This window comes from Syzygium oleosum, unplaced genomic scaffold, assembly GCF_021117445.2.
Source record: "Syzygium oleosum isolate NSW1041296 unplaced genomic scaffold, Sole_v2.1 Sole_v2.07, whole genome shotgun sequence".
NCBI lineage: Eukaryota > Viridiplantae > Streptophyta > Magnoliopsida > Myrtales > Myrtaceae > Syzygium > Syzygium oleosum.
The window spans coordinates 3,431,315-3,500,682 of NW_026607491.1; the positions used below are offsets into that span (position 1 = coordinate 3,431,315).

At 38.6% G+C, this 69,368-nt stretch overlaps 6 protein-coding genes across 20 annotated transcripts in view; 3 read left to right on the forward strand and 3 right to left on the reverse strand.

The window, feature by feature from the left end:
• The window catches only part of LOC115690701 (serine/threonine-protein kinase PCRK1-like), a 5,628-nt gene extending 2,784 nt beyond the window's left edge, over positions 1–2,844 (forward strand). For all 3 annotated transcript variants that reach the window (XM_030617148.2, XM_030617150.2, XM_030617147.2), the window contains exons 3-5: positions 1–222; positions 1,604–1,726; positions 2,115–2,844. The exon at positions 1–222 is cut by the window's left edge and continues 39 nt beyond it. In XM_030617148.2, coding sequence (XP_030473008.2) covers positions 1–222; positions 1,604–1,726; positions 2,115–2,633 — 864 coding nt within the window. In that variant the 3' untranslated portion in view covers positions 2,634–2,844. The remainder of the gene's footprint in view (positions 223–1,603; positions 1,727–2,114) is intronic.
• Positions 2,845–7,952: 5,108 nt separating this feature from the next.
• On the forward strand, positions 7,953–15,709 carry LOC115690700 (OVARIAN TUMOR DOMAIN-containing deubiquitinating enzyme 9). 3 transcript variants are annotated; one of them, XR_008816974.1, is made up of 12 exons: positions 7,953–8,228; positions 8,956–9,366; positions 9,443–9,624; positions 10,485–10,558; positions 11,136–11,190; positions 11,443–11,517; positions 11,612–11,685; positions 11,772–11,820; positions 12,637–12,721; positions 13,738–13,794; positions 14,867–15,047; positions 15,296–15,709. XR_008816974.1 is itself a non-coding variant. In XM_030617146.2 (11 exons), the coding sequence occupies exons 2-11, from the start codon at positions 9,009–9,011 to the stop codon at positions 15,346–15,348; spliced, it is 1,062 nt and encodes a 353-aa protein (XP_030473006.1). In that variant the 5' UTR covers positions 7,954–8,228; positions 8,956–9,008; the 3' UTR covers positions 15,349–15,709. The 3 variants fall into 3 exon arrangements, 2 of the variants coding, with proteins under 2 accessions (XP_056169221.1, XP_030473006.1); XM_030617146.2 differs by lacking the exon at positions 14,867–15,047 and having other exon boundaries at positions 7,954–8,228; XM_056313246.1 differs by lacking the exons at positions 11,443–11,517; positions 14,867–15,047.
• Positions 15,710–21,377: 5,668 nt separating this feature from the next.
• On the forward strand, positions 21,378–28,109 carry LOC115690728 (protein WHAT'S THIS FACTOR 9, mitochondrial). Of its 4 annotated transcripts, none has more exons than XM_056313218.1 (3): positions 21,378–22,911; positions 23,509–23,535; positions 25,961–27,490. In XM_056313218.1, the coding sequence occupies exons 1-3, from the start codon at positions 21,646–21,648 to the stop codon at positions 26,252–26,254; spliced, it is 1,587 nt and encodes a 528-aa protein (XP_056169193.1). In that variant the 5' UTR covers positions 21,378–21,645; the 3' UTR covers positions 26,255–27,490. The 4 variants fall into 4 exon arrangements, with proteins under 4 accessions (XP_056169193.1, XP_056169194.1, XP_056169195.1 ...); XM_056313219.1 differs by having other exon boundaries at positions 21,380–22,911; positions 27,452–28,109; XM_056313220.1 differs by having other exon boundaries at positions 21,380–22,911; positions 27,470–28,109.
• Positions 28,110–28,410: 301 nt separating this feature from the next.
• On the reverse strand, positions 28,411–37,049 carry LOC115690686 (pumilio homolog 4-like). Of its 3 annotated transcripts, XR_008816970.1 has the most exons (12): positions 36,474–37,047; positions 35,379–36,054; positions 33,660–34,476; positions 32,975–33,560; positions 32,747–32,888; positions 32,536–32,643; positions 31,077–31,289; positions 30,882–30,992; positions 30,077–30,271; positions 29,292–29,466; positions 28,967–29,164; positions 28,411–28,685 (listed from the first exon to the last, which is right to left on the reverse strand). XR_008816970.1 is itself a non-coding variant. In XM_030617124.2 (11 exons), exons 2-11 carry the CDS (start codon positions 36,042–36,044, stop codon positions 29,127–29,129), a joined length of 3,051 nt encoding a protein of 1,016 aa, XP_030472984.2. In that variant the 5' UTR covers positions 36,045–36,054; positions 36,461–37,049; the 3' UTR covers positions 28,693–29,126. The 3 variants fall into 3 exon arrangements, 2 of the variants coding, with proteins under 2 accessions (XP_030472984.2, XP_030472983.2); XM_030617124.2 differs by lacking the exon at positions 28,411–28,685 and having other exon boundaries at positions 28,693–29,164; positions 36,461–37,049; XM_030617123.2 differs by lacking the exon at positions 28,411–28,685 and having other exon boundaries at positions 28,693–29,164.
• Positions 37,050–37,825: 776 nt separating this feature from the next.
• Positions 37,826–41,740, reverse strand: LOC115690688 (thioredoxin-like 3-2, chloroplastic). Of its 5 annotated transcripts, none has more exons than XM_056313226.1 (6): positions 41,046–41,740; positions 40,546–40,620; positions 39,435–39,501; positions 39,259–39,351; positions 38,255–38,272; positions 38,002–38,183 (listed from the first exon to the last, which is right to left on the reverse strand). In XM_056313226.1, exons 1-4 carry the CDS (start codon positions 41,387–41,389, stop codon positions 39,262–39,264), a joined length of 576 nt encoding a protein of 191 aa, XP_056169201.1. In that variant the 5' UTR covers positions 41,390–41,740; the 3' UTR covers positions 38,002–38,183; positions 38,255–38,272; positions 39,259–39,261. The 5 variants fall into 5 exon arrangements, with proteins under 5 accessions (XP_030472986.1, XP_030472988.1, XP_056169198.1 ...); XM_056313224.1 differs by having other exon boundaries at positions 38,002–38,180; positions 41,046–41,739; XM_030617126.2 differs by lacking the exon at positions 39,259–39,351 and having other exon boundaries at positions 37,826–38,183; positions 41,046–41,735.
• A 1,622-nt stretch (positions 41,741–43,362) lies between these two features.
• On the reverse strand, positions 43,363–50,885 carry LOC115690733 (amino acid transporter AVT1C). Of its 2 annotated transcripts, XM_056313222.1 has the most exons (13): positions 50,590–50,885; positions 49,862–50,232; positions 49,294–49,616; positions 47,015–47,229; positions 46,825–46,848; positions 46,381–46,561; positions 45,589–45,811; positions 45,143–45,278; positions 44,908–44,950; positions 44,455–44,607; positions 44,276–44,319; positions 44,082–44,144; positions 43,363–43,657 (listed from the first exon to the last, which is right to left on the reverse strand). In XM_056313222.1, the coding sequence occupies exons 2-13, from the start codon at positions 50,053–50,055 to the stop codon at positions 43,559–43,561; spliced, it is 1,698 nt and encodes a 565-aa protein (XP_056169197.1). In that variant the 5' UTR covers positions 50,056–50,232; positions 50,590–50,885; the 3' UTR covers positions 43,363–43,558. The 2 variants fall into 2 exon arrangements, with proteins under 2 accessions (XP_056169197.1, XP_056169196.1); XM_056313221.1 differs by lacking the exons at positions 43,363–43,657; positions 44,082–44,144; positions 44,276–44,319; positions 44,455–44,607 and having other exon boundaries at positions 44,930–45,278; positions 49,862–50,068; positions 50,584–50,884.
• Positions 50,886–69,368: the final 18,483 nt, after the last annotated feature.

The window sequence follows — 69,368 nt, forward strand, 5'->3', positions numbered from 1 at the left end:
GTCGTTGAGCATCCAAATCTGGTGAAATTACTAGGCTATTGTGCCGAAGATGACGAGAGAGGCATTCAGCGTCTACTGGTATATGAATACATGCCGAACCGCAGTGTGCAGGATCACTTGTCAAGCAGGTTTCAGACGTCTCTTTCATGGACCATGAGAGTAAAGATCGCCCAGGATTCTGCACGAGGGCTAACCTACCTCCATGAGGGAATGGATCTCCAGGTAAGTCTCTTTAAGTTTCTTTAGACCTTCTCATTTAAATTATGATGTGACGTTTGGATGGAATGCACCGAAGCGTGTTATTGAAAGAAAAGGATTTCATGTAAAAACGGCCTACTGCAATGGAAGAGAGCATCTGTGCCAGGGAATTTGTGCTTTGCCAGTGAAGTTGTCCTCTGAAACTTCTAGGTGCTATAAATATTGGTAGAGTAATGATACCTGCAATTTGGTTATCAGATCTGGGGAGATTGGCCTATCAAGGCCTGGAGGAAACAAGAAATTGCATCATAAAAGCATTGAATCCTGGGCATATGATCAAGACGAAAATGGCCAAACTCTGTAATACATTAAACAATCTAGTGTATAGGGTTGGCTCTCCCACCACCTCAATTTTTTGGCAATATAAATTTTGGCAGACGTGGACTTTTAATATCTATATTTTGTTTTTGACCGTGTCTCCTGATGTTCTTTCTACAACTATCTTTGGAAACACTTACATAACACGTGCTTCGCCCTGAGAGAATCATTACTCGTTTTTTGTCACAGCATATTTTGAGTCCTCATGTGTGAAGTTGGGAATACCTCCAATAGAGTTTAGCTCATACTGCATCATTTTCCATTGAGAAGCACCACTCAATGGGAACCAGAGAAATCAGTGATCCTTCACGCGATAAAAAAACTTGGTGTCTTCCGGTCTGAAACCTGGTTTACAAAGGCTGAGGAAGTATTTTGTGAAGAGCTAGAAGTAGGCTATCCAGTTACTGGCTTGGTGGGCTTTAGATGGATCATATTGAAGGCAAGATTTTGAATGGGTAGTAAGTGAGAGGTGGAGCATCAACGAGGATAATTAAAAGACAAAGGGACCACAACACAACTCGATCAGATGAACAAGTCCATTTTTTGGAGAGTATTTGAGAAGTCTGCATTGGATGCTGATAAATGCTTTATGGAGGAACCAAATGAACGTGAAGTTCAAGGAGGAAGTAGAAGAGAGAGATGGAGTGGGCCTCTCTTAAGGAGAGAGTTGTTTATTCATGATGGTCCAGGTTAGAGCATATTTCGGGAGCAATGCAACAGATATATATGTAATACCAATCAGTCTTGGAGATGCAATAGGATTAAATCTTTGATTTCGGATTTTTATTAATTCCCTGCCACAGGATTCTCACTTAGTTAAGTTGATGGAAGGACCCGTTGCATCTCTCAAGTAGTTTGAGAACCAAACTGACTAATCAAAACCGACTTAAATTCCAGAATGAGTTTTAGAACTTTTCTAGCAATTTTCCCTTTCATGAAATATTTTATTTGTGCCTGGCAGTAATTTTGTTTTCCGTTTATTTGTTCACTAAATTTTGCATCTCTTATAAACCTGTTTGTGTAACAGATCATTTTCAGAGATTTCAAGTCATCAAACATTCTTTTGGACGACCAGTGGAATGCCAAGCTATCAGATTTTGGATTAGCGAGGCTAGGGCCTTCCAGTGGAGAAAGTCATGTCTCAACCTTGGTACGTTGATATTGATTCTATGTCAATGCTTGAATTTTATGAAACGTCCTTGTTTCACTTAGACATGGAAATGAAAAAGTTCAAAAATTAATTTGTTACTGTTAGATGTACTTTTTCTTCGCAATTTGATAGTGTATGCATCTGACAGTCAGATGGTTGAACCCTATCAATCTATGACCAAAAATCCCGACCACAGTAGACTCAATTTTCTGGTCAGTTTATTGAGGATAGCCTTTTTATCCAAATCACGAGAATTGTGTTTTTGTTCATGCCTTAAAGTTATTCCAGCAACCGAACATAATTTCCTGATTTGCCTAGTCCGTTTCTCCTTTCAATTCTGTATTTTCTGAGGGAAGAAGTAAAGAACAATGTTTCTCTATCGCAACAGGTGGTCGGAACGATTGGTTATGCTGCTCCGGAGTACATCCAAACTGGACACCTCACGGCTAAAAGTGATGTCTGGAGCTATGGAATTTTTCTTTACGAGCTCATCACGGGTCGCCGCCCTTTGGAACGGAACCGGCCAAAGAATGAGCAGAAGCTTCTTGAATGGGTCAAGCCAAATCTATCTGATATGAAGAAGTTCCAAACCATCCTTGACCCACGGCTTGAAGGCAAGTACTCTCTTAGGTCCGCCCAAAGGCTAGCCTCTGTGGCTAATCGGTGCCTTGTACGGCATCCCAAGGCACGGCCCAAGATGAGTGAAGTCTTAGCGATGGTGAACCGAATTGTGGAAGCAATGGAAACCGGAAGTCCCAAAGCCCCATTGAAAGTCGTAGCAACGAACGACGAGCTGGAAAAATCGAGAAAAGAGCGATTTAAGAGGAGGTTTGTGGATTCGATAACTGGAGAGATGGGGTGGTGGGTTTGTTGGACATGGAGACCGAGACTCGTGAAGACGTGCTAAAATGAGGAGGCGAAGCAAAGGTATTCGTCTTCTTGTTCGGTCACTTAGGATGAGGTAATTAACTGTTGTAAGGTTTTCTCTGCAACCTTTGGCTATTTTTGAGGTTCTACACAACATGTATATTATCCTGTTTTGTGTGCATTTTACAGAAGTATTGCAAGTGTAGAAATGTTAACACGGCCGAGTGAATGCAACATTTGGGTTTATACAACTGCAATTATTCAATTATTGTTAAGCAACTCAATCTAAACAAGCATGAGGAGTTTTTGAGGTTGAAAGGACTGGTGCCCATTAAGATTCAGATAGACTGATGACCTGAAGGCTATCAACCTATCATGTTTTGCTTGTTCACATTGTTTTTGTCTTCTTAGATTAGCTCATTCTCCATCTCTTTCAGCAGCTGTTCCATTCTATAGAAGCCTAATACTTGTATGAATAGAGAGTTTGCATGGAGAATTCACTTCTTTTCCCTTGGGTTGTCTCATTATTCCACTGGAAGATTATATCCATTGGCTAAAACCATATTTATAAGCCAAAACACCATTTTGTCTCGGATTTAACAAGCGTCGATGTTGTCCCTAAATAAATTTAGTATTATCATCTCGAGAGTAATTGCATACATGCGGAACGTGTTCATGAGAACTAGTTATATCTATTCAGATGCTTCACCTCAAGAAGGTGGGCTAATTCCAAAAAAAAAGCATCAACTTTACCCTGTGTACTTTTTTTTGTTTCAATAAAAAGCACCAACTCGAGTCTCAAATCTAGCTCTCGTGATATGAAATTTTCAAATTGTTTGGGTCAGATTTGGGATTTAAGTAAAAGTTGATTTTTTATGAGACAGAAAAATGGTTCGGCCCAGAATTGTTACTCAAGGTAAAGTTGATACTTTTTTTTGGGAATTAGGCCTCAAGAAGGTGGTATTTCTCTACGAATTTAGTTTGATTGAAAACTATATTTGCTAAAAGGAACACATATTCCTCTTAAGCCAAGAAGCCATAAGATGCCTATTCAGATATGGATAGTGCCAAGTCGTAATTGTATAAGTTCTGAATCAAGAGAAAATAATCTGGAAATATGATAAAGATTACCAAAAGAGAGAGGGTTTCAACACTGACCCGTGACCACAATTATCATTTAGAAATGAGCAGCAAGAACCGTGTTTTGGTGTACCTGTTCTACCTAAGATTGAGGAAAGATAAAGCATTAACAGTGGTAGTTCTAGTCACGTTCGTGTAAAGCGCCTATGACCAGCTCGGACATCGTGTCGACGAGCGCATTCAATAATAATAATATATAGTCAATGGATTAGATCATGCTTGCTAATTTACTCTAAGGAGAAAAGTTCCAGAAAAGTCTTAAAACTATTGCACTGGTGCCAATTCAATCATAAACGTTTTAATTGGACCAATTTAGCCTTAGAACTTTTCACAATTGTACCAATTGAGTCCATCCGGCCAATTTAGGTCAAAAACTGCCGACGTGGATGCCGGTTGTCTTACTGATATTTTTTAATAATTTTTTTGAATTTTTTTCTTTCCTTTTTTTCCATGGCCGACGTGGATGCCGGTTGTCTTACTGATATTTTTTAATAATTTTTTTGAATTTTTTTCTTTCCTTTTTTTCCATGGCCGACGAGGGCTGGCCTCGCCTATTAGGCGAGGCCAGCCCTCGTCGGCCCTCACCCTTGCCCAAGTGAGGCCGACCCTCGCCTGTGGCAGCTGAGGCGACCCTCGCTTGGGCAAGGCTAGCCCTTGTCGGTAGTCAACACAGGTCATGGAAGAAAAAGAAAAAAAAATTCAAAAAAATTATTAAAAAATGTTCACTTTAGCATCAGTGGTGCCACGTAGGACGCCTGGTGTCCATGTAGACAATTTTCAACCTAAATTGATCGGATAGACTGAATTAGTATCAATATGTAAAGGTTTAGGACTAAGTTGGTCGCAAATTGAAATGTTTAGAACTAAATTGGTACCAATGCAATAGGTTTAGGACTTTTTTGATACTTTTTTCTCCTACTTTAAGCATAATAGATAATTAAGATATCAACCTTCACTAGGACAAGATTTAGCTCGTATTTCAGTCCATTTCTTCTCTATTTTTTTTTCTTTGTTTTTTAGGAACTTATGGAATTGCCAAGGCCTGATCAAATCCCAAATTTTTTTAACTCTTCCAAATCATATAAGCTTGTATAATAGACATTATTTTTCTTATATTCTTCATTAGAGGGGCTCGAAATGCACTGAGGTTATTCAAAAACCTTAAAACTTTAGAGAGTGGCTAATGTTTATTTAGCTGTCGAGCAAAGTCACTTATCCGGCTAGACCGATTACTTTGATGGTTAAAATCACAAATCCTACGGCCTTCGCCGTCCGCAGAGAAGAGATGACATATTAGCCCTAAAATCACATTCCATACGGGTAACCTTAAAAATCACATATGACATGACCTTTGCTGTGTGCAACAACAAGATGACGTATTAGCTCTATAATCATCATTATGAATGATCGATTTCAGGGTCGATAAGTTTTAGATTTGGAACTTGTAATCTACTCTGTTAAAATTGATTTTCAGTTTTTAAAACTTGGAACCTACTATGTTTGTCGTAAAACCGATCCTAGAACTTTGTTTTTTCGGTCCGATTCCAGGGTCTATCTAAGAATACCGATTCTAGGGTCTATCTAAGAGTCTGTTTTTCTTTTGTTCCTTTTTGTTTCATTTTTTACAACAAAAATGACATGAGCAACAAACCAGTTCAAAGTAAAAGATGAATGAGGGCGAGCGAGCAAAGGCGAATCAGGAGGGAGCGAGTGAGAGAGAGTCGTGAAGTGTCTAAGTGATGTTAGAGAGAATAGAGAAAATGCGAGAGAGAGAGAATAAGATGCCAATAGGAAAACTAGGTTTTTAAGCTTTATGAGTCCGATTCCAAATTCGGCCCGGTTCCCGAGTGGTTTTTCATTCGGAACCTGGAACTGGACCAGTTCTCACTGGTTCCTAATCACTATGCAGCAATACCCTAGTTTTGACCTTTTCGATGGGAAAAGATTTAAGAACATGGAAGTAGTTGTTTGAGGTTTAAGGAAGCCAAAGATGGAATATGAAAACGATTTCAGGTTGCAGTTGCAGAATAGGTTTGGTGCAAATGTGAATGCTCCTAAGAAAACATTCGAAAATGTCTGCCATTTGAAAATTCCTGTGCTCGATTCTTTATGGCATAGCTAGAATGAGGACACGCCGGCCACTCTCTGACATCTCCATGCCAAAATTAATGGATTATTATTTGCCAAAAATTCATGATCTTCTAGAGGTTCTCCGCGACTATAAAATTTATCTCCGCGTGAGTACAAAGATCTCGCTATCGAGTGCCCCAGAACACGTTCAAAGTATATTTAATAAGGAATAAATTCGATTTTTAATATACTAATTGCATGTAGCACAAGAAGAAAATCTTTTCATTACCATGGAGTCGAATAAATACATATATTGTCATTCAACTTGTACCCTTTTTTTCTAATATGGATCTTGAACTATTAATTTATGCAATCTAAGTCCTTAAAGACGAAGTTTCCCAAACAACCAAAAAAAAAAAAATTCTCAAACAAGTCTCTCCTATGCTCTAATTTCGCTAAAATGAAGCTTATGTGTTTGTTAATACTGATTAAAAAGTGCCACGTGGAAAAATCTCGCGTTTTTCCAGGAACGAGCAATCTGCGCAATTCCAAATTGCATTAACAAAAGGAAAAAATCGAAATACAACTGGGCAAAAGTTTCAAGGCCGATATTAACTCTCATGAAGTTCAGCGGAAATATCGAAACGTGTTTTTTTTTCTATCCGCTCAATTTGTACCTCGAGCCGCACGATTCTCATTCTAATTAACTCTCGTTAAAAAAGAACCTAACATTTAATCGCCCGAGAGTACCATAAGCTATTCACACCTGTCGTGGCTCCAAAGTTGCTTATATCTATACAGGTCTCGTCAAAGGGTGTTTGGAATACTTGTTAAATATACTTAACGATGAAGTATTCAATTTTCAAAACATTAATTATACATATGGTTTATTTTTTTTTGGTCATACATATCTTGACAACGTTGAAAGATGCAATATTGTTTTGGGTTAATACCACGAAAAATCTAAACGGGTACACTTGTGTTAATTTTACTCCAAATTAATTTTTTGATCACCAAAAACCCCAAACTGGTATACCTATGACAAATTTATCCAAAACTAATTTTTTGATAACTAAAAATCTCAAACTGGTATATTTGTGACAAATTTACCCTCCGTTAGTTTTTATCAAATTGGATTAATATCACAAAAAATCACAAATTGGTACATCTTGTTGGAGTTGGCGAATACTTCGGGGACCCTTGTTTTTCACACGGGTACGCCCACGTGAGCTTAGGAAGCTGAAGTGTTATCCGACATGTGACCCGCGTGCGGAATGCGGGGTTTGGGCGACGCCCCATCTGGGTGTCCAGCCTGAGTCATGAGCGGGAGTTCAGGGCGCGCCCCGCGAGGGTTCCGCTCGCGAGGTGAGCGAGTGGGGGCTCGGGGCGGCGCCCACTGAACCTCAACGGGTTTGGGCTTTTATTTAAGTTGGCGTATGGTGCGAGATTAAGATATTTCGTATAGGTTTAGGTTTTAGGCCGTTTGGGGCACATATATATTTTGCTCGTTTTTCGATCATTATAACGAGTTGAATGGCTGTAAACTTAAAAAATATAATGAAATCTCTTTGCAGGACGTAGCCCTATTCGAGGGTGAACTTGGGTAAATTCGTGCATCGTCTATTTTCTCTTATTCTGTACGTGATCATTCTGTTTCGGTTCGATACATCCATTCACATCTCCGTGACAAACGGAAAGTAAAACATAAAACATCGGGCCACCACACGTGTCATTTATATCTAAAGAAATTTGTGATAAAATTTAACGGAAACAAATCGAGAGTGAATTTGTCACGGATGTATCAGTTTGAAATTTTTAATGGTTAAAAAAATTAATTTAGAATAAAATTATCACAGGCGTATCAATTCGGGATTTTTCGTGAAATTAACTTTATTGTCTTTTTAAAGCGTGATAGAATACGATGTCAAAAGCTCCGAACAGGGGGGGTCCACGTCCCAAGAGCCGACCATGCGACGCACCCGATCCCAACCGGGAAAGCGGAAGGCAAAAGGGAAGGCGCACAGCCGCCGAGGCACCGCCTGTCCCGGTTGCCGGTGCTGCCCCCCCGCGCCCCAGCCCACGTCAGACCGCGGCGGTTCCCGGTTTCACACGCGCGGGCCTACAAATTTCAACTCTCTCGGGATAGGAAGATATCCGCCAAGAAGATTTTCAACAAAATCACGGCCTGAACACCCGCGCCACGATCCTTTCTTTCCCCCGACTTTCGGCGATTCGTTACGTGTGCTGCAGTGAAACCCCACCCATAAAACCACGGGAGGCGACAAAAAAGGGAAGAAGGAAAAGGTACGCAAGGTGGAGGACGAGCGGATGCTTGCGCCTGTGCAAGAAAAGGAGAAGATCTTTGGTTTTTTTCAAGCTGGGAAAGTTTTAATTCTGGGTTCCATACTTTGTGTTTGATTCCAAGGTATGATGTTTCTCCGCCCTCTGAGCTTTACCCTTTTCCTGGGAATGCAAAAAGTTGCTATCTTTCTTTTGATTACTTGTCGTTTGCTCCCTGTTTGGCGTGTTGGTTTGTTCTTGTGTTGGCGATTTGGGTTTCATCTCGGCGTTTAAGGAAGTGGGTTTTGGGAAGAACAGCTCTGTTTTTTTTTTGGAGATGGGGGGCTCTGGCCGATAATTTGGTTCCTAATTATCGGATCATCGGATGTTCTGGTTCTTTTTTTAATTGTGTCAGCGTCGTTTCTTGTCTCTTTGTCGAACCTATTCATTTCCACGCTTTCTTTGCCTTTGCTTCATTGATGATCATAAATGGGTTGGTAAGTTGTCGAAGCTACGAATGAGAACGACAGTTTTTGTGTTATTATCGACTTTTCTTTTTTGTCCATGTCCATACTTGAGCGTTGGTAGCCGCCTGCTTCTTCAAATTATTTGCAATTGAGATCGCGTGATGGCTGTGTTATCTGAACATCTAATTTCAATTTCGCATCTGGGCAATTTGAGTGGGTACGGTTCTTTTAATTTTACAAAGTAATTTGTCTTATGAGTTTCTTTATATGAGTAATTACCAGATATGGTCCCGATTTTATTAACTTTTTTGCCAAGAGAAAGAATCTTCTTTGCCTGAATGCATAGGATTGATCGTTGATGGTACGGCTTTTGATATAATAAGATTCCTCGTTTTTGTCATCCAGATCTTTTGTTTTTCTCTATTTCGTCGAGTCGGTTGTACATTGCACTGGATAACATGACCATGCACGACCAAGATCCCAATCTTGTACGCTGGGGCCTCCATCAACTTCTGGATGTTTGCTCTATTTCCAATGCCGGTTCATGTGGCTGTGTAACTCAATATGATCCAGACTTGAGTAGTGTCGAACACGTGAGAGAAGGCTACGTCGAAGCAGATCAACCAGGCTACGTTGAAGCAGAACAACCAAGTGTGGAGAATGATGAGATGATTGCGCATGCTTTGCAAGAAGAACTTTCACGACTCGCTCTTGAAGAAGCATCTGGTGCGTCAACTTCTGGAATCGAACAATTACAAGCTTCGGTTTTGACCCAGGATTGGCTCGCTCCTTCGGAGAGATACTCTGATGCTGAAGGTGAGTTAATTTCTGGGTGTTTCTCCATTGGCTTTGTTGCGACCTTCTTAGTTTCGAGTTTTTTCATAACACACAGGATGGGAAAATGATCAACGATTGGAAGATCGAAAAGAGGATGGAGCACGTGATGAGGTGGGAAATGCTAATTCATGTTCCAGCTCAGGGTCTGATTATGATGTGGATATGCTACACATGGCAGATGAATCTGTGCTTGATGGTGAAGTTAGCAAGAGGTTGAATCAGATGGTCCCTGTTCGTGTGAGTGTTTCCACCGTGCTGAGCTTACTGTCACCTTTTATTGTTTAGAGCACAAAGATTATTTGGTACATTTCTCTTCCTAAACAATGACGATGTTCTAACTCATAGCATGTTGCTAGACTAAATGAAGTTCTATCCAGTTGCCACTAGAAACAGGGTTTTTAAGCGAGAGTTGCCTTAACATGTGTAGAATATTTGTCCATGCATCTCATGGATGTAGGGCACAGTCTGGGGTTTTGCACGATTAAGAGTTTTGATGAATTAAGCATCCGTGGACAAGGTTATCGTCTAAGGAGGTTAGCATCTATTCTTCTTATGGATAAGGGCTGTGTTGAAGGACTTGAAACCCATGAATGAGCTATATTGTCAGATGCTTGCTCAGTCAAAATCCTGTGATTTCAGCAACCTCAAGCTGTTATTTAACTTGGCCAAGAAGACCTATTATCTAATCATTTTTAAGACCGTCAGTATGGTGATTTGGAATGTCACTTCTCTATCATGCACTAGAACCAATCAATACATAGGATGAATGATTGCTCCATTGTCCAAGATTGATCACTCCAGTGAATGGCCAAAATTACGAGTTGCAGTGACCGGTTAAATGCTGATGCCAGGAATATCTTTGACCGCACTCTGAGCCTTTGTGCAGAAAAAGTTCAATTGGCAAGACTTGATGCTTTCTGGTCTTGACAATTTTACGATGTGGTTATGGATGTAAAACCTAGCTTGCGGTTTGTTTTTTAATGGTTAACAGAACATCGACATCACTGTGCCAGCAAATTTGATTAAATATGTTGTACTTTCCCATCTCCTTGTAATTGAAATGTTTCTGTTCATGATTCCTCTGATTCTTTTTGCAGCATGTGCCTAAAATTAATGGTGAAATACCTTCTGTAGAAGAAGAGGTGTCGGATCATCAAAGGCTGCTAGACAGGTTTTGTTCTTTCTTATTTTTTTTATTTCTGGACTAAAGCTAGACAGGTCTTGTTCATATCTAACTTTTGTTGGATGATGTGATATTTAAATGTCAAGTGGATGGTTCTCTCTGAGGATCAAATACTCTTAAGGCAAAACAGAGAAGATCATTTGGTGGTTTTATCAAGCAAACTGGTCTGGTATTTAGGTAGGATGGATCTAGAAAATTTCTACAGTAGGTGAAAATTATTTGAAAAATAAATCTATCAGTTGGTTTCAATGATTAGGATAGTGCTTTGGCACTTACATTAGTAAGTATGCCATGTAGGTCTTATTTATGTGTGTTATCTCCATCTTCACTATATATGTATGATCGATTACGTTTTCTTTCTAAGTTGTGCAAATTGGGAAAAGAAGTTGGACTTCAGTTTATTTTGTTTCTGCTTCTTAAAATTATGATTGGGGCATGACAAATACTTCGAAAGCTTGAGCTGTATTGCTGTCTTCTAGTTATACTGAATTTAGGGGAGCTAACTGCCCCAACCACTTGATACCATGCGGACTTACATGCTGTTTAATCTTTTTATCTGTTGCAGGTTACAGATATACGATCTTGTTGAAAATAAAATCCAGGGAGATGGTAACTGCCAGGTTGGTTAACACACTAAAACTTTCATAGTTCATGGAATCATGTGTTTCATATATCAAGTATCATCATTTTCATTTTGTCACGGTGATTAAATTTTTTATGTGTTGTCTCATGTTTCGACCATGCATCAATCTCTCTCCTTTCTGTTGTCAATTGTTTCTGGCCATCGAGGCTGTTTTCCTTTTTTGCGGTGCTTCCACGTCCTTTTATCAACATATGTGGTTGAGACACTCATTACTCGAACTTTTTATCAGTTTCGTGCCTTATCAGACCAACTATATCGATCACCTGAGCACCACAGATTTGTGAGGCAGCAAATTGTTCAACAGGTAGTGCACAGCTGTGGTGGGGATTTAAACTGATGTTCTTTGCGATAATTCTGATGTTTATTTCTTTTGGCTTTATGATTGTTAATATAATCAGCTGAAGTCGTGTCCAGAGATGTATGATGGCTATGTTCCAATGGCTTTCGGCGACTATTTGCAGAGAATGAGCAAGTAGGCAGTCATTTTTATATGGTTGTTCTCATCCTTTGCTGACATAAATTTTATTTATTTATCTTTTGTTTGTTTTGGTTGACTAGGAGTGGAGAATGGGGTGATCATGTCACACTGCAAGCTGCTGCAGATTCCGTATAATCTATGACCTTTTTCCTACTTCCATTCAACCTTATTCACATGGCCCTCGTGTTGTCTTAATTGATAAATCAGCCATAACAATATGTGTGTCAGTTGACTGTTGTGGTTTAATTATCCTTGATGTATGAGTAAATGTGTGTCAGTTGACTGTTGTGGTTTAATTATCCTTGATGTATGAGTAAGATGTAACTGTCAGAGGTATTTGCTTATTCTCCTACAAGAATACTTCGTTCATAATCTATTTTTTTTAATCTTTGTAATAGTTTTCATGACAAAGTATTTGTAATAAAGGGTTGAATGAAAAATGACATTGAGTTAGGTTAGTTCAGAAATCATATATCACAGATGGATTAAAAAGTTTGCAAGGGTGAATGTAGAATCAAAAACATCATTTGCTTTATGCGGATGGTATTTCATTTCATTTGGTAAACACCTTTGTAATGATAACTTATGGTGTGGCCGGTTGTGTGGGGGTAGAGTTTCTCTCTGATTGACCTCTCATCAATTGGCTTCTCCGGTTTAGCAGCCACCATTATTGGACCAGTAAAAGGGGTGCTGATGAAATAGTGGTGCTAAACATGTGAATATGGAAAGTGATGATATACTTTGTGTCATTGAAAAGGAAAAGGAAAAGGAAAAGAAAAGGTTTGGTAGTGAAATCTTCTTTTCGAACCTCACTTAATGGGATAAACTTGTGATTGTCATTGTCATTGTGGTGGTTTGATTAGTTAAATCAATGGAGCCTGAGTGACTTTTCCCTCTCTGTCAGTAGATAGAGATTATTAATGCATTCTTCTTGCTCAATTGCAGTATGGAGTCAGGATTTTGGTGATCACTTCTTTTAAGGACACGTGCTACATTGAGATCCTTCCACATATTTCCAAGTCTAAACGAGGTAATATTTTCTTTATTTACTTATTGTCATTATGAAAGATGATTGTTATGGTACCTCTTGATCTATACCATGGCTTAAAGGATTCTATGCGTCGCACTGCAATATTTTAAAGGAAAGCTGAATATAAGACCTTAATGTTAATCTGCAAGGTGGATGGTTCATGAAATTTTGCTTACTGATTGGTCAACATCCAAACCTCTGGACATACGTTGCATAATACTCTTGATGTAATCTGCGGAGGCCATTAGCATGTGGGTGTCCTAAATTCATTCCATTCAATAGCAGACTCTCCTTACCTTTTCTCTTTGGCTGTTTACATGGTCTCCCCAGTTCTCCACTTTTCACTCGGATATTTATATATAATTTGCAACAGTTTTGGACATAGGTGAGTAAAGCTTAGTTTAGGTAGACCACATGGTCTCGTTCGCTTAATTTCTGCACGGATGATGTTCTGTTTCAGTTCATTCCACTTGTTTACCTAGTAATTTTGGAAGTCTCCACATAATATGATGCTAGTTGCATTTGGTAATATTCAACTTGTGCACTACTCCCCTGGTTGGTAGAGTAGATCTGATTGTACGGATAAAGTATCCAGCTTGTCCATTTGTTCATACCCCTCTTGCTGTATAGAGTCTAATAGGTACACTGTCATCTCTTCCATCATTTTATTGGCAATCTGTTGCAACGGGAGGACAAAGTTTCGAGGGTATCTAAAGACATCGTGGTTGTTCCAATGATTTGTACATGAATGCACAATTCAGAGTTGCTAGATAGTGCATCTCTGGGTTGACTGTTCTTTGTTTATTAATTCTCGGGTCAAAAGTATTCCTTGTTTATTATTTGAGTGGATATGTGCTTCTGAGTATCGAATATTAGTTAAATGACGCTGTAAGCTTAGTATCCTCAGAATCAATGGAACTCGAAATTGCATTAATTTCTGTATCGGGATCCTGCTTTGTTCTTTAGCTTACGGAACCAGATGATCCATAAACTTACAATTTCTGTTTTACTTCCAGTCATTTTCTTGAGTTTCTGGGCAGAGGTGCACTACAACTCAATTTATCCTGAAGGAGGTTAGTCTTCGTGCTTTTGTAGCCTGGAAAAGGCGTGCTCTGTATATATTTTAAGTGACTAATTTTGCGCGTCTTGGTGTTGCCAAAAGAAGTTGTGATACATTCATATGGTTTTGAGTGACTAATTTTTCATGTCAACAAGCTTTCTTTTTCTGATTTTGTCTTTAATCCCAGATATTCCCTCTTTCACTTTCTACTTATACATATGTTCGTCAAGTGCTGTATAAATTATGTAGTCTGTTCTTTCATTAGCTTGTCTCTAATTTTAAGCCTTCTACAAGAGCCAAACTGAGAGGAGGCATTTTTCAGCTTGTCAAATTCTTCTTTTAATGGACGCGGGCGACCTTTCAGTTGCTCCTAGAACATCTTCTAGCTGATATGATCCAATTTATCAATCTTGATGAACATCTCGCTTCAAATTTGAATCTAGAGCTTTGTGGTTGCTAGTGGAGAAGTGAGATTACAACAAATGCATCGTGTTAGCTTTATGTGCAACGTCATATTATTGAGTTGAGAAGCACTTAATAAATTATCGAACCAAAGCTCCTTGATCTTCTGGAACTTGGAAGAATTGTGCGAGTGAAATCAGATCCTTGGGCCCACTTTGGCCTAGTAGCTTCTAGTGTTGAAATTTCATCATGCCTGGTGGCCAGTATATGCCCTAAATATTGCAATCAACGGTCAAGGCATAGCCACATTATAGCCTAAACCTTTGACATTGCAATTTGTCTGAACAAATACATTTTTTTTCCAGCAAGGGTATGTAGTTTTATTAGGCCAAGCTGGTCTGCTTATAGAATGGTTTTCTTGTTAGCGATAGTTGCTTTCAACCATAGTGCTATTCCATTGAAATTCAGGCCGTGGATTTAAAAAGCTGACTAAGGGTTGTCATGGTAATGTTATCAAGTGTAGCTTTTCAAACTTGCAAAGGCTAGAAAGCAAAAAGCTGTAGGTGTTCTTCATAATTATGTGGAAGGGTCATTGAACCCCCCATGATCTTCGCTTATCTTTCATATGTGCTTGTCCTTTTTGTATGTCACATGATTTTCTTCTTGTTAACGCTCTCTAATAGAAGCCACTGCTGTTTCCACCTACAAACTTTATTTTTCCTAGTTGGCCACTCTATTCTTGATGCAATTAAGCGGTACCAAGTGTGTGGCGACTGTAGTCCAGTTGGCCTGTTGATTTCCTGTGGATATTCCTTAAAACTCTGATATGGTTAATTGGGGAGCTGTAGTGGTGCTAACATAGATGTAAGTGATATCTCATCTGATCTGCTCATTCATGTTCCGATCAAGTATCTCTACTTTTTTCGATCCTTTGCTCTTATATGTGCTGCTGTCGGGGATCTATTTTAACATCAGCTTTACCTCGATAGTTATGGAATTACTTGGTTTGGAAAAGAGAGAGGAAAACAAAATGAAATAGATAGTTTGGTTATTGGTCTTCTTATGTTGTGATATGACTCTATATTTTGCTTCTGCTTTTCGATGGTTTGCAGAGCTGCCTGAACTTTCAGACCATAAAAAGAAGAAGTGGTGGTGGGTGTTCTGAAATTATGCTCGACCGTCCTCATCATTCTTGGATTGTCACTTAATGTTTTGTCAATTGGAGCTCTATAACATTCTCCATGCTTTGTCTTCGGAGGTCCATTGTGATGGCTATGCTGTGTCTTGTGCATCCATGTATAGCCCCGGGGTGATGATGTTGCATATAGGATTTTAGCTAGTGACGACAGCCTTCTCTCAGTTTCTTTCTCTCTGTACATATTTTTCCTCCGAGCCCTCAGACTTTTGTTGATCACCTTGTATTTCATCTTTTGTAAATAGTGGGAGAGGGGTTCAGATTCTCATTGATTGATTGGTTCATTATTTGTACAAATTATAACAGGTTTTGTAGGCATTCTCTTGTGCTAGCTTTTGGTCTTTTCACAGGCTTTGGATCGCCGGACTTTGCATTTGTTTCGCATAAAACGTCTCTTGGTGAATGAGAAAAAAATTTCGGCTAGAGTCATGAGAATCGTTGATGGCAGGTCGAAACTCCTCTGGTACAAGTTTAAAGTTTTGGGGTTTTAGGAATTTGGGCACGTCCCTGTTTCGATGATCGGGGCGTCACCGCGTGTAGTCCGGAGTCTGAAAGGGGAAACCAAGATAACAAGTTTAGAGGGATTCCTTCCCCCTTTAACACCATTCACTTTTCCCTCATTCATCCATCATTCTTTTATGGGATAGTAACACGAGATCTCTGAATTTTGGATAAATGTATAATTTGATTTTTGAATTTTAAATTTGTTTAATGTGATTTCTGAACTTCAGCTTAATGTGTAATGTGGTTTTTATATTTTAATTTGTTCAATGTGGTTCCTGGACTTTTGGTACATGTTCTAACTAGTCACTGGACTATATGAAAATGTTCAATGTTATCCCTGAACTTAAATTAATGGAAAGACAACATTGAACATTTTTACATAGTCCAGGGATTAGTTGGAACATGTACCAAAAGTTCATAAATCACATTGAATAAATTGAAAGTTCAGAAATCACATTGAACAAATTAAAAATTTAAAGGCTACATTACGCATTGGCCAAAGTTCAAAAACCATTTGTGGCATTTTTCATTCTTTCATTTGCTTGGGTATTTTCTTTTGAGTAGTCTCGCCATCAATTATCATCCTATCTCTCCTTCATGACTGCAAACTTGTTAATGCACAACTGGAATTGGAGCTTTCGACCTGGATTACATGTACAAAAATAAACTGACAATGCATTCCATTGTGATTGAAATTGGCTTTCCAATGATTGAGTGAGCAAATTTCGTTAAAGATGTTTTAAGTAAGCAAAGACTCTTTAGGATTGTACAATGTGGTGAGAACTCTGCACAGTTTGACATCTTTGAGTTACCAAGAGTATATTGATCTATGATTGATAAAGAAAAAAAAAAGCATCAATAATCATCAACTACTTTCATGTAGATTTTACGTGGATCCCAGTATATTTATTTTAATGTATGTATTACTTGCCGTACGATTAATTGTTAAAATAATGTTGTAATGTCATAGGTATTATAGTGTAATACTATAGAGTTCTAATGGCTTTTACTCTATTTAGGTTAAATAATGTAGTGCATATTATACTATTTGGTTAAGTAAAATAATACTTATTTTGCATTGTTTGGTTTGCGAATTGCATGTATAATAAGTAAGAAATGACATCAGAAATGCTTAGCATAAGATCAAGAGTTTCTAGAATGGTTTGATCTATTACTTACATATCAATTAATTTATTCAGTAGGTCAGAACGGGTCATTCTCTCGGGGAGGGCCAAGTTTTCTTTGGCTAGCCTTGGATTCTTTGATAGGTACGCTGTACTGTATGGATAAAGCAAAGGCGCTTTGATGCACCATAAGTATTCAATTTCTGAAGTGAATTACACAAAATAAAAATAGACGTCGTTAGCGTTGAACGTTTACTCTTATTTATCTTTTCTGAACAAAAAACTAGTCTGTTTGAACGATTTTATTTTTCACAAACAAAAAAAGAAATAAGGTCCGGTCCTCGCCGCGCTCCTCCTCCATCCTCCGTGTCGTTGACCAATATCCGGTCCATTCCAGGAATAATAAAAAAAATTCATAAAAAAAATTAAAAAAATCGCAAAATTCCCAAAATTCATAAAAATCAGAAAAATTCTCAGAAAATCCATAAAAATCAGGAAAACTCAGAAAACCCATAAAAATTTGCAAAATTCTGAAATTGAAAAAATTTAAAAAATTCATAAAAAAGTTTCTGGAAAATAAAAAGAGACAGATTTTGGGAAAGTAAAAAATTTTAATAAACTTTTCCCCAAAAAAAATATAAAATAAAAAATTCACAAATTGTCTTAGAATAAATTAAAAAATTCTGAAAATTCATAAAAATTAGAAAAATTTCAGAAAAATCCCTAAAAAAATTAGAAAATTAAAAAATTCCAAAAAATCATAAAAATCAGAAAAATTCTCAGAAAATCCATAAAAATAAGAAAAACTCAGAAAACCCATAAAAATTTGCAAAATTCCGAAATTGAAAAAATTTAAAAAAATTTCATAAAAAAGTTTCTGGAAAATAAAAAAGAAGCAAATTTAGGGAAAGTAAAAAATTTTAATAAATTTTACCCCAAAAAAAAAAAAAAAAAAATCACAAAATGGCTTAGAATACCCGTGGCCACCCACTTTGAGTGAAATTTTAATTTTTTAGGTGCCCAAGTGGTATTTTTGAAGATTCCTTAGTTTAGGGATTAAAAGGGTTTTAACCCCTAAAAGGATTAGACAAACCAATAAACCATGCTTATTGGTTTTTTCACTTATAACTTGTACTTATAGTTAAATAAAAGATATAGATTTGAATGCAAAAATTGGGAATAGAAATTTTTTTGGTTGTATCAAACGCATTTCTGTTCTTTTTCTATTCCGGAATAGAAATTTTGTGCGTTACCAAACGCATTCTTTTGCTAAAAACTCATCCAAGAAATAGAAATAGAAAAACTATTTCTGAAAGAAATTGTCCTTCAAAACAAACGTTACCAAACGCGCCTTTAGTAGCTAGTCATGAGTCTAATACATCATTGAATTCTTTTACATGGAACTCATCCACGTAAATATTCGTTATTATGATTATTTTACATTTTATTCATATGAATGGTACCTGTCTTTCTAAAATAGGAAAACAATCTCTTCTCCCTCTTGACTTATATCATATCACAAAAATGAAAATTATGAGAGTATAATATATGTAAATTCATATTTCTGTCAATATATACTTACGCAATATGTCATTAATCATGTCAATATATTATAATAAGAAGATACTACTGTCAAATTATAATAGGGATTAAATAAGTATCTCTAAACCTATGACTTTGTGCACATTGCGTACAACCTCTATCAATTGAAGAAACTGCTGGAAATTGTACAAAAATAATCCCTAGTCCCCGCCTATGTGTCCTCAACGCCAAAGCCATTGACTGTCTCTCTCTTTCCCCAATTTCCGTATAAAACTTCCCAATTGTATATAATTATAAAGGGAAAATTTCAAAAAGGAGCCCGAAGTGGAGTCATTTTCTCAAATAACGACATGAAGTGGATCTTGTCTCAAATAACGACATGAAATGTCCTCATTTTCTCAAATAAAAGCATGAAGTGAATCTTGTCTCAAATAAGGCACGAGGTGGCCATATCGTTTAAATAAAGACCGACCTCACCGGCTAAAGGATATTTTCGTCCTTTTTTTTTTTGAAATTTTTTTTTTTTTTCTTGTTTTTTTTTTTTTTCTTTTCCTTTTCTTTTTTTTTTTCCTCTCTTCCCTCCGTCGGCCATTGCCGGGGCCGGCGGAGGCTGCCCTCGCCTGGCCTAGGGAGGGTTTCCCTCGTGGTGACCCTTGCCCAACGCAGGCGAGGCGTCCCTTGCCCAACGCAAGCGAGGGTGAGCCTTGCCCGACGCGGGCTGGGCGTCCCTCGCCCGATGGCGGCGAGGGTCACCCTCGCCCGCCCAATTCAGGCGAGGCGACCCTTGCCCAGCACAGGTGAGGGCGACCCTCGCCCAACGCGGGTTGGACGTCCCTTGCCCGACGCCGGTAAGGGCAGCCCTCGCCTGAGGCCGTCGCTGACCAGGCGCAGTGACCGCTGGGGAAGAAGAAAAAAGGGAACAAAAAAAAGAAAAGGAAAAGAAAAAGAAAGTAAAAAAAATACTTATACTTTTTTTTTTACTAAAATATCCCTTCTCCGGCGACGGAATAGTCACCGATCGCCCAAAGGTCCTTATTTGAGACGATTTGGCCACTTCAAGCCCTTATGTGAGACGATATCTACTTCAGACTCTTATTTGAGAAAATGATTCCATTTCGGGCTCCTTTTTGGAATTTTCCCTAATTATAATTATTAAGATTCTTTTATATTGCTATGAATAAAGTAATATGCGAGAAAGTAAGGGTATCTTAGAAAATCTAAAAGTAAAACGAGAGGAAAAAAAATATGGTCATTTAAGAAATGAGTGGGTATGAGAAAAAGAAAGGAACAGTGATTTAAGAAATCTAAAATTGAGAAAAAAAGATAGTTTTTTTTATATTTATTTAATTAAGTCAATTCTTGTTAACTATTATATTATACACATCAAGAAAACATATCTATCAAAATATTATGATATTGACAATAGTAACAATAACATACTTATAATAATGATTAATATAAGGATTAATCACCACAAAAATCCCAACAAAACTTTAATTTTTTATTTTTTTTTTCCTTTCTTTTCACTTATGACACGATTTTGCCGCGAGCCGAACTAATTTTTTGATCACCAAAAACCCCAAATTAATACATCTCTGACAAATTTACTCGCCCCCCAAAGGAAAACTATTTTTTTTGATAATAAAAACCCCACTTTCCTTTTATGACTTACCTGAAATTTTCTCTCAAGAAAACATATCTATCAAAATATTATGATATTGACAACAGTAACAATAACATACTTATAATAATGATTAGTATAAGGGTTAATACCACAAAAATCCCAACGTACACTTATGACAATTTTGCCCGAACTATTTTTTGATAACAAAACCCCAACCTGCACCTATGACAATTTTATCCCGAACTAATTTTTAACCACCAAAAATCCCAAATTGATTCACCTGTAATAATTTTGCTCCAAACTAATTTTTTAACTACTAAAAACCCAAACCCGATATATTTGTGATAAATTTATCCTCCGTTAGTGTCCGCTAAATTAGATTATCATCACAAAAAATCACAAATTGGTAAACTTCTGATAAACAAAGGGGTAAAACCCCAAACTAGTTCACTCGTTAACTATCACGTGTCATCAAACTTAGCAATTTAACAGTAAAATTTAATGAAAACTAATGGAGGGTAAATTTGTCACAAGTATACCAGTTTGGGGTTTTTGGTGGTCAAAAAATTAGTTCGGGATAAAATTATCACAGGTGTACTAGTTTTGGGTTTTTGGTGGTCAAAAAATTAGTTCGGGATAAAATTGTCACAGGTGTATCAGTTTGGGGTTTTTGGTGGTCAAAAAATTAGTTCGGGATAAAATTGTCACAGGTGTACCAGTTTGGGGTTTTTTGTGGTAAAAAAAAATAATTTTGGGTAAATTTATCACAGATGTGTCAATTTAGAGTTTTTCATGATATTAACCCTTAGCAGAATACTACAGGTTATGTGACAATTATATTAGGGTTAATATCACAGAAAACCCTAAACTAAGGTGACAAATTTACCAAAACTAATTTTTGGATTATCAAATTGGTACACCGGTGATAAATTTACCATAAACTAATTTTTGGATCATCAAAAACCCAAAACTGGTACACCTATGACTAATTTAACCCAAACCGATATGGATTTCTATGTGGACTTGCCATAAGTGTTATCCAGCTTAGTATTTTCTAGGTAAAATTTGATAGAAGTTAACGGAGGGTAAATATTTTGTGAGTGAAGCAATTTGAATTTAGTTTGAGATAAATTTATCACATGTGTATCACTTTAATTTTTCACTGTATCAACCCATTATTTTTTTTTGGACAAAATACCCATTACATTAGGGCAATAAAGCGCCCTCCCCGTGTCTCCTCGTCTATCGCATCCGCAGCCTTCGCTTTCTGCAGCTTTGATCTCGCAAGTATTTGCTCGACCATCCTCGATGCTCCTCAAGCGTTTGTAAAAATGCCTCCTTTACTTGCAACAACACCGACCTCCCATTCTTCAGCTCTTGTGGAGACATCGTCTCGAAGTGCTCGTGACTTGGGTCTTCACCCCGTTGTGTGATCACGCCTGATTCACACCTCCGGCTTTATCTCTGTCGACAATGTTGTGCAAGAGGTATGGCTCTGGAACTCTGAAGAACCTGTTGCGGTGTTCTGGTTTTCAAAGTCCGATATTCTCCTCGTTGTGCCGAAGCCGAAGCCGAAGCCAAAGCCAAAGCCAAAGCCAAAGCCAAAGCCCTCCTTGTGTGTACACTCAGATATGCTGCTACGTTGATGTGTATATGAAATGGAAAAAGGACTCTTACTATGACTCGATTGAGTATATCCACCAGTCCATCGAACTTAAGCGCATAGTTTCCTTGAAAAACTGCATAACCCAAGGCCCCAATGGCTGCATTCCCATCTCCGATGTTTCAAAGAGAGGATTAGAATTGGGCATACCCATAAAGGTTGCGAGGTTCTTGAGGCTATACCCATCAGTTTTTGAGGAGTTTACTGGTCCCCAGTACAATCTGCCTTGGTTTAGGCTAACCCCAGAAGCTGTTGAGATAGATACGGAAGAAAAGAGGGTGTATGAAGAGTTTAAGGAGGATCTGTGGAATAGGCTGAGGAAGTTCATACTTATGAGTAAGAACAGAGTTCTGCCCTTGAAGATCATTCAAGGGATGCAGTGGTATTTGGGGTTGCCTGATGATTTTCTCCGTGACCCTGAAAAAAATCTCGACGATTCTTTTAGGGTTGTGGATATGGGAGATGGCTTAAGGGGATTAGCCGTTGATTGTCAAGAGAGAGTCTTGTCTGTGTTGCAAAAACATGCCTTGGATAGAGGATTGGGTTCTGGAGATTCGATGGAGGCAATTGAATTCCCATTTTTTCCCTCTCAAGGTGTAAGGATGAGAAAAAAGATTGAGGCTTGGTTAAAGGAGTTTCAAAAGAAGCCTTATGTTTCCCCTTATGAGGATTGCTTAAACTTGGATCCAGATAGCGATGTAGCAGAGAAACGAGTTGTGGGTGTTCTTCATGAATTACTTAGTCTCTTTGTGGAGCATTCTGCTGAAAGGAAGAAGCTTTTATGCCTCAAAAAGTATCTGTGTTTGCCACAGAAAGTGCATAAGGCGTTTGAGAGGCACCCACATGTCTTTTATTTATCTCTAAGGAACAAGACTTGTACAGCGATTTTAAAAGAGGCATGCAACGACAAGTATGCAATAGAGAGACATCCTCTGCTGAGAGTGAGGCAGAAGTACATTAAGTTGATGAAGCAGTCAGCTGTTATTTTGAAGAAGCAACGGACAAACAGCCGAGTTGTCAAAAGTAAAAATGTGAAAGATCTAGATCTGGATTATGTGGAAGATATGGAATTGAAAAAGCCGAGTCTACTATGTGAATGATCCTGGATGGTGGAGAGCATTGACGGAGGAGCTCATTGTGTGTTTCTTAAAGTGATGGAGAACATCTAAAAGTATCACGATTGGAAGGACTAAGTTTTCAGAGTATGAAGACATATAAGAGGTCATTCCAGTGATTTGTGCATTATTACAAAATCCAGAGTAACTAGACAGTATCTTTCTGTGTTGACTATTCTTTGTTTATTATTGCAAGGGATTTGTGCTAATAGAGTTGAACTTGTGATGTTATTAGGGTAAGTTCCAGACCATTCCCTCAACAAGTCCTTTCCTTTCCTTTCTCCTTTACACTCCCCAGACCTTGTTCACTTTGAGGTTTCTGTATCAGCATATCTGTACTGACAGAGGAGAATCTGTTTGTTTTATCTTGAAGGTATAAGTTAAATGATGCTGTAATTTTAGTATAATTGGAGCTCTAAAACTCAATATGGCATTGACTTCTGTCTGGATCGTGTAGAGTTCTGTAGTTTTTTGAATGATGTGATGCATAAACTTATCATCTTTTTTTTTTTTTATATTTATATCCAGTTATTTTCTTGAGTTTCTGGGCAGAGGTGCACTACAACTCAATTTATTCTGAAGGAGGTTAGTATTTGTGCTTTTGCTTTTCGTTTCTATATAGCTAGTAACTACATTGATGTAACTAGGGTTGCCAAAAGAAGTTATTATGATGCTCTTTTGAGGGAAGCATGTCAACAAACTCTCGTTTTCGAATGTTCACTTTGTTTGTGAATAATCCTTTTTCCCTTTCTCTTTCATTTGTTTGTCATGTCCAGTGTGAGTTGTCTTTTTAGTTCTTCCATTAGCTTTTCTTCAATTTCAAGCCTTATACTGAAGCCCCTCTGAGAGGAGGCATTGTCAAATGTGTATTTCGAGGAGTTCATATTATATTTTAATTGCTCTTAGAACACCTTTTACTTGATATGATTGAATTTATCAATCTTGATGCACACTTCTCACCATTCAATGTGAATCCATAGCGCTTTGGTTACTAGGCGAGACGAGAGCAAGTGGACTTATCGGCTTTGTAGGTAGGCTAAGGCATTTTATTTGGTTGAGAAGCACTTAAGAACATTAAACCAATGCTCCTACCTATCTTTTGTAACTTTGAAGAATAATGCAAGTGAAATTGGAAATGGTCCTAGGTACTATTATTGTGGTTGCATTGGTCTAATTGCTTCTAATATCAAAATTACAATGGCAGTCTATGAGCTGAATATTACAATTAGGGGTCATGGCATAATCATGTGATAGACTAAACCTTTTGCACTTAGCCACTCTAGTCTGGATAGTAGTTACGAATGAGCACGGTTGAACACTATAGGGCCTCGTTGAAACTCTAGGAAATGATACCAACTTCCTTTTATGGCCCCAACTAACCCTTGGGATTTGGATATCCAGCATCTACAAAATAATATTTACCTACACAGAAATATAATGTAAAATTGATCAATATACATATATAAATACTATATATGTTGTATGTATTATATATACATTAATATGTATATACATACATATATATCTATATATGTATAAATGTATAAAAATTCATAGAAGATAGGAGTGTCATGAGCTATTCCCTCCTAACCTGCCTAAACATATGTAAAGTCCATGTTAAAAATTACACAGCCAATACATTTTGAGTCGGTGTTCCTTTTTGATCAATAAAATGAATTTGATTGTACATAGATTCTCTACCGCTAGCATATGCAAATCATCCAGTAGCTCTAATGCAATCTTAAAACAAAAAAGGCAAATATTAGTTGCTTTGTATTTATTTATTCCTTTTATTGTGTAATCATACCTTATCTTAAGTATGGTTAAAATCTTCAATTATTCTTGAACTTCTTTGGATTCTTTCTAAATTGTCGATCTGATGATTGTATCATATCCTTTTCCATAGCACATAGCATATGTTTTTTCAAAAACTAAGTCAAAATCCCTGCTTATAGTTTCTCCAGAGTGCTGGAAGCGCATTTGTTCTAACCCGTTACCTATACCATGTCCTAAAATGTGATAAAACATTTTGAGCATTTTTGCAACACCTACATTTGTAGATCCTTGTAAACCATTACGTGTTACTAAGTCATGCATTATATTATTAAATACAATCTTATCCATTCTAATTTTATTATATTGGCACTTTTGTCCATCAACTCTCTTAATCATGCATTTCTTGTATATGATGAGATCATGCAAGGTTATTTATGAGTGCATATTACCTAGTAAGCATATGCATCACGATGCCAAAATTCCTCATCCTCTTTTTCATAGTTTTTATTTTTGGGATATGATTAGTTAAAGTAAGGTGAAGTTTGCATATATTTGATGGTTGATAATTGCTCTCTTAATGGATGATAAGCTTATTTAATACTTCCCTTACTCTAACTTTGTATTTTGTTTGTTACTATAACGAGTCATGGCTGAACATCCCGAAAGGGAAACTACGAAAAAGAGGAAGAGAAATTTTGTCAACTTGTCTTCGTCATTGCTCATGATGTAATTGTTTACTACGTAAGATACATTCATAAAAAACCTTGCATGACTTTATCATATACAAGAAATGTATGGATAAGAGAGTTGATGGGCGAAAGTGCCAATAAGATAGGGAGCTATCAGATGTTTAGAATAGATAGGATTGTATTTAATAATTTATTGCATAACTTAGTAATATGTAATGGTCTTGAATGATCTAGCAGTATCGGTGTTGCTGAAATGCTTGGAATGTTTTTTTACATTTTAGGACATGGTATATAGTTAACAAGTTAGTGCAAGAGCGCTTTTATCACTCTCGGGAAATCATAAGCAGGTACTTTGGTTTATTTCTGGAGAAAGTATTTGATATGGGAAAGGATAGGATCTAACTATTAGATCGACAATTTAGCGTAATTCCAGAGAATATCAAGAATAATCAAAGATTTTATCCATTTTTTAAGGTAAGGTATGATTATACGATACAAAAGAAGAAATAAATATAAACCAACTAATATTTCTCTTTTTGTTTTAGGATCGCGTTGGAGTTATGGATGGTACACATATTTTGGCGGTGGTACTTATGAGGATGAAATTCGTTTATTTTATCGAAAAGAAAAGCCGTCTTAAATTGTATTGGCCGTGTGTAAGTTTAACATGGAATTTATTTATTTTTGGGGCTGGACGGAGGGAACAGCTCGTGATACTCGTATATTTATTATATATAGATATATGGTATATGATATATAGTATATTATGTATAGTATATTGTATATGTTTATTATACGTATACTATATATGTATACACACACATATAATTCAGAAGTAAGGCTGTAGTTCTGTGTATATATATGTATTGTGTAGATACACAAACATATACATATATGTGTGCGTGTGAGGGGATTAAATTTACATTACAGTTGTGTAGGTAAATATAAATTAGTAGATGCTTGATATCTAGGTTCTTTGGGGCCACGTTGGATATCATTTTACCAGAGTTTTAACGAAACCTACAGATTATTAGGAAGTGGCTAGCCATGTTCATTCCTCACTAGTCTATTATCAGAAACTAAGTGAGCTTTGACGTATGAAAAAGAAGTAGCTGATTCTAAAGAATATGCCAAATTATCCGTATAAAAAATAAGTGAAAATTGTAGTAGCGGCAATGACTTTACATAATTATGTAGAATGATACTCATTTCACAAGAACAAATTTGGATCCTAATTATAACTATATATTTGAATCTAATAATGTAAATGAGGTGTTGGTGCTTCAAATGATAATGTATCTTCTGACATGGCACTTTACATGATCGAATAGCTATAGTTTTAGCAAATAATGAACGATACTTGTAATTTTGAAGGGTAACATGTTCTCTTCCTTGGTGCATATGTGATAGTGTTCATTATAATGAAATTACTCTTTTTAATTGAGAAAGAGTCCACTTTATTGTGATTTTTTTACATTTATAAAATTTTTAAGACATTGTTATGCTTGTGGAATTTGATTTTTTTACCAAAAGAGAAATGTGTTTATTAATACGTCTCTTTTACATTTTTTTACATTGTAATTGTTAAAATCAAATTGAAACATATTAAAAAGTAAAAGCTCAAATTGGTCACATAAAACACTGAAAGGCTTCTGGAATTTAGTCTTTTCCAAATGGCAATTATATCTTCTTATTGCACTTTTCAATTATAATTTACCAAGCACTTAATTGCTTTTAGCCACTACACTTTGACTTAAAACACTTTCTCAAAGGAGCTCTTGAAACGCTATGGTTTTCCAAAACTCGCCCTATATTGGATACTATTAAGTGATCTGAATTGTGAATGGATTTAACTGGCCTGTTAATTTCTCGTAAATATTCCTTAAAACTCTGATATGACCTATTGGGGAGTTTAAGTGATGCTAACATGAATACAAGTGATCTCATCTGGTCGGTTGTTCATGTTTTGGTCGAATATCTCTACTTATTCGTCCTTTGCTGTGATATGTTCTGACGAGGGATTGTTCTAACACCAGTTTTACCCTGAAACTCAGAATTCATTGCAATGTTCAAAATGGAAAGAAGACAAGGAAATAGAGGTTCTGTCGTTGCTTTGTCATCTGTATGTAGAATATGACTCATATTTGGGCTTCTCCCTTTTCAGTAACTTGCAGATCTGCCTGAACCGACAGATTCTAGAAGAAAAAAGTGGTGGCGGATATCCTGAAATTATGGTCGACCGTCTTCATTGTAACTGGATTTCACTTCATGATTTTTGAGATGGGAGTTGTGTTGCCTTCTGCTCTTTGGAGGTCGATTGTTATGGCTCCGCTCTATTTGATGCTTTATATAGCCCAGGGGGAGACGGTACATGGAGGATTTAGCCGGTGACTTCCCTCCGCGCACACTTTTTTTTCCTGAGCCGTGGACTTTTATTGGTTCATCCTCCCCTTTTTAGTTCCATGTGTCTAGCTATCTGCATCTTGAGTCGACGTACTCGAAGATGGAAGTTAGTATTCATTTCTTGAGCTAGAGGGTACTCTAGAATGGATAGCCGTAAGCAACATCGACACTTCAACCCGATATACCTTAGTGTTCTTTGTTACCTAAAGAGGAATTGTAGATGTTGAACGAGTTGGGTGAAGATAATAGAATCTGGTGCAGTCTTCAGTGTCGAAGTGCCTGTTGGTTTAAGAGATGTTTGTTTTGAATTATGTTTGAAGTGTCTTTTGCTTTCATTTTTTTTTTCAGGATATTTGAAATTAGTATAGTATTTTGAATTTTGACGAGAGAGTAAAAAGCCTTACTTGACTTTTAAAAAATTCCAGGCAAACACAAAAGGGTAAAGCACCAGCTAATTTTGAAGTACAAACTTTATTCATTCCCACTCGCTCAGTAACTGAACCCGTTCTCCACAAAGGTCAGCAGATTTTGTTTGCCTTAGCTGGACTATTAACTGATCACAAAGCCCTTTTCCAAGAACTTCAGTCCAAACTTTAAGAAATTTGGATCTCATCCCGAATAAAAAATGTTCCATCAACGAACTCCCAAATAGGAATTGCACAACTTCGAGAATCTAATGTGCAGAATTTAGATCAGGATAATAAAATCTCTTCTAAGGGACGACTTCGCACACTTAACGAACTAAAGGGAAAATAATAAGGCAAACAATGCAGTGTGCCAACGTAAATTCTGGCTGCAAGATTATCTGACCAGAGTACAAATTCAACCAGAGCTGCATTGGAGGGTTCTTGTGCGGACACAGGAATCCTGCGTGCAATGCAATAAAATGGCGTATTATTTCCCAAAATTGCATCATATGTACATATACATACAAGTTGTCCTTGCACATGAACATTATCAAAGTAAAAAATGCTAACTTCCCTTTACAGACTCGAACTTTGCGTACATGCAAGGAACTAGGCAGTTATTCTGGTAAAGGTTACGCAGGTGCCCGTGGCCTCTCTTTGTACTAGTAAAATACAGTCTATCCTCGCAGACCCTCTGCATACAGATTACCTTAAAATTTACATTGAGAAGATAATTTATACCAGGAGGTAAGATGTTTGCTCTTTTATTTACAGCTTCAAACCCTTGAAGATGACAGATGATCAATAACGATCATCATCTGCATCTGCTGTACATCAGTATTATTACTCATAGCAGGGAGGTATGGAAAAAAAGTCTTCCGCATTTCGGACGAATATCTTTTTAAGAAGGAAATGAGGCTGACATCCCTATGCGCCTCTCTGCAAACAAAAACCGCAGTTGTTCATAACAAAGATGCAGCATCAAGAGAGATCAAAAGTGAATATCTACATAGATAAGAGAGATCAAAAAGAATATCAATAGTGAACCGTGTAAAATGGTTCTGACCTCCAGTTGCAATGAGCTTCTCCACACGGGCAACTATATGTTTTCCATAAGTAAACCTCTTCAAGATATTGAGGTGGACCTTGACGCGAGAAAGAATGAAACCAAGGCTCTGATCATCGCAAGTCTCAAGGACCTTCTGCACCACATAGTTTCCAAATGGGTCTCTCATCATTGCCTGCATTTGTGCAAATAAACAGTCCACGTCACTTTGACTACGGGACTGTCTACATGGCAGTGATTGAACATAAGGAAAGGACCAGCAAATATATCTAAACCAGAGCATGTTAAACAAATTTCTCCGACTGTTGCAATAGCTATAATTTTCCTGCCAGATACAACATAATTGCAATATGTATCTGACCAGCTTCTCAAAAGACAGCCATTTTGTAAATCTTTACCTCTAATTTTCATGCCTAACATTAATAGACATCCTAGTGCAAGAGAAGTGAGCGAAATCCTCAATGAAGCCTACCCGCACCTCTTTTAATACCCTCTGCATCTCTCCTTTTGTTAGGAGATTTAAGTGTTCATGCCAGACATGATATCATAATTATCAGAAGACAGGCATTCTGTTCCCGTCTGGCCACATGACAAGATTTCAACCCGCATCTATTTCCTCATTATGTATGGCTGCCTACAATATGATGACTTTCCATAGATTGTAATGACAGGAACCACACCTTTTACTCCATTCAATCATGAATTAAACTTTGTCAACAGATGCAGCATGTAAATGTCACGCATCTATCTCTTTAATATTCAGAAGTAATGTGCGAGTGACAAACCTGCAAGGGTTCATTTTCCTCTGTGGAACCAAGTATCTCATTGATCAATAATTGGCGCTCTTCAGGGCTACCGAATGTTAAACACTTCTCCACAACGTTAGAAGCATACTTCTGCTGACTCATATTGACAATTTGGCCTGTTAACTTGCTGATAATGGCAGTTCGTTCATGCGATCTCCCATGTTCAAGTATATGCTACCATTAAAAGAAGAAATGCAATGATCAGATGAGAGATTTTCAACCTCAAAATATTTGGCTAAATAATATATTATGTTAGGCAGCAAAACAGGCATGAATTAGAAAACATTCTTAGAAAAAAGGTGGAAGAACGCAAGCCGAGTAGAGATCTTATCGGCAGATTTTGTCCCAACTTTTCAGTCACTTGAAAATTAAACCATGGTGGCATGCCCCCAAGCAAAACTATAGCCAAAATCCAATATTTAGTTAACTACAGAGTTACCAGACGGACTACTCCGTGGCAGGTGCTCAATAGATGGGCCTCCAACAAACAGATTCATTGGACAATCGAAATTAGAGCCATATTGCAGAACTTCGCACATATGCCAGATTTTGCTGCGTTTCAATCCATTAGAGTTCTAAGACCAGGTTAGGTGAGAACAAATTGATTTATGAGAACTTTTCAAGTATTGGCATAATCAGCACTAAGTTTAATGATAACCACGGAAAATTCAGATCCATTTATAAAACTCCCATAAATCCTCATTCCTTCAGCAACATCAATTAGGTATGTCACCAAAGAACTATGTCTAAATGACCGCAGAATGCTAAAAAGGAAACTAAGTACCTGGATAACATAATTCCCATACTGATCCTGGGACAGACTGCATACCAATTGCATGATCTCATCCATGACAGTTCGTTGGGTACTTGGGTCATCACAATGTTCTAAGACCCTCTGTAAGTCAATTGTGAGCTTAGACAACAGAAGACATTTCACACCACAAGGAATAGAAATAAGTGATGATAACACAGCCCAAACCTGGATAACCCGACAGCCATAAGGATGCATTGAAAGTGAAACAACTTGCCCATAGAAAGCGGAGATGATGAACTGAATTCGATCTTGAGGAACACATTCTATGCACTTCTGAATAACATGATTACCATTCTGGTCTCGAACACATTTCATGATAGAACCATCAAGCTCTGCCACCATCTCAGTCTGCTGATCCACATCAACCACCTCCAATGCCTGAAGTAATACTAGAGAATAAGGCCTCTCCAGAAACATTCATACATTCAAAGCATCCTTTATATTGCACAAAAGTACATAGCCATAGCAAGTAAGAATTGTTACAATGATGATGAGAAGGATAAGGCAACAATGATACTACCTCTGAAAATGTTTATACCAATGTCAAAGTCAATCCAGAAGGAGTCATTTCTTTGTTTAGCTGCACTACACCCAATACAAGAACCTTAAGCTCCACCTCGAAAGTAAACAAGAAGATTCCAGGTCCTCTCTACACCCTAAATGAAGTAATTCTTCTAGCTTCTGTGGCTTCTACATATTAACAGTACATACGCTCTAAATCTGCTTCATTTCATGAAGAATATAGATGATAAATACAACGAGCAGTAAGCAGATATTCAACAAATTGGAGCATCATATTTACTCTATAATGAGACACATTTTCTAGGTCTGTAGATATGGAAGCCAAAAATGCTAGACCACAACTAATTAGAGTAGAAAAATCTGGGTTTACTTTCTGTAAAGTACATTCCACTATTCATACTGCAACGAAAAGTACCCCAAAATTACACAAATCTCTAGAAGTGGCGACATATATATACTTACTTAACCCCGCCAATATCACCTTCCATATCAGCGTTCCACTATTCATTCATGAATACCCAACAAAACCCATATTAGAGTCCCACCCATGCTGTTACTTATGACTATGAATTCTCACATTTTGGTGCTTCAATCGTAAAATAGATGCATACATGAGAAAATGTAATGACAATAAAAGTGAAGACAACAAGCAGGTGCCATCTTATCATGATTGTGATTTGTGTCCAATCATCCCCTTTCCAGCAGCCCTTTCTTCTTCAGGATATGTGAGAAAGTGCTCATCCATTTTTCAAAACCAACTTCCAAAGAAAAATCCTAGTTTTTATGCAAGTTTTACTGTACTCATAAAATTTGAGGCCTTTTGAAATTTGGACTATGAGGGAGAACAGAAAAACTACAACTTTTGAAGAAGACAAAAGATAATTACATTTAGTTAAAGCATTTTCCTGAAGAACTTGTTTTGCATTGTGCGAATAGGGCTGGCACAGAGGGACTAATCAGTGTAAAAAAACCAAAGAAATACAAATTCATGTCAAGTGTGTGCAAGCTCACAAAAAATATGGAAGTACTGGGGAAACCTGATATTCAAAGGCAACAATAGTGAAACTATGGATGAGAATAAAATTCTGAATTCAATAGAAACCTTTTGAATCACTCTACAGCCATACATCTGAAGACTAAGAGGCAACACGTGGCCAGCGAGTTGGTTAGCCAACTCTTTTCTTTGACTTGCAGTGCCATGCTCAAAAAACTGCAAATTCATGCACAATAACGATATTGTTAGAAATGGAAAATGCCGAAAAAGTCAATGGCCAGCCAGCATGCTATATCGAATAAAGAAATATGACTTTCACCTTTTGTATGACATAATTGCCGAAGACATCAGTCATCAGAGAGCGAGCGTGGGGAATGATCTCAGGAAATATCTTGTTCTTTTCTTCCTCACTGGCCGTTTCCAGTTTCTGTTGAATAAAGCGGCTACCGTACTGATCCGAGCTGCAATATTAAACAGGTCAAAGTAACTTAAAGTTGAACCAGGGGACGATAAAAGGAAAAAAAAAAGCAAAAGTGGTATAGAGTACCTAAATTCAACTACATGACCCAAAATATCAGACAGTTCGAAAGATCTGATCTTGTTACTCTTGAACTCGTCTAACAATGATGAGACCAATTTTCCTTCAACATCAGTGCCAGAACTAGAGGGCCATGATCCAGTGGACTCTCCCACTGAAGTTCTCATCATTGAAGTAAATTGCACAATTCGTTCATCAGGAAGCATATGGCTTCCAAATCCAACGGAAGAAAATCCACCATTTGCTGTTACATTTCCAGAATATGGCAAGCGAGATTCATAGATTACATCTCTTCTGTTTCTATGAATTAGTGCCGCAGATAACTTACCCAAACCTGGGGCCTGATAATGCTGTTTCTGTTGAGCATGCAATGCCTCAAGGTAAACCTTCTGCAGCTGATCCAAATTTGGCGAAGAACCAAAGGATTTCCTCAATTGGGAAAGATCATTTTGTATAGGCGGTGCTCGAGGATTGAAATTTGGTTGCATATACTGAACAAAAGAGGGATCAGCAATTGGATGATTTATGTCATATCCTACTTGATTTCCCATTCTCTGCGACATCTCTCCAACATGATTTCCACTCACACCTGCACCTGAAATACGACATAAAACATCAAGAAATAATATTACAGTAGGATTAACTCTTCTAACATTTACTGACACTAGTGGGATAAAGATGGGACCAATCTTACCTGCAGCAAAATAACCACTAGATACCGGATGATCACTATAACCAAAATTGAGAATATTGTCACCTCGGTGATGATGAGCACTAGATCCTTCGAAATTTTCAAAGCCCAGAGAGTTCCTTGTTGAAAACAGATTTGCAGAAGAAGATGTTCGTTTCGGAAAATTTACTTGACCTGTGGTACTTGTCCTAGAACTGAGCCCGGTTATAGATCCATGGTTTCTGACTAAATCAATTGAGTTGCCAAAACCTGAAGGTTTGCTAGCATCAAAGAAGTCAAAATGTTGTTGAACATTCTGGTTATGATCATTAGGCATCAGAAGTGAGAAATCTTGCTGGTTATCAGGAGCCAAATGAAGTTGAGACTGTAGAACACCAGCTTCATTAGTATGTCCACTATTTGATAAACTTAATTCAGATAATGAAGCTGCAATATCTTCAATCCCTGCCGATGCCAAAGAATGACAACCTGAAATACTTGAGCCAACAATATGCTTCCTCTGATCAGGCAAAAGAATCCTGCTATCAAGTGGAGGAAGACCAGTGCTAGGATGTCTTCCAGCCACCTGTGGCTCAGGGGTCATAGTCCTTGAGAGAGATGCAGCAACAGAAGCAAAAGAATGTGGAAATGAGGTCCCACAGGCACGAGCTCTAGTTAAACCAGGAGAATTAGCTCCAGAACAGATGCCTCCAATTGATTCAACTCCATTACAGGCTCCCATTGGATGAGAATTGGATGTAATTGGGTCCATGACATCAGTAATATCACTAGCACTTAGTGGGCGCGAGACCAATAAACTAGAGGGTTGCTCAAGCCCTTCCTGAAAGAGATTAATTAGCATCAAATTGAGTTGTCAATTGAAATTAAAAAAGAAAAGAAATGAAAAAGATTATAAGAAGTTTTTGCTTACAAGTAGTATATAACTAGAGGACTCGACTGCAATTAATTATACAGCCACACCATTCAAGACAACAGTTATCCCGTTTTAAAAATTTTATAAAAAATGTGAAGTTACTTGCTAGGAGAACAATTGATAGCATGGACTAATGCTTGTATATACCAGGGATATCATACAAATAATTGTACAAGTACTGAAGAAACTATTTACAGAGGTGCTAACCAAAAGATATGTTTCCACTGTTTTTCTTTTTTTTTTCTGATAAAGCAATGCCATATTAAACATCTTAGTCGGACCTTACTGCAACAGATGCATCACTGTAGTTATATTATGTTAATATGAGTGAGTCACACAGGGTGCAAATTGTTATTCTACTTTTTTTCTGGGAGCTGCAGAATCTGCATTTGACTTTTGTTCTAAAGCCAAGAAAAGATAAAGAAAAATGAAAACAAGGGGACACAATATTTCAATGCTTATGTAACCAAAGAGTCCGCTTCCTTAGGCTAAGAAACCATATATCTCTATGTAATAACCCCTGTATTAATAGTCTCAACGATAAAAACATAAACTATCGATTAAGAAAGAGATAAATAGAAGTGCTGTCTTCTATAGAACTGCAAAACTGGATCCTCAAGCTGCAACAAAGTCAAAACCATCTTTTATTGAGCAAGCCCGAGAGATAAACAGTAAGAGAATAAAACTGTACAGAGATAGACCAGGAAAGTTCGATGGCAATTTTGTCCTTATCAAGCAAGTAAAGTTGAGGTCAATTTCTTTATATCCGCTTTTCCCCCTTGCAAATTACTCGTAGTTGTATTTATTACCTGAAGAATGTCAGCAAAACTCTTCCTCCGTGTTTCCAACCTAGAAGCTGACGATTGAATGAGCTCATTCGATCCTTTGCCAAGCCATTCAGCAGAAGCTTGTCTATTCATTTTTCTTAGTTCCATCAAATCCTTTTCTGCATCCTGTACAGAAAAGCTGCAGCCTTTGGGTTGGAAAGAAAACAACGACGAATCATTCCCACCTTCAGTAACAGTATTATTTGTCAAATCATCAATGCCCGCAAAAGACGACACACCGGCTTGAAACCTCTGGGCAACCCTCCAATCCTCTCTCGACAATGATGGTGGGGGCAGTCTTGGATTCTCGTTCTCACGTGAATAGTAGTATGATAAGTATGCTGGGTGGGATCGAGCCTCCTCTTCACTTGCATTGTCACAGTTACTATTCCTCCTCAAATTATTACCCTCTCTAAAATGAGAGTTCCCCAATAGACCTCCAACAGCACAGAGCGATCCTTCAACCGTGGGCGGTGCACTACCACTACGATAGATGTTAAGCTTGCTTTCCCGATCAAGTGCTTGTTGGTTACGCTGCGCTTGCAACAACAGTTCAAGCTCATTTTGCAAACTATCTTCTAAGTTACAGTTGAATCCTCCCAGGCCATTGTTCGTGGACAGCGTGTCTATGTTACCAGCAGATACCATCTTCAAAAACCTTAATTCACCATTAAAAAACAAACATTTAAAATCAGAAAACAAAACAGCACAAGAAAAACATACCAAGTAACCCAATTTCTATTTCGCTTGTTGTAAAATCAACCTTGTTCTGGGAAGGTAGAGAGAGCTAAGCACAATTTGCTCGCATACCCAACAAAATGCAAACTTCAAGACTCAAAATTTCAATTACACCAGAATGTCGCCAAACACCGAATCGCCGCGTCGCAGGATCATCGAAACATCCAACCACAAAACCCAACAGAAATCAACATCGTAGGAAAAATTCAGAGCCCACCCACCATCCAATCTCAAAACAACCCCACGACACGAAACAAACGACAAAGCTCAAGAAAGCGCCAAAAAAAGAAAAAAGAAAAGGAAAACAGAGGACGCAGGAGGCGTACCCAGGGACCTCACCGCGTTAGATTCAAGATCGTCGGAGCTCCAAATCAAACACGAACGCGCCCATCTGCAGACAAGCCACGGCGAAAAAGGACCCAGACGGGAAAATCTGACCCGAACCCACGAAAGAAAACCTCCCCAATGCACAGAGATAACCCGCAAGATTCTGCCTTTTCCTCTGTTTTCCCTCTGTTCTTTCCTCCTTTTCTGGCGCAACAAAATGCCTCGGCGGTGTTCAGGAAGAGAAGTGAGTCTGTCTTCACGGAGAGAGAGAGAGAGAGAGAGAGTACGGTGGGGACTACCGCAGAGAAATAACAGCCGGAAGATCGAGAACCAACGGCAAGCTGGTTACGTGCGTGCATGGCATATGGTGGGGGCAATTGGAAATTAGGACTGTTTTACTGGGGAGGAAACTCTAATTTTTTCAAACTTCTGGGGCTCTCTTTTTAGGAAAGATAGATAGCAAGCAATCATTGATGATTTGTGATGGTTTTATCACGGTCCCCTATTTTTGGCAAAAGAGATCTCCGGATGATTTTGATCGTCACTCCCCTCTATTTTAAGGGTAAATGTATCTTGAGCTTGATTTTGGCAAAAGATATACTTGAAAAATCCCAGGACTGCAATCTATTTTCCTATTCATGATATGTAGATTAGCTTGGATTAGAAAAATTCTTTCGATTGGTTCGGGTTGGTCGAGTTTCGATCATCACGACCGAAAACCTAAATGGAGATAGATAACGTATCTTTTGTTAAGTGCGTGAGCCATGTCGTCAATAAGGTTTAACTTTTGCTACTAACCGAGGCATGTCGACCGAGATTACACTACATGATAATTTATTTGATGAAGACCTCATATTGAGACAAATTTGGAAAGTTGATGTACTTGATTGAACCAAAAAAAAAAAAGGCACTTGACTATAAAACGGACAAAAGTCGGGTATCTACTGTGTCATTATCCCTAATTTTTATGAGGAAAAAAACCAAAAAAGAGAGAAAAATGGGGAAACTAATTTGATAATTACTGGGCAAAAGCCAATCTATCAAAGTGAAAATGGGAAAGACTAAGCTATGAAAAGACTGAACAACAACATAGAACCAACACACATGAACAATATACTATGAAATCAACCCAATGAACAGCATTCTGTCTGTCTCAACTTAAGAACTTCCCCTGTCAGTCTCTATTCTTGCCAATCGTCTTGTACACCATGGCAAATCATCATCATACATCAGTGGAACAACGTCCTTGACAATTAATCACCTGGAATAAACCACGCCCTGGCCTTCAATTTAACAAGCAATTAGAGTCACCAACGGGCTATTTATAAGTAAATGGAGCGACAGAAGGAAGCACAGAGGCAAAATAGAGAATCCTCATTTATATCCCCTGTGGAAATGCAGTAAGAACGATGACAAGTTCGACGAATATATAGACAGAAACTACAATCTGCCCGGGCAGGATTTATCTTCCAATACCGGTCCTAAGCTCGGATAAAGGAAGAGGGGAGGGTTCTGTCAAGTAGTTGACACCCGGCATTCATTTTCTATATCGAACCTAATGAAATGAATCCTGTGGACAGAATTGCATAAAAAGAATTGCCTCTTTTTCGTACTTCACGCTGTACACTCATTTTCAATCATTTCACGAACTTCATTGACGACTAGGTATGCTTTGTGGCCACCAATCACTTCAGCTTGCTTCTCGCTATCCTTCCACAGCTGCTAATACAAAATTTTCAGTTACTCCAAGCAGAGAGTTTAACAAACTCCTCACATGGATTCAGAATTGATACCTGTATAGTCGGCATCTTCTGTTCACAATTCCAATCCCCGTCGTGTCCAAATAAGAAGAAATTTTTAAGTGTTAATCACCATTTTGCCAAGTTTGAGTCAAAGCAAGAAAAGCAATTGAAACAATGCAAACTTGGAGATTGTAACGGTACCAACGAACAACAAAAGACGCAACCTATCAATCCAGCCCCACTCGTGCTGTCATATTCGCAGTCACAGACGTGGTCACAATTGCAGATGTATTTACTGAAACTAAGCAACACCAATTATCCTAATTTAATATGGCTCTACTTAAAGGTAAATTGAGACTAGTATCAAGTGAACCAAGTTTTTCAAATCTCAAGACTATCTTCTATCAAGGATCAGGGGCAGGGTCTGATCTTTTCAGAGCATAACTCTGGCAATAAGTTCATTGTTTAAAGTAACTGCTATTTGGCGAGCTGATTCCCATTTACAACAAATGCAATAACATTAGCACAAGTATCTATCTCACTGAATGATAATAAGATCGCTATAAACATTAAATGTTCCCAAAATAGTGTTCATGAGAAGGTGTTGCAAAGCTTTCTTGGATGTTTAAACAAGCCATCTTATAGTGGTCATCTAATTTGGGGTCACTGGTTTTGAACACCCATTTGTTGCATCACCTAGAACATCAAAACAGTGAAAATTCTTAGAATGACCAGTCTTGCCCCATTATAACAGGCATCTTAATAGACATCATCAACCGAGGAAAGTTTGGTACTTTTATGTCAAAAGTCTTAGGCTTGCCATTTCAGACTACTTCGATTTGTTATGCATTTCTACCTCAGTAAAGCCATAAGGGAAATGCATGTATAGCTGCATTCAGATAGCCCATTAAGAAGGAAAATCTGGATGTGAGTTTGTGCATTGAATTACATGCAATACTACATTCCTCATCAAATTACAGCATGCAAATATTTCTTAAATCAAAAGCAGTGCCATGCATTAGGTGAGGTCCTAAGAGTTTCGGAATGCTACTCACTTTCTACCATATCATCTGAATAGGTTGGTACGACCTATTTTGATAAGAGCACTTCATATTGCCACATTTCACAAACTTTAACAGTATCATCTTCTGATCATCATAAAATCACTATCAGATCTCATATGGGATCTAGAAATGAGAGATAATTCAACAACCCAAAGCTTTGGACTTACATTGACACCTGCTCGAGCAACCAGCTTATGAGGAACTTTGTTGACATCAACACAGTAAAAGCGCAATCTGCAATAGATTGCAATATAAGAAATTTTCAGAGTAAATTACATTTGACAACCCCTGAATTTTGGCTAAACCAGAGTAATACCCCTTGCACTTCTGAAAATTACACTAACATCTGCTGCCAGACTCAAAATAGCCAGGATGACACCTCATACTTGCATAACGGAATCGCCGGGGTAGGGTTACAAAAGGTAAATTGCAAAACCACAGGTAAATGCTGTGCTTCTAGCTGGACATAAAAGAGAGGCAGGCAGATAAACACTTTGTTTTTTGGGATAAGTAGGGCAATATGTTGACTCATGGGTCATGTATTTGCTATGAGAAAAGGACATAATTGTCTAGGACTTATCATATAAGAAGATGAAACCATCTTCTGGATATTTTCTTTTCACCCACCAGTTGTGAAAACAGAATCAACTGTCACCATTCCCAGTCCTTACTTCCATTTATGTAGAGTAAAATTTTCAATCGGAACATAATGACGCCATCAAAACTTAACTGCTTAACAGATCATTATACCATATTAATACAGATGCACCAACGCCCTGATCAAATTACCACAAAAACCTTTCTCTAAAAATTCTTTGGAGCGAAAAATGCTGAAGAAAGTGAAGCTGATTGCGGTGTGCAGCATGACCAAATGAGGACATCCATATTTCAACTAGATTATAAAGCTTTATTTGAAATGCGCAGATCTATAAGAGAAACTTCAGCAGGTTTGAAAGAATGGTTTGGTTAAATCAAAATTAAATTTTATGAGTTGCAACAAGGAATTGATAGGAGTAATCAACAGAACATGGAAGAAGATCTAGTTTGGGAGATGGAATATCCACACCTTCTTGCATTCTTATGTATTAATACGGGTTTCCTCCAATATGAAAAATTTCCTCAAAGAACATCTAAAGATAAAATAATATGAATGTCCACGTGCGGATGCACCAAACTTTGAGCGGGCAATACCACTATCCTTCAGTATTATCAAGTCAAGAAAAGTTGATGGCAAATGCCTATCTGTCAGTATTTGGGGGAAAATTAATTCAGTCTAACCTTGGATAGTAATCAGCAGCCAACTTTTCCAATTTTGGCTTCAGATATATGCATTTTCTGCACCAGCTTGCCATCCTACAAGTCCATGTTAGTCATTTCAATAAACTCATTTGTAGCAGGGCAACTTCAAGGCAAAGTTGGCTCTTTTCCTTCATGGCCTCACTCCACAATGGTATGTGCTTTGCATTATCTGCTAACGAGCTTATCTTGTCATATAAATTTGCAAAATAAAATACTATAATACAAGCCTATACAGAGCTTCATCAGATTTTATTGGTGTATCCGGTTCTTTAACTTTACAATGGAAAAGCCGACTCAAACATCTGCACTCGTTTTGCAATCTTTCAACCGCTACCAATCTCCTTGGCCAAACAAAAACAACAGCTACCAATCTCCCAACATACTTCTAAGCCAAGAACACAGAAACACAAAACGGCCCAACGAAACAAACGAAATCGAGAACACAAAAACACGAAACTCAGGAATGCAAGAACTCATACCAGACCACAATAACCGATTCCTCAAGCTGTTGGGCCTCGGCCACGACCCGATCGAACTGGCTCTCGCTGCAAATCGGCTCCAGTTCGACCGACACGGGCGAGTCGTCGAGCTCCTCCTTCAACGTGTGCCCATCTTGGCCGACCGCGCCGAGAGCTGAAATTCTCCTCTGAACTGCACAATCCAAACTCGAACAACGCACCATCACACGACCGAATGCGACGGGAAGCGCCCGAGAGCGAACGATCGAGGAGGACCGGAGCGAGTCCCGCGGCGGGTCGCGCGGGGGTACGCCGGGTTTGGGGCTCCCGAGATCGAGAGAGGGAGAGAGTCTCATTGCGTACATGGCGAGCGAGACCCAAGATCAAGATTGCGCTCCTACGGAAGACCCATCAATCGCCGTCGCGCAAGAAGGACGTTCGAAGTCAAATTTGAGAAAAAATTGCACAAACGCGAAGTGGGTCGGAGACGAAAAGGAGGAAACAGAGACAAGAAGATTCCAACGTGCGGCGGGCACTGAGCATTCCGAGGAAGCACCAAGAATGGTTTGATGTCATTGGTTCGTTTTTTCTGTCTGAAATGAGGAGCCGTTTCAGCCGCTTCTGGACTTTCCGGGACTCTTGGGACACATCCTCTGATGATGTTTTTGGTTCCTTGCTCCCACCCTCCGATTATGCCGTGGCCCAAGAACTCGAAAAGCTATTTGTCGAAAGGCTTGGACTTTAGACTCGATTTGATTCGAAACCGACTAAAGTTTAAATAGTCCGAGCAATCCAGAGCGAGCAAAATTGGTTTGGAGTAGCTCTTGGCTCATTGGCCATGCCGGCTCGGGCACGACATGGTCCGTTGGCCGGACTGGCCCGGCGAAGGCCCGAATTATGCAAATCCAATCGTTTGATCCATGTGGCCATCTGCCACTTAGGGCCGATACATATATAAAGCAGTGAATGTTAAAAACTCAAGTTAACCCTAACTTGAAAAGAGGGTTATCGAAAGAAATACAATGATAATTTTTTTTATATTTATTGTCGGGCTTATTCAGGTGAAATCGAGATTGGAAAACACTTTTGTGAGTGAGTGTGATTAAGCAATTGTTACTTTCTCTTTATTGATAATAATCGATTTCTCCACGTTACCGACCCACATAAATCTCCTATGTCGGGTCTACCTTTTTTGCATTTATTTCTCTCTCAAATAATTTTGGTTTTATTTGCTTTTCCAATTTAATGTAACACTATTCATTAGAAAAAATTCCAAGTAATTGTGTGGTACTACACGTGACAAGATGAGCGAATATATGACTCGGTAACATTTAGGATCTGTCCCTTGAAGGATCATAAAAGGGCACTACTTTTATTCCGCGAGCTTAGACTGGTTCAAATTTTCCGACCATTCAAGTTTTTGGGGCCTCAAGCCTAGCTTCACATTCCAAGCTCGAAAAACTAGCATCAGTCAGGCAATATATCGCATTATAAACGTTAATCAAATCTTTAATTATTATTTTTTTTAAAAGTGCAATTGAATCATTTTGTTAAAAAAGTATCGCCAAGTAACTTGATTGCTTTTTCCAAAAAGAGAAAGGGATTTGATTATGTCAATGGAAAGGCGTAGATTTATGGCGGCCAAAATGAAAACAGTATTGAAAAGTACCATAGACCTGACCAATGAGGCAAATTTAAATTGCACTTGCAGGTATATGTTTAGAACTAGATTGCGTTTTAAGTGAAAAGTTTAGGATTTGATTACTCAAATCAAGAGTTTTAAGAATTTGTTGCCCTCAAATGTTAAGACTAGATCACATCAATCTAATTCGGACTTAGATTAAATTACATCTATCGATACCTATCATGCTTTGATGACTAGATCACATCAATCTTAACCGGACTAAGATTAGATTACATCTATCTAAACCTATCGTGCTTCTTTTCGCTGATGCTAGTACTGTTTGATGCAGATAAGAGTTTTCTCAGCAGCGGGTAAAGAAAGTTCCATAGCACATCTAGTTTTCATGCACATGTAGTTCCAAATTTGAAGCTATGTTTTGTCACATTAACCAATAGATCTTACGAGAGCTATTGACTAGAAATTATGATAACTGGTAAGATATTACAGCAGTTTGATGACCTGATGTCACTACTAGTTCTTACTTGTTAAGCGCAATCCTACTTCAAATAGTAGTGATTAAGCTGTATAATGCAAAAAGAATTACCTCTACTTCATACCTCTGATGCACAGACAATGAACATCTATATTCAGATTAATTCGACATAAACGATTTATTTATTTATCAGTACGTAAAAGCCAAATTTTGCATCTCTGTAATATCAATGTGTCTTGTATAAATTATCGATGAAATTGATACTCATAAAGGATCACTAACTAGGTAAAGAGACATCATCAAAGGAGTACTAGTACAAACTCAAAACTGTCAAAATTGAGAGTAACATAGATGTGATGTGTGTGTGTGTGTGAGAGAGATATCTCCCATCCGTCTGCAAAACTCTTCTCATAGTCCTTAGCTGCTCAAGTTCTCGATGATCTTCGAAAGGGCGGAATACGTTCCGAAGACCGACGAAACGACCCCCACTATGATGATTAAGCAACAAAATGCCGCCTGATAGTAAGAGAGACGCAAATCATCAAGAATATGCGGAGAAGGCCAGCTTGGAAGCTTTATCTGTCGACCATACTGAGACACATAATGAAATTACAGTAGCAAAGCTCTTATGGAAAGTTTCATGTCCTTAATTCATCCTTCTTTCAATGACTTGCTTTCAAAAAGTTTCACAAATGAGAGAAGTATTTTTAAATCTTTATAAGAATCTATTGTTACATTCCTATAAATTTTCTAAAGCGGTGGTATAGATATTTTATGAATGAATTAGGATCTAACATAGCAGCAGGAAGACTAGATGACCAATGTATGGTGCTTTGGTCTTAAGAACTTTTTGTCCTCCGATCAGTTGGTTTGAATATAAACTACGGCATCATGAATATCCAGAACTTATGTCGATGCCTAATAATGCACATATGCATACCTGAAAACGCGTCACTCTTCCTCTCAAAATGCTTAGAAAACAAGCGCAGGGAAGTATCAAGGTCTGCAATAATATAGCTCAGCATCATCAACCAGCAAATATGATTTGAAAATCAGTAAAAGCATTCCGTATATATGTACCGAGAACCTTTAAACTCCTCTAAACGTAAAAGTAACTCATTAACTCAAGCTTACCACAAGCATTGTGAGTAAAGATCCGATAAGTGACATCACAAGACCTGAAGCAAAAGTAAAGAAGTCTCTCAGTGACAATGTAGAAATAAGATAAAGAGACGCTGCAAGTCCTAGATTTGACTGTTGATCTACTAACCTATGAACAAATAAAACAAGATGATGATGAACAAGAAACTTACCAAAGAAAGGGATCGATAGGGCCACGATCAAAGTCGATAACACGAGGGCAGTTCTTATGAGGATAGAGTAAGCATAAGATTTGACATGAGTTGATGGAATGAGTTCTTCAAGACTCATTGCTACCGGAGACATGGTCAATGCATATGTGGTCCCTAGTTAAGGTGAATGCTGAAAACAGGAACATACTGGATCTAAAATAGATCAAACCCGTGATTGACTTTACAAGTGTATAAATAATCACTTCAGAGCATAAAAAAGATTGAGAGCTATTCGTTTCTTATGTTAAGGAAGATAATTAAATAGACGCGTGTAGTAATTAAGGACACGAAAAATCTCAGGTGTAAGAATGAAATTTGGTACGAAGATGGGGAACCATTTAGTTTCATAACTCCCAGACACCAGTATGGAATTTGTTGTGTGATTCAATTCATCAATAGACTCTCTTCATAAACCAAATGATATATGAAAAGGATATTTGGTGAAAGGGTTAACCACCTGCAAAAGAACAAAAGAAATCACATCCTTTTAGTGTCAAGATTTGTTTAGTGAAAAAGAAAAAAGGAAAGGAACAGAACACAATGAACAAATCTCACAAAGAGAGGTTCAAATACGAAAGGAGCTACAAATGTTATATGATTGTATGATATATAAAATCCTCCTGACAAAAAAGTGAAGTTGCGAGCATACCGTAGTCCAAACAGCTATTTTGGAGGCAACCAAATCTTGGGGCATGTTGAGCGTAAATTGCGACTGTGTCGATTCACCAAACATCAAGTATCCCAGAACGGCCACTCCCGCGTACATCAAAGTGCAAATGGCAAAACTACACCCGTAGTACAATAAAATTCTTTAAGAATAAAGTTGCATGAATGTTTAGACCACATGAACTATTTTGTTCTTCAAAGCCTTTCAATTGAGAATTTGATGAGTTGTAAATACAACTTCAGAACATTGTACTGCTCTGAGCATTGTTATCAGTCGCGATTTTGAGGCTAGAATGTTCGAGCCTAAGCTCAAAAAATAATCTTGACCATTAACAGAGCCACAAGATTGACAACTAATGGTGTTTTGGTCTCTAGACTTTTGAAAAATCACCCGAAGGGATATATTGTCCATCAGAGGATTAAATTTACCTGGTTACAAGGACAGATGGGTATTGGCTTGGCTTAGCCATTGAGGTATAGATATTTGGAAATACGGCGTGTCCGGAGTAGCAGTAGCCATAAAGACCGATAGCGACTGGAAGAGTGGCAAGGTTCAGCGTTGTCGTGCTCTTGGCATGGAAACCAACTTGATCAACAAGTCCGACCCAAAACAAGCATAGGACAACCAACACGGATGCTATAACTCCCCCGGCTACGAAAAGATGAAGCAAGGATCAATGAGCTGAAAACTTATCCCCAATCAAGATCACTATGCACTTAAGATAGCTCATCCAGTAGTCCACTCGGTGAAGGAGTGTCAACCCAGCTAGACTATATGCATGAGAAAGGAAAAGTGAAAGGCAAAATGTGGACAACAAAAAGAACATAACGGTATGTTGCCATTTTAACCCGCAAATTACTTCAAACTGGACTTAATTGGGTTTCAGAATTCAAATATGTGGTTAAACTACAAGAAATGTCATGCACAGAATAACCAACATAGCAATGCATGGTTGTGTTTTACATACGCCCTTTTCACACATCGAAATCATCTTAAGACAGTGATCAAGGTCCAATCTTTTCGCCAATGTACTTGTTTTGGCGAAAACAAGAGTGCCATTTCAGCATACTAAAAATGAAAAACGTGCCATCATAAGCTTTCAACAATTTATGCACATGATGAATGGATTCGGAGATTGATCGGCGTAGATTTCCGATAGTGTAACAAGAGCTTTTATTTGAAATTCCCATATTGGCAATCAAGAAATAAAGTTAACTCACCAGAGATGTAACTGAGGACACTGAGGTCTCGAAGCCAAACAGTAGGAAGAACAGCGAGCGTGGTCATCAAAGCAAACAAGTGATGCGAGTCCAAATGAAATCCACCCAAACTGATTTGTGCATTTGGGAACAGGGACGACAAGTTATCACTTTCCAATATAATGTACTCCACACAACATGCCTGCAGACACAACGTATATACTCGTAAAAACAAACAAAGAAAAATCATATTAAATCACCGTATAAAACAAGAAACGGTGATAGAAAACCCCAATAGTCTGCCCAAAAAAGATATAAGACCCCAATATTATCAAGAAGTATGAAGTATAACTAAGTAAATGTATAAGATGACATGGTCCCAAGTTGCCCTCGTCACATTCTTAAAGACATTACAAGTAAAGAAAATCACAAGAAATACTCCCTGAATTAGCCAACTGTACTTACATATAATTCCACGTAAAGAATAATCTGCACCCACAAAGACAACACACAAGAAAAGAAACCGATGTCAGAGGCCAATCCAAGTTTTTCTTTCATGACGGAAGTAACATTTATCCCTGGGATCTACAGTTGTGTTGTAGTCATTCAAGTTTACTGTCATAGAAATGAGCATGTGAATAATATGACGTTTTACCGAGATGGCAATCCGTCCGAGAGTACCGAATGCGGCTTGACCGATGTCTGGGTAAGTCTCAAGCCCGGGTTGGCTGTCCAGACAGTGACGCAGTAGGATTCCGGTGTAGTAGGACAACACCCCGAACACGATCAATATGGACATTCCGGCCCACCCTCCTTCTTTTGCTGCATATGGTGTTGACAGTATCCCAACTCCGCATAGAACGTTCATGCCTATAGAGAAGGTTTTTATGAATTAAACAAAAAACACACGAACTCATCGAAACAAGTATTGCTCGTAGGTAATGTAATTGCACAGAATTTGAAAAGTAGGAATAGTTTGAGAGACCTAAGGGCTCTAAAGATCACAACCCAAATTTGAGTAAATCGATCTCTTAACACCGGCTTTGCATTCGAACTTTCCACGTCAAACATCTTGCCCGTTCCGACACACAAATCGGGTCCGACAAACCGGATTGGAGCTCGGATGGAGTTGATCAGAAAAGCATGCCAGTTTAAGGATTTGATTAGACAAATCAAAAGTTGAAGCACTTAGATTCAATTAACCGTGCAAGTTTGAGGACCAAAAGCGGAATTCCCAGAATTAACAATACATCCAAGTTATGAAAAGGGAGATGTTCTTGTCTTATTGTTGTATCCGAAGAAAGTTACTAAACAAAAGTTGGTGTTAATGTTTCTGTCCTTTGTGCATTATTAGTGTATACTTCTTTGACCATGGTATGGGCAACAACATATATTTGTTGGGCAGCTGAACGGTTCATGTGCACCATGTGCCATCATGCAATAAACATAGGCTGATTCATTCCGACCACCTACCCACCACAAGCCAAGATTTCACAAACTTAAAATAATCAAAGAAAGAAGAAAAACACACAAAGAAGACAGAGATCACGACCAAGGATTGCAAGAGAACATGGAATATATAAGAATTTTTCTCACGAGCATCCAATTATCTCGTCTAGATAAGTTTTAAATTAAGCTGGGGCTATATGAAATATTATATAGCAGGCTAGCTGACCCAAAAAGAACAAAAAAACTGTAAACAATTCCCATGCTGTTGCAATTATAAGGTATATAATGATACGAATGTTGAATGATCACAATATCAGGAAGAATTGACTGTGTTATTTCAATCTAGAGACTATATTTAGAATTGCCCATGATCACAATAATTAGGGTGCATTCAAAGCAAACGTTTTTCTATTTTCACAGCAGGGAATTTATTTTCCTTATTATACGATGCATATTTTCTACGGCCGTAACTGATTTTCTTTTAACTAAACTAAATACGTGAAAGTTCAAAAAACTGAATTCGCAAATTATATTCATTCAGACAAACACAATCTACAGGGATATCAAGGTGAGGAGTTCTATTTGATGTGGTAGTGGACCGGCCGACGTGAGGATATGAAAAATCATCCGAAGGCTTGGAGAAAAAATCCTAAGAAGGCAAGTGGCGAGAAGAAAACACCATCATAAGTCATATCCAACCAACGCATAGCGATAAATCATAGGGCCGCCGTGGGCCCCGCTCCCCCCGCGTGGCCCCTCGACCACATATTCACATCATGATCATCAACCACATTATCATAGTGGTCTAATCTTATGTGTTTTAAATTTACATGTTTTAATGTGTTAGGCCAAATGGGTTTATTATTTATGACATCACATCGTTTTGAAGTGCATCGTTTAGTACGGCCGGTTTTAAAGCCAAAACGTCTTAAAACTTGGTAAGACCGTTTCTAGTAGGCGCTATAAGCTATTGCGACCGTGGATCAAAATCTCGACCAGAAAGTTTTGTCGGATGGATTTGAAGTCCCTTTCTTGTTTCTCCCTTTTTAAGGTCCAGATCAAATTTGATGAGTAGAGACAATATGTGCACATGGACAAACTTTGTGAAGGCGGGGTTGCTCTCTGTCAAACTCATCCAATCTGCTCCATTTTGCACTTCTAAGATTTTGTGATCTTAATTAGATTTGGACATCGATATCGTGTCCTGACTAGTCCCTTTCTCAGTTGTTTTGGATATGAACAAACATGGATTTTTACACCTAGATATATGCTGTAATTTGGGGACTACATACTATAGTTAAAACATCATTATTCATTCGGTCCAACGTCGGTAAAACAAGTAGAATATCACGAGCAATGTCGCATATTTGCACTGCCTAATAAACATTGTGATTGGTCGATTATGTTTTATGGATATATGTTGAAATTAACATGCCACGACTTGTAAAAGAATATTGGGTAACATGTAACGAAGACTCAACGTACCATTGAGCACAGCTTGTCCGTAAGAGCTCTGGCGAGACATTGGCAGCTCGTGGGCAGCCCCTTTGGACGGTTTCTCATCCTTCCGGACCGATGCCTTCCGCGGTAGTGGAGGGAGCAGTGCGCGAGAGCTCCGCCGCTGCTGCAGCGGCTCCTCCTCCTGCTCTGGCAGAAGCGGCTTTGCAACCTCCGACAGTATCTCCGGAGTGTGTCTCCGTGTCAGCGTCGACGACGAGAGGAATGAGCCGCTTAGTTTTGACAGCGGCGTGGTTCCGAGGAATCCGATGTTCGGCGACGGCACGCTGCTATAGAGATCGATGGATTGCCTGAAACACGGATTATCGGAAGCGATTAATTAATTGGTCTTTGATTGTATCAATTATATGGCAAAAATAACGTATTCATTTGAATTTAGAAGAATCACTTAATTTATGATTCGGATTAATTAGTTTACACGCTTGCCTTTGGTTTATTCATATGCGGAAAAATTCAATGACAAAACCAAGTCCAAGCACACGGGTCGTTCATCCAATGATAAATCTAGCAGAAATAATTGAGAGGAAAAGGAGACCTGTAACTTTGAGGCCAGGAGGTGTTGTAAGAGCTGGGCCTGTTCTGATGGCGGTTCTCCGCCGAGGAAGCGGAGGAATCCGATTCATTTCCGTCACCGCGGACGCCGCCTTTGCCAAACCCATTCTCTTCATCCCTTTCTTCTTCCTCGTCACTTTCAATGTAGAAGCTCTGCTCAGAAACTGAATTCTTCATGTTTTTTCCCTCTCTCCTGTGCAACTCGACAGACTCAGTCCTTGATGAACACAAAGAAGTCACCCGAAAACGAATCCCGGAAAAGAATATGTAGGAGATCCAATCAGGGACGTATGGACTCGTGTGAAGGACTCATCAATCAATTCCCTTATATTCAAGATTTGCAGGCCTATATTTCTGCACCGGTAGTAATGCTATTGCCTAAAGTGTGAAGGCCGACTGATATGGAAATATAGTCATTCTTCGAAAATGGTAAGTGAAACTCGACGCTGCTCGTGGGATTGCCAGCTAATGTCAATCTTATGTCATGGAATTCCAGTCTAATTCAATGCAATTCGTCATGTCAGCTAAAGGGTTTTGCAGAAAACGGAACCTTAATTTCTGGCAAACGTCGTGAAAACTCAAGAAGAGGAAGGAAAGGAAAGGAAAAAAAACATCTGATGTGATGGGAATACTAAAAGAGGATTAATTAGCTTGCAAAATAAAAGGGCTTCCTTTCCTTTCTGACAGAGTGGGAAAGTTACTAACGCTTACCTTTTCTTTTTTCCCGAGAATCAAGAGAGAAAGTGGTGTTTCTTGGATGGATCCCGAATCTGCGGAATCTCCCTCTAACCACAGAAAGAGATGAACTGTGTGCCCGATATATTCCACCAGAAATGCCCAGAACACACACACACACACACTCTCTCTCTCTCTCTCCACTGAGTTACTGGACACTGACTCTACTGCGTGGACAGCTATTTATACATGACCAGTCTGTCTAGGATCACAGCTGAAAGAGCTGAGAACAGTCGTTCTCCATTCTTTGCCATTTCTTTTTCATCTTGGCTTGATGAATTTCGTGCTCGGGATGTGAGGTAAACACTGAACAATGATAAGAGTTGCGGTCTTTCGATAAGAGTCCAGGTCTTTCATGTTTGTGTGTGTGATTGCTTGCGAGTAAATCGGTAAAAGTGTACTAGAAGTCCTAAAACTTGTTACGAAAGTCCAATTGAATCTTAAAACTTTCAAAAAGTGCAATCAAATTCTATAACTTGTCAAGTTTGTACAATCAAATTTCTGACCATCGAAGCCACAATGACCAAAAGGAATTTTGGGCAAGCCTGGACAAGAGTTTAGACCATAATTTTGCGCTAATCCCATCCGAATACGACGGCTGCCCAGCTCACCTATTGGTGGCCCCTAATTGCAACGGCTCCCCGGTAATTTAGTTATCATGCCAATTGAACAAATAAAGTTCCCAGTTAAGGTCATTTTTCAATCTGCAAATTGCATAGGCTACTTTTTTATATAGACAAAACAATAGTTAAAAGTCCTCTCCAAATACTTCTCTTCATGTCTCACTCAATCTCATTCGATGCATATAAGTATGTATTAATTGAGATTTATTGAGATATCAAAGGAAACATCTTAGGAGAAGTAGTGGATTCATATCTCGAAATAACTATATTTCATAAAACAGTAGAGTCCAATATCAAACCAAAAAAGAGAGATACTCCAACATATCGCTCTTAGGGATTTATTTTATCTACCGTATCTTATGTCGTGGTTTCCTTGGCCAATCAAAATGAATTTTCCCTTTAATTTGGAAAAATTATCGCGAAAGTGGCTGACTTTTCACCACTTCACCACTTACATAAGTTTACTTTTGAAAGTTCGAGTTTGCTCCCACAATCTCATTGGAATGACTAAAATACCTCCATCATGGACACCCAAAAAATCCTAATTTAAAACCATCAACACACCAATTCATCCAAAATCTCAATTTAAGTCTGCCACCACCTCCGCCACCACCAGCCATCACCTCCAGTGCCATGGACCTCGCTGGCAATGGACACCTCTCTCTCTGCTCTCTCTCTCTCTCTCTCTCTCTCTCTCTCTCTCTCTCTCTCTCTCTCTCTCTCTCCGGATACCCTGTCTAAGAGTGATCCCTTTCAAGGTGGGTCAGTTCTCAACCTAGAATCAAAAACTAACTCTGTGACCTTTGATTCCAAAAGATTAGAATCGAGCACCAAATCAGCTGGTTTTGGAATCGTCGGTTCTCAGTTCAACTTGGAAACCATCCCATTCTTATGTTTCGGGTTAGAATCCAAATTTTATACATTATAAAACATTCCTTGGTCAAGTGGTTATGTGATCATTTGATTATATTGAAATCCATGATTCAAATATTATGGTTGCAAACGTTTTTTTTTTTTGGTCAAAATCAATTCAACATACAACCTGGCCTAGTAGAATTGGTTCCTTAGTAAAAGCGATAGTTGTAGCCTTAAAACCGGGAACTAAACCCATTCTCCCTAGAACCGGCTTGGAACGAAATCGACCATAACAATTCCGGCCGGTTCCCTAGTTAAAGTAAACCCGATGCTCACCCTTAGCCACAACGACCTAAAGATAGTCAAGGTCGCTGTAGCTATTGCTCTTGGTACCCTGCCATGGTCGTCACGACCTCTATTCGAGATCGCCGTGACTCGTGGTGGACCTTGGCAAGGTTGCCGTGAGAGCCATAACGGCCATGATGAACTTGTTAAGGTCACCGCAAGGAGGGAGGGACAGAGGGAGCGATTCTCCACGGGCATGGCAGCAAGTCCCCCGGCGGTACCGGAGGTCACACTTCTGTTGAAGTGAGGTTACAAACTTACGGTTTCAAAAAATATACATATTTAACCATATGAGAGAGAAAGAGAGAGAGAGAGACAGAGGCCAGCATGAACCACTTACTCAACAAGTTAGCGACCAAAAGACCAGACCGATATTCTTTGGAGGACCATAGGATTAAATCTAAGATTCTTTTGCTTGCTATGGACATCATTAGTTAAAGACTTCAAGCCAACATATAATACCGACTTAATTGCCAGCAATCTGGGACCACTTATCCTCTTCTAATAAAAAAATACCAAGTGACGTGATGCATCATGCAATGTTAATCATTGAGTGACTTTTAAGCTATGTGGTGTATACGTTGTGCATAGTCCACTTTGTGTCCGAGTACTTGATTAAGAGTGTTTTGCCATATCTAGTTTGAGAACTAGATCAAATGAAGCCTTGAGTCGAGGCCATACCTTTGTCCATTCTAAAGGGGTTACATGGAAATATCTTCTTTTCATTTACAGGAAAAAATGTGAAAATTATAGTTACAAAAGAATACATACGAACTTTACCCAAAAAAAAAAAAGAATACATACGATTTTACACGTCAATATTTGAGTTTTTTGAAAAGTTTCAAGTGTCTCGGATCTACGAAAATCAAAATGTAAGTACTGTAAGATTTCCCAAGAGCTAAATGCATGGCAATATACAATGTCTCTTATGTACATGGTCCAATTTACGTCTAGATTCATGAATTTTATGAATTTTCATCATATTTTAGGGATGAGGACATAAATAGTCATTGAACTTTGGCTCAATGTGTAATGTGGTTCCTGAACTTTAGCCTACTGTGCAATGTTGTTCATGAACTTTTTATTTGTTCAATGTAGTCTCTGGACTTTTGGTGAATATTCAATTTAGTCCGTAGACTGTATGAAAATATTCAATATTGTCCTTTCATTAATTCAAGTTCATGAAAAATACTGAACATTTTCATACAGTCTAGGGAGTAAATTGAACATTTACCAAAAGTCCAGGGAGTCCAGAGATCATATTAGACAAATTAAAAGTTCAGGAATGACATTGCACATTGGGTTAAAGTTCAGGGACTATATTGAATAAAGTTATAGTTCAAGAACCACATTATACATTTGGTCAAAGTTTATGAATCATGCGAGTCATTTGCCCAGATTTTATTGATTTAGGATCTATGACTAGGATCAAAACCTCCTGCATGATGAAGGTGTTGTAAAATAAAATGGCTTCGAATCAAAAGAGCAATCAAGTTGGACTTTGAGGCGTGATATCACTTTCCTTAAGGATTTATTTGCCCCACAATTATTACTAATGGTCACCGGCAAAAATCCTCCAGGATACAACAAAGTCTCAAAATGAGAATACTAGATAGCAATTCTAGTATTTCTCCAGGGTCTCTCTAGGAAACAAAAGAAATGATGGCTGTAGTTTTCGAAAGAAAACTTGAAGAAATTGATCTCTGTTTTCTTTCTTGCCAAAAACTGACATATATAGAAATCGGTCTTAAAGAACATTGGCAACTCTTCACGAAAGGTTGCAAAGCTGACAAAGATATTCCTTCGGAAGAAGTTGCAAACTGAATAGATGCAACCCTTCGGAAAAGATTGAAAACTGAACAGGTATAATCTCCAAAAGTTGTCTTGGAAAGACACGTAAAATTCTGAATAAAATAAATAAATAAATATATAATTCCGAATTTTCATAATTTCGAAATTTACTTAATAAACAAAAACAACCTTTCAACTAATAAAAATTAATAAGATAACCTTAAGAAATAAAATAAAAATATAAAGGGGTTAGTGCTAAGTGCGCCAAAATCGCGCAATTATTCGCGCACCCGCACGCGGGTATTGTGTGGACTAGCACACACCCCATTGTCTTCACTCTAAGGAGCAAGAAGATATTCACAGTTATAAAGCGGCCCACTTTCTCAATACTTTCCTATGTGGGACAAAGGAAAGAGCATTATTTTGTTTGTTTTACAAACAAACATCCAACAGAAGGCAAACAACACGGATTGACATCTCAGGACCCATCCAATGTTAGCTGTCTCTCCACCTCTTCCTGTCCATGGCTCTATGCTAATTCGATCAACCCTCAATCAAGAGTGAGCATGGGGTCGAGTCATTGATTAATTTATGGAATGTCCCCAGCAAATTATTGATGGTTTGTCTCCTTATCAATCAAAATAATTCCCCAAATTTTAAAAAAAGACAAAGGGAAAAGGAACGGATGCTTATCCCCACGTCACACTGCATGATTTGGACTCCCCATAGTATTAAAACGTGCAATGATGCTCCCCTTGCTCAACGTCAAGAGATTAGCATTAGCAGCCTTGATAAGGACTATTTTATCTGATTAGAGTTGCAACCCAACAAAGGACGAGGATTAAAAAATGTCTTCTTCCAAGACTATAAGGACCAAAAATGTGATCTCCCCTTATTTTTCATAACCCTCAGAGTTTAGTTCATTGAGTGTAAGATTGATCTGATGCACGTGAATGATGAATATTAGCCATCTTGATAAGTTTATGTAGACATTTGATTGATTTCTGTCGATATTCTAGCGTTGTCCTCTGAATTTTTGGTTCCTTGTCGTAATATTAGTTTCAATGCTCTTCTTTTATAAATTATAGGCACAAATACAAGGCCAGCTACATGGAGGACGTGAAACTGGATGCCCCACTTACCAGTTAAATACAAACTTGTGGGCTATGCATGTAGATATGATTCAGATCAGTTTGTATCAATTTTATGGGATTTGAACAATCAGTTGGAAATCTCCTAATATCCCAACCAACCGCGTAAAGTTGGAGTTTTTTTGTTTCAAGATTTTTAAAGTTATGCAAACCCTAGATGATCTATTTGCAGATATTGCGCTTTTTACCTCATTCCATACCTAATACAAAAATAACCTTTCCCAACTACTTATTCTTTCAAGTCAATTGTTTATATAAGCCTCCCATTAATGACATTATAAAGAATGCTGAAATTTCTGAAGAATTCTATATTACCATTTATATGTCTTTTATTTTTTTCAATACCCGTTGTATTTAAGCTCATGAAGAGCAGCAGAGCTTTACTTAAACTACATAAATGAGGGGGGAAAAACAATTGTTACAAAACATTTCCTTTAAATTTCTTCCTCAACAAGACAATCAATTACCATCAAGCTTAGAGAGCAAAATGTCACCAACGTGTTGTACCGCCATTTTGAGAAAGGGATAAGATGCAAATGGTCCATGAACTTTAGCCTAATATGCAATGTGGTTCCTAAATTTTTAATTTATTCGATAGGTCAATGAACTTTAGCTTGATGTGCAATGTGGTCCTTGGATTTTGATACATGTTCAGCTTAGTCCTTTAACTACATAAAAATATTCAATGTTGTCCTTCAATTAATTCAAGTTTAGGGATAATATTGAACATTTTTATATAATTCGAGAACTAAATTGAATATGTATTAAAAATCCAAAGATCATATTGAACAAATTAAAAATTCAAGGACCTTATTGCACATTCGGTCAAAGTTTAAAGACCATTTGTGTCATTTTTCCTTAGAGCACTGCTCTCCGCATGCTATCGGCATGGATGCTTTTCTACTATTACATAAGCATGCATATGTCTCTAAGCATATGCAACACAATCGAGTAGGGGTGTGCAACCGGATCGGGTTTACCCGGGAACCGGTCCGGACCACCCGAAAACAAGTTCGAGAACTGGTTTCATTTTTTGGGAACCGGTTGGAACTGCTCTGGTTCCCGGTTCCAAGTGAAAACCCATTTAAACTGGTTTTTAGCTTGTGTTAATAAAAAAGTCATAGATCATACTATTACTATATTTTGGATTGTTGCTTTTGGTGGTAGTAATTTTTATTGCTCATCTTAGGGATTGTTGCTTTTGGCGGATAGTGATTTTTATCATTCATATTTTACTTTGAATCGTTCCATTACTACTCATATAATTTTGCTGGAAAAATTTAAACCAGAAAAAAGAACAAAAGAGAAAGAGGTTCTCGAATAGACCCTGAAATTGGACCAGAAAAACAGGGTATATTCCAAAATAGGTTCATGGACAAACAGGGTAGGTTTCAAGTTCAAAAAATTGGGAACTGGTTATAACAGGGTAGGTTTCAAGTTTCAGGTCTAGAACCTACCCACCCTGAAACCGATCACCCTTGCAATCGAGCACTTGTTTTATTTGCTTGTGCTTATTGAATTCATAGTAATTTTCATTTCTCACGCATCGAAAATTCTTCCTTGGACGCATGAGGAGAGGAGCAATGATGAAGTGTCTACTTTCTACCGAACGATAACTTTAAAAGTTATCCATCGAATTTTAGAAGATCCCGATCCACGATAGAACGAATGAACAAGGCGCACAACGACAAAGCCATGCATCGGCTAACCCTTGGCTTTGTTTCCATCATGACCATCTGCTTAAATTTCATAGGTTCCACGGGTATTGATATCCAACTCCTTATGAACAATAGATAATTCTGACGAATGTTTCCACTAAATCGCAATGTGGGCATGGTTGCATATTTCTCTCCATTACGTAATAACCAACCAACGATGTCATCTTCGTCGCACATTATCTATCGACCATTGAGTGGGAGCATGACGAAATAAAGAGCATTAAGCATCGACAGCGTATGATGTATCGCGAATTCTCTTGAAGTACCCAACTATCAAATTGCGGATCATGGCATTTGTAACAAGCCGGTCTAACGAGAGCATGAAGTGATCGCTGGCCAGATTGCTCAAATAAGGAGCGACTCCTAATAGGCTTTTAGGATGGTGAAGGAGTCATCGAACATGAGTATAACGTGTTTGAAATATATGTGTAAAACTAAAATTCACTCACATGTGCGTTTTTTTACTTAATGGCAACATTTGCTTTGAAACTCCAAAGTTAAGTATGTTCTGGCTAGGACATTACTAGGATATGTGACTTTCTGGAAAAGTGTCTATACGTATGCGAAAGGACAAAACTGTGGATCTCGATATCGGACGGAATATAGCAAATAATAGTGAGCGAATTAAGGGATGTCACTTACATAACAATGACCTAAGTGCGTAAACATCATAATATTCTATATTTATTGTCTCTAGGAATTAGCAAGTAGGGAGTGAGCATGGTCCGGGTTGGGCGGTCCACCCTCTAACCCTAGGACCAACCCGCACTGATGTTGGTCCTCAATTTTGGGACCGAGGACGCCGTCGGTTCCATGGACCGCCGAGAGCCGGACCGCCGGTCCGGTCTGCAGTTCCGAGCGGGTCCATGAAACCGGTCCCACCAAGTTTTCCTTGACAAATAAAAAAAAATATGTGGACCAACATCGGATCAATGGAACAAAAGAAAAGAACATAACTTTCCATACAATTCCTATACTATGATCGGTTCTATTAACCACATCATCCATAAATCAAGTGGGTACCCATCAAATGAGTGTCCAGAGATAAGAGAGCAGAGAGTTATGAGTGTCTAGATTTTTTTTTTTTTTTTTGGTCAGATTTTTTAATTAAAATTTTAAAAAATAAATATATTATTATTATATTACCGGTCCGGTCCGGGTGGGCGGGTGGGCGGTTCCACACCGGGAACCGGGAACCGGACCCGATACCCACGGTTCCAAAAAATTGGGCAGGAACCGGACGGTCCCCTTAGGAACCACCGGTTCCGTCCGGTCCCGGGCGGTCCTGGCGGTCTGGGTTTTTGCACACCCCTAATTAGCAGTGCGCTAGATTCTTAATTCTCCTAGAAGAATCTTCTTGATTCTGCCCCCAAATAGATTCTCTCGAAGAAATTAAAGCCACTTTCTGATAAGAGTGCATTCCGGGTGTACAACACATTTTAGTCAATCACATCATCATGGTAAGAATGGTTTTCCTACGTGTTTCACCAGAAAGTGAATAACGGTGATCATTATAATCAAATTCCACCCGGCATAGTGGAAAGGGGTTCTTCGTTGATTGTCAACTCCCGAATGTACCTGCAATCTAAACCAAAAAGAAAAACATTACGAGAATAATAAAGAGCAAATTTTCAGGAAAAGTAAAGATGAAAAAAAAAAAAGGAAATATGGAGAAAAAGGGGAAAAGTACCCAAAAAAAAAAAGTTTTAAACTATTGCACTTGTATACTTGTAGTCTTAAACCTTATAATTATGTCAATTAAGTCCAAAATCTTTTCATGATTTGCTAATATGATCCATCTTGCCAATTTTTATCAAAAATCGCTGATATAAACACTGATTGTCCTATGTGGTATGGCCGGCGTTGAAATTAATAATTTTTATTTTTTAAAATTTTTAAGATTTTTTTGTTTTCTTTCCTTTCTTTTTTTTTCCTAATTGTGGGCCGCCGAGATCACCCATTATAGGCAAGGTCTGGGCAAGGGCCTTTGCACCCTCGTCGGCCACGGGGCCTCGCCCAGATCTAGGAGAGGGCCACGATGCCCTTGCCTATTGGCCGACGAGGGCCGCAACGCCTTCATCCAATCTGGGCATGGGCCATGAGTCCTTGCGAGCCACACACGAGGGTCCCTTTGTCTGGATCTTGGCGAGGGCATGGAGGCCCTCGCTAGCCTAGAGTTATAAAATAAAAGAACAAAGAAAGAAAAGAAAAGAGAAAAATAATAAATTATTAAAAAATTGTAAAGTTTATTCGCGTCAGCACCAATTATGCCAGCCATGGGCGTTGGGGTCACAAGCACGAGCACCAAATTCTTGGGCCCAACTTCTATGTACTCGGGATTGGTGCCCTTGCTTGTGTCCGGGAGCCAAGGATCTAAGCTCGGGACCTTGGTGCCCGTGCCTAGTTCTCCAATTGCCTATGCGTAAGTTACTGGCGTCCGAATAGTATATGTCTATTTAGGAAAATCTACGACAAAAAATATTTTCTTGTTCATTTTTAGGTTTCGGCCAAACACCGGAAAATATTGATATTTTCTTGAAAAATATTGATATTTTCCTGGAAAATGACTTTTCGAAAAACATTTTTCAAAAAATGTTATATTTTTTTTTAAACAAATGGAATTTAAGAGTGTGTTTGTTTCGTGAATAACTCAATGATAAAGGAAAACGGTTCGTTTGGTAATATGTAATCAAAATCGTTTTCTGACATTTGGATTTTATTATAAAATGATTTCAATCTCATGATTTTATTTCAGATAAAAAAATCAAAATTTTTACTTATTTTTATTTTAAAAAATCGAATTTTTAATTTCCTTTTTTAAAAAATGAATTTTTAATTCTTTTTTTCTTTTCTTTTTCTTTTTTCTTCTCTTTCCTTTTCCTTTTCCTTTTCTTTCCTTTTCTTTCTCCTCCTTCCTCCGCCGCGACCGGTCGGCGACACCCCGGCAATGACACTAAGCAAGCCGCGAGCTCGCCAAGATCGGCCGAGCTCAAGCTTGCTGGCCTCGGTTGAGCCCTAACTCGCTTGGATCTGCCTAGCCTCGAGCTCATCGAACTCGAGCGAGGTTGAGGCGAGGTCGAGGCGACAAGGTGAGGCTCGAGCTCGCCAGATCCCGGCGAGGCTCGAGCTCATCGTGCTGAGGCTAGCGAGACTTTAGGTCGCCAAGATTTAGCGAGCTCAACCTCGCCTTAGGCCGGCCCGCTTGTGGCCGGTTGCTCGCGGCCGCCAAGGCTGGCGATCGGCGGAGGGAAGAAGAAGGAAAAAGAAAAAAAGAAAAGAAAAATAAAATAAAATAAAATATTAACAAATTTAAGATAATTAATTTTGAAAAGTGCTTTCACCTTCTTAAAGTAGGAAATTCACTTTCCTAAATTTATACATGAATGATTTTCTTGATCGGAAAGTGTTTTCGGTTAACCAAATCATTTTCGGATAACCAAACAAATGAAAGTCTGGAAAATACTTTTTCAAAAAATAATTTCACCAAAACAAACGCACCCTAAATCATTGTTAAGGGGAGGAGAAAAAAACAGTATAAAGCGGAAGTTTGCCTTGCCTCTAGAAAAAGGCAAAGAAATATCAAACGTTATAATACACCTGGCAGCATCAGCTTATCACTACGATTGCGATTGATCTTTTCTTTGTATTAAGATTTTAACCCTCATATAAAGAAGAGAAAGCAAGTGGAATGCGTTGGTTGACTGCTTGACTCAGCTCATGCTCCTCCACTGGACCTGTCCCATGTATAATTGGCCGCTGGATCTAAAAACCAAACATTCTCGTCCCCCCAGATTAATTCCTGGATCTATTACCGGCTGATAAGTTATTGATATCTGATATCTCTTAGGCTCCATTTATTGTACGAAAAATATAATATTTCTAAAAAAATATTTTCAGATTATCATTTTTCAGAAAAATGATTATATTTTCCAGTGTTGGGCTAAAACTTAAAAGCGAAATGGAGAATACTATTCCGTCGTTTAGTATGATAAATTTGATTTGATTTTCTTAAATAGACATACATTATTCGAGGTGCTGATAACTTGTGCCGAGAACTAGGTATGAGCACTAGTGTTCCGGGTCTAGCGGTGATGGACCCCGACCTAGGCATCGGGGATCGACGCATGGGCACCTGGGTCCCATGCTCGGCCTTGGCACCGGGGTCCCAAACCTGAGCGCGGGCACTGGGGTCCCCAGCCCAGCCTCAATGGACCCAAGCATGATGTTTGTGGACTCGAGCCCGAGTGTTGGGGGAACCAAGATCGAGTATTGGGATCTTGCTCTTGGCTTTTGTGTACCTTGGTCAGGGTGCCGGGGCATTAGGCACGGGCACCAGGGCTTTAAGCTCAGCCTCGATGGACTCGGGCGTCTCGGGCTCTGCCTCGATGGACCTGAGTAAGGGCATTGGGAATCCGAGCACGGGCACTGAGGTCATTAGCCTGGCCTTGATGGACCCGGGCTCGGGTTCTAGAGACTGACCTGGTCCTAGACCACGGGGACCCGAGAACCAATGTTGGAGTTTCATGCCCAAGTATAGAGTTTCAGGTCAAGCGTCGATAGGAAAAATTACCAAAACAGTCCTAAACCTATTGCAATTGTGTTAATTCAGTCCTAAACCTTTTGCATTTGTGCCAATTCAATCCATCCGACCAATTTTGACTAGCCGGTGCTGACGTGGACACCGCCCGATGTCGGCCGTTTGGCCAATGCTGACGTAGTAATTTTTAAATATTTTTTTCGAATTTATTTATTTCTTTCTTTTCTTTTCTTTCCCTTTCTTTTTTTTTTTTCTCCCTTCATCTTCAACCTCTAGCTGGTTGCTAGTCAGGCAAGGTCGGCCCCGCCTACCTCTGGCGCGGTTGACCTCGCCGGCAACAGGCGACCCGACCTTGCCGTTGCTAGGTGAGGTCTTGTCCTCGCATAGCCGCGCCGTTGCTGGGCAAGGTCAAGACCTCGCGTCGTTGCTAGGCAAGGTCAAGACCTCGCCGTTGTGCTGTTGCTGGGCGAGGACAGCAACGATGAGGTCTCGTCCTCGCCAGACAGCAAGGTCTCATCCTCGCCCAGAAATGGCGCTGCTGGGCAAGGACGAGCCTCACCAGCCCAAGTCTCTAGCCAGTCACCGATTCGGCGACCAGCTAGAGGTTGAAGATGAAGGAAGAAAAAAAAAGGAAAAAATAAAAAAATTGAAAAAAATATTTAAAAATTGTCATGTCAGCGTTGGTCGGACGGCCAGCGTCAGCCGGCATCCATGTTAGCACCAGCCGGTCAAAATTAGCCGGATGAATTGAATTGGCATAAATACAAAAGGTTTAGAATTGAATTGGCACAAAAAAAGTTTATGACTGAATTGCCACAATTGTAATAGGTTTAGGACTATTTTGGTAATTTTCACTCCCTTAAAAGTTACACTTATTTTTTAAATCACATATTAATATTACAATTTAATGAAAAGTTGCTAAGCTTACTTAAGAATAATCATCGTAATCAATCTTCAAGTGGTGTGATGTGTATTATAATTTGTGGTGGCGTGGTTGCGACTTTATTGCGCCTTATTACATACAATTTTCTGCTCATTTGCGGCTTTATTACACCTTATTACATACAATTATTCTGCTCGTTTGGTAAATGCCGACCATTGAGATGTCTACTTTTGGTTGTAAGTGTTGACACCAAAGACACAATTTTGTCCATGGTTTTCGATTCTAAGGCTAGAAAACTTCTACACTTATAAATTGAGCCACACACTCATATTTTTATTATGTGGGATAAGACATTTCTTTATTTGTTTTACAAACAAATTATCAACATAACTAACTCTGAACAATGATACGGCTGGCGAGAGTTGGTGGTGCCATATGAGGTACCGGAGAGCGGCGGGGGAGTGGGAATATGTGGTGTTGTTGCCCACATAACTGAAGGGAGAAATGGAGGCGACCAAACTTTGGAGCTGCGCATTTGCAGAATTGGGGAGAGGTCTTGGAGGTTGAAGCCCTAGCCGTCCGTGATGCTTTGAAGTTTCTGTCAGAGAATTACCAGCTCAAGTCCGCAAGTAGAGGTCATATCCTTTTAGCAAAAAACAAAAGTACAGGTCATATCCTTTTAGCTAAAAAAGCAAAAGTACAGGTCATATCCTCCGAGTGATAAGTGACTGCAAGTATATTGTTGAGCTTTTATCAGGAAATGACTCCAGCCCATGGGCCACTCGGAACTTAATTTAAGGGAAGCAAATTATTATGTGGACTGAATTGCAAAAGACCATCGTCTAGGATCCCTCCCTTCCAACTGGCTGTCTAAGCCCCCCCAACCCCTCTGGAATTTGCTATGTTTGGATGCTAGTTATCATTGTTTTACTATCTTTGCTAGTTAAATGAAATTGCCTCGTTTTGACCAAAAAAAAAACTCAACTCCAAGTATCACTGGGCTGAAGAGTTAAGATAAGGGCCCAGATAGAAGAATTTGAAATGCCTATCTATTTATTCATCAATCTCTCTCTCTCTCTGTTTCCCCCAATCCATTTTCCAAGTTATTTAAGTCATTCGTAAAGTTTTGAAATTTTTTATTTTTTTAATTTTTTGGGCACCTAAAAATTTAAATTTTACTCAAAGTGGGTGCCAAGGTATCTAAACAAACTACTTACTGTAAAAGTTTTGAATTTTTTTTTTTTTTTTTTTTGGGCACCTCAAAAAATTTAAATTTTACTCAAAGTGGGTGGATACATATATTCTAAGCTATTCTGTGAAGTTTTGAAATTTTTATTTTTTTATTTTTTTGAGCACCTCAAAAATTTAAATTTCACTCAAAGTGGGTGGCACGAGTATTTTAAGCCATTTTGTGAAATTTTGAAAATTTTTATTTTTTTAATTATTTTTCTTTTTTTTTCACCTCAAAAATTTAAATTTCACTCAAAGTAGGTGGCCAGGTATTTTAAGCCATTTTGTGAAGTTTTGAAATTTTTTATTTTTTTTTGCACCTCAAAAATTTAAATTTCACTAAAAGTGGGTGGCCACATGAGTTTTAAGCTATTCCGTGAAGTTTTGAAATTTTTGATTATTTTTATTTTTAAAAAAAATTCACAAAATTTCATATTTTCCAGAAATCTGACTTTTTTTATTTTCTGGAAATTTTTATGAATTTTTCTAGAATTTTTCAATTTTTATGCATTTTTGAAAAAAATTATGAGAAAATAGGGAGAATGCATTCGAATCAAGAAGCTACAAAAAGTAGCTTCTCTTTTTCTTGCCAAAAACTCATTCCGGAATCAAAAATGCATTTTGAATCAAGAATGCTTCTGAAATCAAGTATTTTTAACAAACGCATTTTTATTCCGAATGCAAAAATCGCTGGAATGCATTCGAAATTTTTTAACAAACGCTATATTTTTCGGAATGCATTCCGGAATTGAATTTTTATTCCGGAATGCATTCCATGCGCACCCCACAACCCCTCTGGAATTTGCTATGTTTGGATGCTAGTTATCATTGTTTTACTATCGTTGCTAGTTAAATGAAATTGCCTCGTTTTGACCAAAAAACTCAACTCCAAGTATCACTGGGCTGAAGAGTTAAGATAAGGGCCCAGATAGAAGAATTTGAAATGCCTATCTATTTATTCATCAATCTCTCTCTCTCTCTGTTTCCCCCAATCCATTTTCCAAGTTATTTAAGGGTCGGGTCGTCCCCTTTGATTCACATCCAGTATCCACCATCGCTGCTTAGGAGACCAAGTCCTCAGAGAGACCAGAGGTGCCCAAAAATGAAACTAAACAAACTACTTACTGTAAAAGACATAACAAATTTCTTTTTACTGAACGGTCCACTTACAAAAATCATCCCAAACTACTCCGCACTTCAAGAGAGATCGAGAGAGGGAGAGAGATTATAAGAACGGCACATATTCTGCAATGGAGCTTTACGTTTGTACGTAAGACTAGAGTGCCTCCACAACTTCACTTATACCATGGCGCATCAACCCTCAAACTTGTAATCGCATGCAGTTTGATGTTGGAGTATAAACCAAAAGCAATAACAAACTATTGCGATCCACAAATGTGCTAAAAATCTCAAAATGTGAGGAGAGCTTTAAGTGATGAATTTTGGAATCGATCACTACTATTCATCACTTCACAAATCTCTTGGTTCACCCCCGTCACACGGCACGAGACTGAGAGATGTTACGGAAGGCGGCTTTTGTTGACTAATCCTCGAAAAGAGGGACATGCATTGGCCTATATGTTTATTGATGCGGGAGCAACGAGAAACTCAAACCACTCTCTCATGAAACAATAATTTTGACATTGCATTTATAAAAGAAAAAGAATAAAAGAGAAATTAGTCGTACCATATGCAAATCCCAGTGCATGCCAGAATTAGAGGCACATACAATAAATGACATCTTGAGTAATGATAAAGAAAGACTCTGCAAAGGATTAAGATTTTGAAGAACCGGTCTCAGTCTAATACGTGCCAACTAAGTATGTCTTGGTTGACATGATTTTAAATCAAGAATGAAGCTAGCTAGCTACACTTCACGACACTTGGAAAGGGAGATCGTCCATGGGATACCCATTGAGAACATCCTCCGTCGTGTCCATGAGGTTTCTAGACAGCGGCACAGTCGAAAAAAAAAGCATCTTTAGTGTTTGTTACCTCAGTGAATGAGTAATTCTTTATACTAGCATACACTGATTGCTCCTGGACTTGGACACTAGTTGTTCCGAAGAGATGCGCCTGCTGAAGAGACTCCACGATGCTCGCGCCCGAAACCCACGAAACTCAAGGCAGAGCGCGCCGGTGTGGTGGGTCTACCTGAAAGAGATGAAGGTGCTAGGGCAGCCAGTCAATTGCTGGACCAGGGCTCTGAAGTTGGTGGTGTTGGCACTGTGGATGGTTGTGGGACTCCTCTCTGATGGTCTTGATCTTCTTCTGATTGGATGATGGTGTTGTTCTTATCACTGGTGGTGTTGGTGCGATTTGATCTATGTTGTTGCTTGAACTCATGGAGGTGACAGTGATGGAGCCAACAAATTCAGCCTGAGGATCAACACTCTGTTGATGATACTGAACCCAATGATGGTGTTGTTCTTATCACTGGTGGTGTTGGTGGGATTTGATCTATGTTGTTGCTTGAACTCATGGAGGTGACAGTGGTGGAGCCAACAAATTCAGCCTGAGGATCAACACTCTGTTGATGATACTGAACCCACTCATCCCTAACATTGTTGGTCATGAAAGGGACTTATTAAGAAAGGGGAAGCCTGCAATCCAAGGAATTTTACAGTGATTTAGAAAGGGACAAAGTGGTGGTCCAAGGTAAAAGACACGTAAACTCTCTGACTATTCCTATGAGCTTGAGAGAGATTGACATCACAGCGAAAGGATAATGTATAAATATGTGTGGGTTCCAGGAAGCAACATCTGCTAACGTCAGTAAGGCCATCCCTAGTCCCTCCCTAATCAATCTTTTGTCACATGTGTGGGTATATGTTTTAGAGCCTTCAAAAAAATGGACGATTTCTTATGGCTTTAGTAAGAATAAAATTAGTCAGAAATTAGCGACTGATAAAGGGTTTAGGAACTTTTTCCATAGTGAAATGAAACCTCGTTTCCTTAGTTATTAAGAGTTAGGAAATAGCAATCACACAGCTAGATTTTAGAGTTCATGGAGAAACCTAAAAATGTCGAGACTGTCATTCACATATAGCTTGCTACTTATCTATGCCTCGCCCTTTCCATCTTCTTCCTAATCCTTGGAGGGAAACTATCATTCGCCTACCTACCTATTTTCCGAATTCTTTCCTTTAAACGTTTACTTCTTAAACGAAAGAGTGAAACACATTAACTATATTTATCATCAACTTTGTAAACGGAAATTTTTTTATAGTGTAATATATTATGAGGGCATGTCTGTTGTAGGGCTATAAATGTGAGTTTTCAATTGTGTCAATTTAATTCTTAATATTTTGATGATTTGCCAATTTAATCATAAACCTTTTGACAAGTGGCTTTTTCTAGATAATTTTGGTCAGAAATCACTTATGTAAACGCCCAACCGTCCTACATGACATTGCCAAAACCTAAGAAGCACGGACACTCTCCGAAGGCTTTCGCATCAATGTCGGACGCGTGTCAGACACCGACACACTCCGACATGCGACTGACACGTGGTTAGCGCTCCGGATACATCAGCGACACACGAGTCCATTCGTCACTGAGAGAGAGAGAGAGAGAGAGAGAGAGAGAGAGAGAGAGAGAGAGAGAGAGAGATGAGCGTGGCAATGATGAAGGTGCAAAGGAAGTTCAAGATGAGAGGTTACGCTCTCAAGGTGGACACCTTCCATGCCGTCATCTCCTTTGCCTCTCGCTTCTCCGGCACCGAGAACGACGCCTTCGATCTCCTCCTCAATCAACTCGAGCTCAAATCGCGTAATCTCTCGCAACTCCCGTTTTATGCTCTCTTTTTTGGCGTAGAAAAAGAGGGTTAATATCAAGAAAAATCGTAAACTGGTATACCTGCAACAATTTTACTCCAAACTAATTTTTTGATAACCAAAAGCCCCAAACTAGTACACATGTAATAAATTTACCTCAAACTAATTTATTAACCATCAAAAATCTCAAACTGCTACATTTTTTATAAATTTACCCTCCGTTAAAAGGAATTAATATTACGAAAAACCATAAATCGGTATGACAAACGGAAGGTAAAACCCCAAACTAGTACATTTGTCAATTGCCCCGTGTCATCCAATTCAGAAATTTGACGGTAAAATTTAACGGAAACTAACGGAGGGTAAAATTATCATAAATGTATCAGTTTAGAATTTTTTGTTATCAAAAAATTAATTTTAAATAAATTTATCATAAACGTATCAATTTGAAATTTTTCGTGATATTAATTATTTAATAGAAAGTAAATTCGACTTAGAGGCAGGTGAATTTTGCAGATTTTGTAATATTTTCTGAGGAGAAGAAGGAGGTTGCAATAGGGTGACCCGAAAGGTGTCTATGAAGTGATGGGTCATTACGAAACATCAGGAAGACACAATGTACATTGTACGATCGTCCGGTCACTTCGATTGATGGGACCTTACTTGACATTGCAAATGGCTCTTAATTTTCACCCTTTTGCTCCCTCTTTTCTCTTTTTCCAAGATTCCCAGTCTTATTTATTTCTGCAAATGAATTGGCTTTTTCTTATGATATGTCATTTAGGAAAGTTGCTGATGTCAAGTGGCTCGTTTGGTTAACATTCGTGGGGTGGGACAGTCGAGAAGGATAGGCTTGACTCTTAGGTATGACTGTGGAAATTAGGGGTGTGCAAAAAACCCGGTACCCGCCCAACCCGCCCAGGATCGCCCGGAACCGGACCACGACCGGTGGGTTCTAAGGGTTTCGGTCCGGTTCCCGGTTCCAATTTTTTGGAACCGGTGGGTACCGGTCCGGTTCCCGATTCCGGGTGTGGAACCGCCCACCCGCCCACCCAAACCAGACCAGTATAATATATATAATATAATATTTTTAATTTTTAATTTAAAAAATTCAAAACCCTAAATCATGATACTCTCTCACAACACAAACTCACTCAGTCACTCTTGGTCAACGCCTCTCAAGTCTCAATCTCCGATACTCTCTCCTCTCCGACTCTCACCGTCTCCGTCTCCATCGCCCGGTCTCCGTCTTCGTCTCCGTCGGGTCCGCCGGTCTCCGTCTCCGTCTCTTCCACTGCGACTGCCAGGTCTGCTCTCTCGCTATCTCTCTCTAGCCGGTTGTCCTTTGCATTTGCTGCTCTCTCGATTTTTTGCGGGGTGTGGCTTCGTTTCGCCTGAACGTGGGGGTGTACGTGTGCGAAGAAACCCGCACACTTTGCTGGGCTTTGGATGTTATGCTACATGAATTCCTCTTTCGCGTGTTTCAATCACATCTCTATTTCGTGTGAATTCCTCTTTCGCATGTTTCGGTGCTTCAGTAGCGTCTCTGTTTCGTGCGATTCTCGACATGGGTTGGTCAAATTCGCCAGTTTTTCCTCTGCATTTGCTGCTCTGGGTAGTGGGTTGTAAATGGGTAGTTTAGTTGGAGAAACTACCCATTAAAAGTCGTTTACAAAATGATGCACTTAGATGGGTCTTCGGTAGCATCTCCGTTTTATGATGGTAAAACGGGTAGATATGTTGGCAAGCAAGCAAGAAAGTACCAAACATGGTCTATAGCAGGATATTTGGTAGCGAAGATGATGCTGGAGGATCCTTCGCACTTGGGAATGATTTCCCTGGAAGA

What these genes read in the sequence shown, in the direction of transcription:
- LOC115690700 (XM_030617146.2), top strand. Translation starts at nt 9,009, where the DNA reads ATGACCATGCACGACCAAGATCCCAATCTTGTACGCTGGGGCCTCCAT. An exon ending in GAGATACTCTGATGCTGAAG is followed by an intron (nt 9,367 to 9,442) that starts GTGAGTTAATTT and finishes CATAACACACAG; the next exon opens with GATGGGAAAATGATCAACGA. An exon ending in GGCAGCAAATTGTTCAACAG is followed by an intron (nt 11,518 to 11,611) that starts GTAGTGCACAGC and finishes TAATATAATCAG; the next exon opens with CTGAAGTCGTGTCCAGAGAT.
- LOC115690728 (XM_056313218.1), top strand. Translation starts at nt 21,646, where the DNA reads ATGTTGTGCAAGAGGTATGGCTCTGGAACTCTGAAGAACCTGTTGCGG. An exon ending in TGGAAGATATGGAATTGAAA is followed by an intron (nt 22,912 to 23,508) that starts AAGCCGAGTCTA and finishes GGGCAGAGGTGC; the next exon opens with ACTACAACTCAATTTATTCT. An exon ending in CTCAATTTATTCTGAAGGAG is followed by an intron (nt 23,536 to 25,960) that starts GTTAGTATTTGT and finishes TTTTTGTTTTAG; the next exon opens with GATCGCGTTGGAGTTATGGA.
- LOC115690686 (XM_030617124.2), bottom strand. Translation starts at nt 36,044, where the DNA reads ATGGTATCTGCTGGTAACATAGACACGCTGTCCACGAACAATGGCCTG. An exon ending in GCTGTAGAGTGATTCAAAAG is followed by an intron (nt 31,290 to 32,535) that starts GTTTCTATTGAA and finishes GTATTACTTCAG; the next exon opens with GCATTGGAGGTGGTTGATGT. An exon ending in ATGGCTGTCGGGTTATCCAG is followed by an intron (nt 30,993 to 31,076) that starts GTTTGGGCTGTG and finishes ATTGACTTACAG; the next exon opens with AGGGTCTTAGAACATTGTGA.
- LOC115690688 (XM_056313223.1), bottom strand. Translation starts at nt 41,389, where the DNA reads ATGTACGCAATGAGACTCTCTCCCTCTCTCGATCTCGGGAGCCCCAAA. An exon ending in GAATCGGTTATTGTGGTCTG is followed by an intron (nt 40,621 to 41,045) that starts GTATGAGTTCTT and finishes ATGGACTTGTAG; the next exon opens with GATGGCAAGCTGGTGCAGAA. An exon ending in GCTGCTGATTACTATCCAAG is followed by an intron (nt 39,502 to 40,545) that starts GTTAGACTGAAT and finishes AATCTATTGCAG; the next exon opens with ATTGCGCTTTTACTGTGTTG.
- LOC115690733 (XM_056313222.1), bottom strand. Translation starts at nt 50,055, where the DNA reads ATGAAGAATTCAGTTTCTGAGCAGAGCTTCTACATTGAAAGTGACGAG. An exon ending in CCATCTGTCCTTGTAACCAG is followed by an intron (nt 45,279 to 45,588) that starts GTAAATTTAATC and finishes CTACGGGTGTAG; the next exon opens with TTTTGCCATTTGCACTTTGA. An exon ending in TCCTTTTCATATATCATTTG is followed by an intron (nt 44,608 to 44,907) that starts GTTTATGAAGAG and finishes CACCTTAACTAG; the next exon opens with GGACCACATATGCATTGACC.